Source organism: Notolabrus celidotus, chromosome 23 (genome assembly GCF_009762535.1).
Source record: "Notolabrus celidotus isolate fNotCel1 chromosome 23, fNotCel1.pri, whole genome shotgun sequence".
Classification (NCBI taxonomy): Eukaryota; Metazoa; Chordata; class Actinopteri; order Labriformes; family Labridae; genus Notolabrus; species Notolabrus celidotus.
Window position 1 is genome coordinate 9,130,558 of NC_048294.1, and position 66,143 is coordinate 9,196,700.

At 39.8% G+C, this 66,143-nt stretch overlaps 5 protein-coding genes across 6 annotated transcripts in view; 2 read left to right on the plus strand and 3 right to left on the minus strand.

Moving 5' to 3' along the window:
• Positions 1-3,085, minus strand: part of si:dkey-19b23.15 (diamine acetyltransferase 2) — a 10,378-nt gene extending 7,293 nt beyond the window's left edge. Inside the window, exons 1-3 of one of the 2 annotated variants that reach the window (XM_034676919.1) lie at positions 3,010-3,085; positions 2,702-2,851; positions 2,289-2,340 (exon numbers count right to left, since the gene is read on the minus strand). In XM_034676919.1, coding sequence (XP_034532810.1) covers positions 2,289-2,340; positions 2,702-2,764 — 115 coding nt within the window. In that variant the 5' untranslated portion in view covers positions 2,765-2,851; positions 3,010-3,085. Of the gene's footprint in view, positions 1-2,288; positions 2,341-2,701 lie in introns of both variants that reach the window. The other variant, XM_034676920.1, reaches the window with a different exon arrangement.
• Positions 3,086-26,055: 22,970 nt separating this feature from the next.
• si:dkey-19b23.8 (low density lipoprotein receptor adapter protein 1) lies at positions 26,056-31,946 on the plus strand. The gene is made up of 3 exons (XM_034676464.1): positions 26,056-26,392; positions 28,542-29,273; positions 30,211-31,946. Exons 1-3 carry the CDS (start codon positions 26,377-26,379, stop codon positions 30,294-30,296), a joined length of 834 nt encoding a protein of 277 aa, XP_034532355.1. The 5' UTR covers positions 26,056-26,376; the 3' UTR covers positions 30,297-31,946.
• Positions 31,947-32,813: 867 nt separating this feature from the next.
• On the minus strand, positions 32,814-36,246 carry si:dkey-19b23.7. The gene is made up of 8 exons (XM_034676463.1): positions 35,912-36,246; positions 35,533-35,604; positions 34,482-34,553; positions 34,165-34,364; positions 33,818-33,881; positions 33,569-33,734; positions 33,117-33,314; positions 32,814-32,960 (listed from the first exon to the last, which is right to left on the minus strand). The coding sequence occupies exons 1-8, from the start codon at positions 35,918-35,920 to the stop codon at positions 32,842-32,844; spliced, it is 900 nt and encodes a 299-aa protein (XP_034532354.1). The 5' UTR covers positions 35,921-36,246; the 3' UTR covers positions 32,814-32,841.
• A 1,808-nt stretch (positions 36,247-38,054) lies between these two features.
• Positions 38,055-47,042, minus strand: man2b2 (mannosidase, alpha, class 2B, member 2). The gene is made up of 19 exons (XM_034676677.1): positions 46,795-47,042; positions 46,499-46,645; positions 45,253-45,358; positions 44,977-45,149; positions 44,763-44,878; positions 44,438-44,615; positions 44,168-44,366; positions 43,884-44,074; positions 43,621-43,792; positions 43,078-43,214; positions 41,762-42,039; positions 41,487-41,678; positions 41,162-41,405; positions 40,968-41,078; positions 40,702-40,894; positions 39,187-39,333; positions 38,966-39,078; positions 38,734-38,851; positions 38,055-38,640 (listed from the first exon to the last, which is right to left on the minus strand). Exons 1-19 carry the CDS (start codon positions 46,918-46,920, stop codon positions 38,537-38,539), a joined length of 3,045 nt encoding a protein of 1,014 aa, XP_034532568.1. The 5' UTR covers positions 46,921-47,042; the 3' UTR covers positions 38,055-38,536.
• Positions 47,043-47,081: 39 nt separating this feature from the next.
• smim20 (small integral membrane protein 20) lies at positions 47,082-52,455 on the plus strand. Its single transcript, XM_034676678.1, has 3 exons — positions 47,082-47,285; positions 50,604-50,660; positions 52,234-52,455. The coding sequence occupies exons 1-3, from the start codon at positions 47,177-47,179 to the stop codon at positions 52,275-52,277; spliced, it is 210 nt and encodes a 69-aa protein (XP_034532569.1). The 5' UTR covers positions 47,082-47,176; the 3' UTR covers positions 52,278-52,455.
• The last annotated feature ends 13,688 nt before the right edge of the window (positions 52,456-66,143 follow it).

A 66,143-nucleotide genomic window follows, 5' to 3' on the forward strand; every position in this document is an offset into this window, starting at 1 on the left:
ATTGCCGTGTAGCTAATAGTACTCTAGTACCCAGATGTAAATAAGCACAGATGACAGGTGGCATCTCATAGGACGTCTTGGTTTGGCAGTATGTTGATCTTTGTTGTAGGCTGGCTGGTTTAAAAGAGTAATGTGGTGCTAGCTCTGCTAACTTTAGCTACTCCCTGAAAGCTGTAGGTCCGCTCGAACTCTCACCTCTTTTAAATCAAAGACAAAGACTATCTTATTTGCCAGTGCCTTCCTATCTTAGCTTATTTTAACTCACTTTAAATGCAAATTTTAATTTAATTTTGAATATATTACTAATTTTCCTTTCCTTTTATGTTTTATTATATTTGGCATTTTAATTGTGTTCTTCTATACCTGTCTGGGTGTTTCCAATGCTTTTAATGTTTTAATGTAAAGCACATTGAGTTGCCCTCATGTAAGAAATGCGCTATACAAATAAAGCTGCCTTACCTTGCCTTACTCCCAGCAAATGTATTTAACATTGTTTACCTCGGACCTTATGATCCTGTGTCTAGCCGTGTTAAATACAAATGTGTGCAATTTTGACTGTTTTATGGGTATTTCCTTACCTTTAGACTTGTGGGTCAGTTGGAATTTAAATTACCATGTAAACAACAAGGAAATTAGTCACTTCGGAACATCCTAGAATATCTATCCAGACTATCCAGAAGGGTTATTTGATTAGGCCACCGGACGGTTTTCCACAAATGGCTTTGTCCCAGAGAAATCACTTTCGTCTCTGGATCATGTTTTCGTATAGTTTACTCTTTGCATGGCACAGTTTTAACAGCATTTGTTGATGTAGTGACAAACTGTGTCTACAGACAGGTTTTTGGTGGTGATTTTGAGCCCATGCAGTGAGTTCCACTACAGAGTCATGTCTGTTTTTAATGCAGTGATGCCTGAGTGCCTGAAGATCACGGCTCTCCAGTATTGGCTTTATACCGAGTTTACTCAAGAATCTCTGAATCTTTTTAATGACATTATGTACTGTAGATCAGAGGTTCCCAAAGTGTGGGCGGGGACTCCCTGGGGGGTCGCTAAACACAAATGGGGGGTCGTGAGATGTCTTCCAGAATTTTTTTTTTTTTTAAGATATCCAAAAAAAGTACATTTTACCCATTACAGTACAAAATATCGACAAAAATAGTTGCTTGATTTGAAATAAAACCTTGAAAATAGAAAGTGTAATGAGTTTTCTGCCTTTCTTTTTGCCTGATGACTCCTAAGTGTAGGGCTAGTGAACAGTGAATTATCAAAAGCATCAGTAGCAGTAGGTTAATTCATAACTGCACAGGAAACACAGCCACATGCTCATATAGGTAGGCTATTTTTCTGCAGACCAGCTAAATGAAGCCACACTAAATCACTCTGAGGGACTGTGGGGGTTGCGAGTTCTTGGCACCTATATTTTTGGGGGTCACAGGCTGAAAAGTTTGGGAACCCCTGCTGTAGATGATGACCCTAAATTCATTGCAATTTCATGCTGAGGAACAGTCTTCCAATGTACCTCCTCCACCAAAATGCTTTTTGCCCATGCAGTCAGTTCCACTACAGAGTCATGTCTGTTTTTAGTGCAGCGCTGCCTGAGGTCTCGAAGATCACAGCTCTGGAGTTATTTGATTAGCCTTGTGTTTAGGGATGCACGGATCCGATCCTGATATCGGATATTGGCTAGATCGGACTCAAAAAGCTAGATCAGATATGGGTGACAAAGGGCCGATATATAGTGCCGATCCATATGGCAGATCTATTCATCTCAGTTCTATGCTTTTCTGTGTTTACAACAGAAGCCAATTCCTCTTATCCTCTGCTGAGGTTTACAGTTGAATTGTAATATCTGTCGGTTATGAAGATTAACTCACCAAACTGCTGGTTCACATTTATAATCTCTTGAATAATGATACTGTCAGTTTAAAAAAAATTGTTTTATTTTGGTTTACAAAGTCAGAAAAGCCTGAAGTTGCCAAAACATGATTCTATCCTCACATTAAGGAATAGAGATTGTTAAATCAATACCGGGATCGGATCGTCTAGTATCGGTATTGACAGATACCAAAGCCCAGGTATCGGTATCGGGACTTAAAAAGTAGGATCGGTGCACCCCTACTTGTGTTGAGACTGTTTTGTCCACTTTTCAAACAGGCTTTCAATCTCCACTTGGGTGATTGATCACCCATATTGGATTTATAAGCTTTCGCTTTATTAGAGGAAGCTCACACACATTTAAATGTATTGTCAAGGTGCTGAATTATACACTTAAGCTCTTAATACTGTACCTCTCTGTGTGACTTTCACATGTTCTGAGATTTTCTCATATTCAGCCAATTCCTGTGGAGACATAAATGGTACCAGTTTATGTTTAATGGTCTGTAATATCACAATTCCTTCACCATGAATATGTCAGTTATGGTTATAGCACACAGTCTATTAGCTTCAATGGCCCTGCTTGCATTGACATACGGGAATGTACGTGGCTGCTGCTCTGATCTACTTTTAATCCAATAATATCTCAATAATCTAAAAACAGCAACACTGTCGACATGCAGCGATCTCCTGACGTCAGCACGAGAGTCACCTACTGTTCATGTCCTCGAGCCAAACACAGCCGCCCCCCCCCCCCCCTCTCTACAACCATGGCTCCTCGCGCTCACACACACACACAGAGACACAGACACACGTGTCCGCTCACCGTGATCATCCGCGCGATGTCCTTGCAGTCCTCCACGTTGGCTGCTCGAATGGAGAACTCCATGTTAGATGAATGTGATGGATAGGGTTCTCACAGTGAGTCGGTTCTCCGGTGGATCCGGTCTGGTAGAGAGACAGGGGAGGGCTGCAGCTGTGTGGGTAAAATCAAGTGTTCAGAATCAGGCTGAGGAGCGAGCAGAGAGCGCCCCCGTCCAGGAAGGAGGCGACCAGAGGAACCAGCAAAGTATTATAAAACAACTTGGTTATAGTTTATGAGTATTAACGAGTGAATTATTAACATGTGTTTACTTCCGTGTTATAAGTAGGTTGGCCTGTGTTTACTGTCCTCCTGCAGGAACTGGATCCGCCCTCCTGCTTTTGTACGGTGGCCCTGAAGGACAAAACAAGTTTACAAAAGATGAGACACTTTCACAAAGTTGGAGACAAATTTACATTTTAGAAAACATTTTTACATTTTAGAAAACAAAATTACATCAGCAAAACACTTTTACCAAGGCCAAAACAAATTTACATTTAAAGGTGACATATCATGCAAAATCGACTTTTTAATGGTCCTCTACCTGAAATATGTGTCCCTGGCATGTCTACAAACCCCCCGAGAATGAAAAAAATCCATTCTGTCCCTGTTCTGATTTGTCCACCTTTCTGTAAATGTGTGCTGAAACGAGCCATGTCAGTTTTCAGTGTTTTTCATACGTCACAACAACATCCGGTCTTTAACGGAAGTCAGAGCTCGGAGCTTGTTCAGCCCTTAGACTGTATAAAATACAACTCAACCCCTCCTCTGTTTTTCATTACCTGCATACATGTGTGCTAACAAGGAGCTTAGGAGGGAGGCATGCTAGTTGTAGGCTGTCTTAATAAACACAAAGGTCAGTTTTACTACAAAGATCTAGTGGAGGATTTTTATTTTTCATGGATAAGTGCTAGCGCTAGTTAGCATAGCCACATAGCTACATGTTCGTAGCTGTGTACCAAGACACACGTCGACATACTGACAAATAAAACAACAAGAAACACAAAATCTGTGACCAATCGTTCAGAAAGGTCCTGCTGCAGGCGCCTCTCCGTCAGGATCAGATTCTGGATCAAATTCAGAGGGTTGAAGTAACGCGGGTCTGTGAGCAGCCGTGTATATTCAGCCAACATGTAAACATTAGATCAACGTGCTTGAGAGCCGAGGCCACATCCACTTCCTGAGGGGGCGTGGTCAGAGGGAAAACAGAGTGTTCTGAGGAGGACTGACAAAGAGGGCTTTTCAGGCATGCCAAAATCTGATTTCAAAGTGTTTTTTTGAGGATAAACTTTAAAGACATGTTTTGGGGACCTCTTAGACCAATATATATTGATGAAAAAGAGCGTAATATGTCACCTTTAAGATAGGTTATAGTTTATGAGTCTTAACGAGTCAATTATTAACATGTGTTTACTTCCGGCCCTGAAGGACAAAACACATTTACAAAACATGTAACACTTTTACAAAGTTAGAAAACATTTTTACATTTTAGAAAACATTTTTACATCAGCAAAACACTTTTACCGAGGCCAAAACAAATTTACATTTAAGGAAACAAATTTACAAAAGATGAAACACTTTTACCATTTCTGAAAGAAATTAACATTTCATTTTTACAGAAAGGGAATGTACCAAATACCGGTGGAAGGAACCAAATGGAGCGACATGGTTTACATATTAGGACCAAGCGGCAACCTCCAGTCTAAAAATATGAGTCCAATGCGGAAGTTTTAAAAGCTGCAGTTCATCGAGGATCCGCTTGAGGCTGGCTCTGGAAGAACCGGAAGTCACATACACATGAATGGGAAAAAGACGATCTTTACAGCAGAAATAAACATGTTTACAGCCTGGTACAAAAGACGAGTGTAGTCTGGATAGCTCATTTGTCGATCGGCACACACTGTACGGGGGGTACATTTTTTTCTAACGCGGCAATTTCAAAGATATTGAGATTACTAGTCTTCCAATGAGAGGCACAGCCATATTTTATACAGTCTATGATTAGGACATCCTCGGGTTTTAGAGAGAGGTGTCAGACCTCAGATGAAAAAGCATCATGTCTCAAGAAAAGCTCCATCATATCTCCGCAAAACCTTCATCATGTGTCAGAATTCAGATGAAATGGCCTCAGACCACATAGGCTCAGGCTAAACAGAGTCAGACTAAAAGGAGTCAGACTCAAGGGTAAAAGTGTTCCGTCGTTTGTAAAATTGTCTCCAAATTTGTAAAAGTGTTTCATCTTTTGTAAATTTGTTTCCTTAAATGTAAATTTGTTTTGGCCTTGGTGAAAGTATTTTGCTGATGTACTTTTTGATTTTTACAGGTTGATTTTTAGCCCATGCAGTGAGTTCCACTACAGAGTCATGTCTGTTTTTAATGCAGTGATGCCTGAGTGCCTGAAGATCACGGCTCTCCAGTGTTGGTTTTATACCGAGTTTTCTCCAGAATCTCTGAATCCTTTGATGACATTATGTACTGTAGATGATGACCCCACATTCATTGCAATTTCATGCTGAGGAACATTCTTCCAATGAAACTCCTCCCATCTTTACCTCTGAGAGACTCTGCTTCTCTGGAACTCCCTTTTTATTCCCAGTCATATTAGTAATATTGAGATATTGCCTCCCCTGAGGCAATAAAGCCACAGTTCAGGTTAGATGGTTTGGTTCTCTGTTTTCAACAACTGCAAGGATTCCAGAGAAAGACTTTAGTAATAGTACTCTGGGGATGATCCTTTGATTTGGTCATAGTTTATTTGATTTAGATGGAATTTGCTCATCGAAATCTGAGATATACACTACCAGTCAAAAGTTTGGAAAAACCTTCTCATTCAATTTTTTTTTAATTAATTTAATTACCTCAAAAACTGTGGATTAATACTGAATGCATCAAAACTATGAGAGAAGACATATGGGATTATTTAATTAACAAAATAGTGTTAAACAAACCAGAATATGTTTTATATTTTAGATTCTGTAAAGTAGCCCCCTTTTTCCTTCATGACAGCTTTGCACACTCTTGGTATTCTCTCAGTCTGCTTCATGAAGTGGTCTCCTGGAATGGTTTCTAATTAACATGAGCCTTGTCAAGAGTTCATTTGTAGAATGACTTGCCTTCTTAATGTGTTTGAGACCATCAGTTGTGTTGTTCAGAGGTAGGGTTAGTACACAATGGATAGCCCTATTTGACTTCTGTTGTAATCCAGATTATGGATAAACTGTATTATTTCATAGTTTTGATGTCTTCAGTATTAATCTACAATGTTGGAAATAATTAAAATAAATAAAAAACATTGAATGAGACGGTGTGTCCAAACTTTTGACTGGTAGTGTAAATTATATTGTTTGTTTCGTCTCCAGTTTTGCAGAGTGTAATACAAATTGCAGCCTCTAAGGGGCACTATTAAGAAGACTTTCAGTCTTGGTATGTCTCTTTGCAGTGAGACCTCTGTCTTCACTTCTCCAATTTCTGAGTCTTGCATGTGCTCAGAATCTTTATTTCAGTCAGTTTAATTCATCTTTCAGAGCACACAGAATACATCTTTTTTTAAATGCATATTGCTTGAAGCCACTAAAACTGAAGCAAGTGGAACATATTTAGACTCAAATTGAAAACGCTGTGTTTTGCTTCAATTCACAAAAAAAGACAATTGTATTTTGTGGAGGGCTGAATCACCAAACAATATTAGATGTATACGTTTTTCCACCAGAGACCCATAAACCTCAAACAGTTGCAGCTCACAGGAGGTGTCAGAGCTGGATATGTCATGTGGAGATAAAAATGTCCCTGACGCACGTTGAGGATATGTCATCAAACTGTGAACTTTAGCACCAGAAATGAGAATGATCTCATGGGGGCTTCACGGTAAGTCCCGGCTAACTGGAGGGCTAAGTTTGAGGAACTGAGAAAAATAAAATAAAATACCCCCAGGGAGGAAAAACACATGAATGAATGAGTAAGTAATTAAAACTGTATTTCACCATATACTGGTATTAGTAAATGGTTCAAAGTGGAATTGAAAGAAAGAACAAATGAGGTCACAGAAGTACAGCAGAGTTTTAAGTTTAAATTTTAATGAGTCAGTAAGGTAGTTTTATCTGCATGTAGCCAAAAAAAGCTTTCCCAACTAAGCCCTCTTAAGAACACTCAGGGACAAGGAGAGAAAAACAGGGGTGCTATCTATGCCATAACTGTTCCCAGCCTGTATTAATGGGGATGTTGTGATTACATGGAATGTGTGTTTTATCAAAAGGCTGGGGTTACACCCTTGAAAAAAATGTGGCTTTTAACTTCACAGTCTGTTGTGTGGGACCCACTTTGAAGTTGGGACAGTGGCATGTTTTCAGGCCCAACTTTGTGCTCATACAAACACAAAAACCTTTAAGGATTTGTGTCACGTCTTCTTATTAGAGTACAAAGTAAACAGCATTGACAAAAATACATCAACATTTTCTAAAAAAAATTAATTGTGGGGAAATAGCATTCAAGAACTACTAGGGTTGTGAAAGTTAAAAAAGTTCTTGCTTGTTTTCTTTCATTGTTGACGTGTATTAGACAGATATGCTGCAGTATGCGTTATGTGAATCGTGATTGGTGTATGCTACTTGGTTTATAATTAATACAACCAAGTCAATAATACCTTATCATCCACCCATCATATGGCATTGTATCTTATTGTATCATGGTGTAATGTATAGTCTCATATTGTGTTGTATCGTGTATTATTGTAACATGTGTCATATATCATATTGTATCATGTCATAATGTGTCATATTATGTCAAATTCTGTCCAACTGTATTGCGTATGTAATGACATTATATATGTCTGTTTGTATATGTATGTATATATCATATCCTGTTGTATAGGGTTGTGTCACATTGTATCTTATCATGACGTATTGTCATATCATGTCATATTGTACCATATTGTATATTGTGTCCTTGTATTATATCATGACATATTTGATCATATTGTGTTGTATTAAATCATATCATGTTCTATTGTGTCATATTGTATTATATTGCAACATATTGTATGGTATCTTGTCATAATGTGCCATATTGGGTCAAATTCTGTCAAACTGTATCGTATCATGTCATGACATAGTGTATCATATTTAGTCATGGTAAATTGTATCACTTAATGTCTTATTGTGACACGTCATATCCTGCTGTATAGAATTGTCACATTGTATTATATATCATGTCATATTGTGTTATATCTAACATATTGTATCATATCATTCAATATTGTATTATATCATGACATAGCAATCATATCGTTTTATTTTGTATTATATCATGACATACTGTATCATATTGTGTCATATTAAATCGTATCATGACATGTCTTATTATATTACATTGTGTCATATTGTATTATATCGTACTATATTGCAATATATTGTGTCCTATTGTATTATATCATGACATACTGTATCAAATTGTGTCATGTCTCATTTAATTATATCATGTCATATTGTATCATTAAGTGTTATATTGTATCATAAATTATTATATTGTGTCATAATGCATTATATCATGTCATATTGTATTATATCCTATATCAAAATCATATCAATTTGTATCATGTTGTATTGTTATGTACTGTAATGTAGCATATTGTGTTGAATGTGTAGTGTCATATTGTAATGTACTGTGCTGAATGTATCTTATCTCACCACATTTTACTGTATCATGGTGGTATCATGAAGAATATCGAATCACATCATATCTTGTCATATGGTATCGTAGCATGTTGTAACATAGTCTGTTATATTGTATTGTGTTGTATAGGCTGTGTTGTACTGCTTTATATAACACTGTATCATTCCATGAAATATTGTGTTGTGTCATACCTTACTGTATCGTACGGTTTAATATTGTATGAAATCATGTCAATGTAGTGGTATATATTTTCAGAGTTGTATATCTTCCTAAATCCAAAGAGCTTTAGTTAATCTTTGTGAGATCCTTTAGTTCAAGAATGGTGAATGACTGTAAGTGAAACCAGACAAGGTAGCATCTGGAGTAGCCACGTGTAATGTCTGCTTTGTATTAATGATTGGCAAAAGAGTCAGCGGCTACATATCTAAAGAAATGTCTCTGCCGTTTCTCATAAGGGTTTAACTTTTTGATGTGTAGAATAACAAAAAACACAGCTCTACCTCTCTGCCTTTGCTTATTTGTGTTGATTCTATACATAAATCACAGCATAAATAGCAGAAAGTGGTTGCTCCAGGCTAAAAATAACTTTATGAGATTTGTCACAGTACATGGCATTCTGCAGAGCACAGGGTGGGGAGGAAATGAGCAGGGAAAGGGGGGATTTCAGCCAGCTTTCTCCTTGCAGAACAAACTAAGGCTGCTTGTGTTGCTAAGAATAGCTTCAGGAGGATGGTGAGGCTTTATAAGACTGACTAATGGCTCCTTTTTCATATAGCGCCAGCAGAAAAAGCAGAGCATTGCTGTTGTTTTCATCAGCAGCCTTTCCAGCTCTACTGATGACGTGCGTAAGGCGCCCCTGACAGTTTTTACAGACGCACAAGAGGGACTGGCAGTGAGAGGCAGCAACATTGTAGACAATATTAGTCAGTGCTGTGAGTAAGAGAGTGAGGCCTCTCACTGGGTTTTACGCTCTCACACAAAAAAAACCTCAAAAATGAAGGTTGGAGGGATGGATTGAGTGTCTTCGTACTTGTAGGCTGTAACTGTTGCTAAAGAGCTCATTGTGCAATTGTAATAATGTGATTTGTATGATATTGTGGGAAGTGGTGCCTGGGAAGAGACTCGTGTCTACTGAAGGAGGATGTCTGATGTTGAAAGACAGGGTAACCCCACATGACCCAAGTCTGATGATGTAGTCTGATGATGAATGACATACCAAATGTGTCTACAAATAAAAGAAAACATTGTCTAAAATCTCATTTTTCAGAGTGAACTGAGAAGATTGATACCATACTCATATAAGTCCATTTAAAAGGGGCTACAGCTAGCTGCCAGTTAGCCTAGCATAGCATAACTAAAGGTTGGGTAAAACATCTTTTTTTGTTTGGAGAGTCACAAAAATAGATCAAAACACATTCAAAGATCACAAACTAACTCAAAAACTGTATAAAAATAATGTGTTTGGTCAGTTTGACAAGTATATTCAAATGTATTATTGAGCTGTAGAGGTGCTAACAAGTTTTTGTAACCTTCAGACTTACTTAGTTGTCGGCATTTATGCTAAGCTAAGCTAAGCTGACTAGGTGGATCATGGTGACTATTTCATACTTAAATTAGACAACCAAAAACTCTATGCCTCCAAAGTACGTCATTTTAATATTTCAGACTAATGTTAATAGCATGAGAGTGGTAACTCTCTCAAGTTTTTAACCTCTTGAAAAGTTGTCACCACTTTCAGACATACTGTAATTCCTGTCACACACAGCACTATGCTCATAATGCAGGCTGGTTCTAAGCACTTCAAGCAAAGCCAAGGTAGCGTCACTTCTATTCAGCACTCATGAAAAGACCACTTATTACATAACTCTGACATTATTCACACCTCTTAAGAAATAAAAAAAAGTGGTGTTCTGCGTTCCAACTTTAGAAGGTCAATTTACAGACCTCACTTTACAGCCAACTTCTGTTAGTATCATTGAGACACTGCAATATGCTTTTAGATTAACTGTCCTGGCACTCAAACAGACGGTCATATATCATGTTATAGTGGTGGTCAGTTATAAAGATCTTAAGTAGAAATGCAAACCTTTTAGTGAGGTGAGACGACAAGATATAACTGCTTGACAGACCCTGGATTGAGTGTTTGAGTCCTCACATTCCTTTTATGGAAAAGATAGATTATGTTATAAGTACCAACATTATATAAGAGAGAGTATAACCCTTTGGATGAAAAGTTACTGGGCATTTACTTTGGAATACACTGCATCAGATGGACCTAGCTTGGAATGAAAATAGGTAACAGAAGAAAAGAGCTAGCAACAAACAAAATATTGCTGTTTTTACATTCAAGCTTTTGTATGGATTAACCCAAGTAAACGACACTATGTTTGCTTAAAATCCTTTTACAGTTGTTGTATTATTTTTTTGGACAGAGGAGGTTTTTGTGCTAAAGCTAGCTAACGTGCACTTGACTGTAGATAGGTAGGTATCAATTTGTAATCCAACTGAGCAAAAAAGTAACAGCATGGCATTTTGACAGAATAACTGGAGTAGTTCACATACAATTTGACCTTTACTTTTCATTATGTTTAGCTATCCTTCCTCTAACTGTCTTTGGGACAGTTGTTTCCGATACACCAGCCCTATTCAATTAGCGCCCCGCGGGCCACATGCGACCCGAAAGCAACCCTCGGGTGGCCCGAAAAGCAACTGCCGAGTGATTGTGACTTGGGTCCGGCAAGAAAAATATCTTTTACTTAAACTGACAAGTTCTTACAAAAATTCCAGCATTATTACAAACATTGAATGCAACACTTATCGTGATCTAGCAACTAACCCATAATACATTGTGTTGTTCAGGAGGCCATTTGAAAAGTTAACATTAGCAGTTCTGTACAGGTGAAAATAGCATGTCTTTATCTACCCTGAAACGAAAAATCGTCAAGGAAAATGTAATTCTGCGTGGGCTGACAAGTATTTATTTATTTTACCACCAAGTCCGAACGCTAAACCAATGTGTTTACTCTGCAACGAGTGTGTTGCATCCAGTTGTTATCTTATCTATTTGTTTTTCTATTTGTTTTTCTTTTAAATGGTTAACTTTGCTCACTGTCTGCTAAAAATGTGCGGCCCAGCTCATGTCCTTAGTCTGAAAATCTGGCCCGAACAAATATTTAATTGAATAGCCCTGTGATACACCATTTCTAGCTAGCTTGTTACTAATCAATGTTCTCATCTAACTCTTTTCATTTAAGTAAGTAGCCTCAGCAAATTTCTCAAACTGTACATCTAGCTCTTATAATTTTAACTTTGAATATTGATGGAATGTTTTTTTGAGCTGCTAATTCTCTGTCACTAGGACGGTTGTACTGTTTCATGCTAGTAAGGTAATTGGTTTTCTGATATTATTCAAGACGAGGAAGAAAATTAGCTAATTTATCAAAATGTTAAGCTCTTTGTTTTTATTGTTTTAGCTCAGCATTTTGTTTAAATGTGACTTGATGATATGATTTGGATATAATTTGCCTTTGCTTCTTTTGGTTGAATCTAGCTAGCAGGTAAGTTGTTCCAGGAAGTGCTAGCTAGATATCAATTTTCTCATCTAACGCTTATCATCAAAGCGACTAAGCAATTTTTTCTAAACGTATAGACCTCTTTTTTTTATTTTGTTTTGTTTTAGCTTCAGATGCATTTGACCTCTACTTTTGATTTAGTCAACCTAGTGTTCTTCAAACTGTCCATGAGAAAGCTGTGCTGGTGTTCTGGCACATTGCTCAGGATTCAGTTGTGCTCCTTCAAGCCTGGACAGGAAGCCACCTCCTCTTCCTGTTTAGTCTAGATTCTGATTGGTCCCTGGGCTTGGGAGCACAACAAAACCGTCAACACCACATTTATCAACTGCTAAAACAAGCTAAACGTGGCACAAAAAAAAAGAGGCTGTGGAAGGGACTGAAATACAGTCAAAACAAAAGGGGAATCGCTGCTGACAACTTCCACCCTCTTTCAACTGCCATTATTACCTTTTTAGGACATTATTTTTGCTTTCAAAATAATTACCCAGTATAATTATCTGCAAGCTAGTGTGGGTCTGAACATGAATAGAAGCATAGCAGAGCATTGTGATAACAAGTATTCAAGGAGCTTGGTATGAATAGCTCATTTAGGGAACAGTTGGCCCCAAGGGAATTGTATATTTTGGATTTGCTCAAGAGTGTTACATAACCGGTGGGTCTTTCTTTGGCATAGTCCCTGCTACAGAAGGCGGTATTAATAAGAAAGTCTTCATCACATTACACTTCAAATTAAAGAGAAGTCTCATGATACACTGGAAAAAAAAACTTATTTCAAAGTACTTTCACTTTGAAATTAACAAAAATATCTGCCAATAGAACAAGTGAAGATTTGCTTAGTAAGATTTCTTGAAATAAGACGGAATATTTAGAAAACTGTGATCTTAAAATTAGCAGGGAAAACTTATTTTAAGCAACATTTTACCAGTATTTTAAAGCTTAGTGTCTCAGAATAAGACAGGAATGCTAAGAATTCGTATTTTTTCACTCAAAAAAAGATTGCTGCACTAATACATTTCATGTCAACTTCTTCATTTGAGATATATTCACCTTAATTTGAGTTGTATTATAGCGGCACTTCTCTAGGTTTAACACCATCTTGTACTTGAAATAAGATTACAAAGTTTAATTTGAGCATTTTGAGATATAATGTCTTCTCATAGTGAACTGGATATACTAATATTCAGTCATGTTGTTTTTTAGGATAAGCCAGCTATGCTCTAAAGTAGGTGTTTCATTGTGTGCTTGTAGTTTGAGGATGTATATTTTTATCTGATTTAGAAGAAACAGTAACTGAAAACTGTAACCCACCCTTAAAGAAAACAAATTTTCTCTTTTATCAATGGAGCTGTTTTCTGATAGATTCCCCAATAAAATGCATTTACTTAAATCAAGTAAAGTTTTGTCTTAAATCAAGATTATCCGTCTTCTACAAATAAGATCTCAGCTTGAAAAATGTGTGAAATGTAAAATAAACCTTGTTTCTTCTAAATTAAAACTCAAAACAAGATCATTTCAAGATTGTTTGACATAACAAGATATTTAAGATGTCTTAAAACAAGTCCCTCTATCTTGCTCAAATGTTACTTGTTAAGTAAATGTATCTGAAATCAAGTGGGATAAGACATTTTGACTAAAATTGAGACAATTTCTTCTTTTTGCAGTGTATGAGGAATTCCCCCAGACAGACCCTTCCTCCTGTCTCAAAACTCACCAGCTAGCTCAGGGAAAAAAAAGGAAATTAGCTCATCAGCAGACTGACGCAACCCTGCTGTAAAGATAACTAGGAAGAAAAAGCAGACACACTGTCATTCCCTCGGCTCCACACGGGCTCATTAACATGCCATATTAGGACATCTGCAGCCTTAGTGTAGGAGCAGGCAGGCAGACAGGCAGAGGTTACTTTTTGTGTTTTCTGTTTTTTTACTCTGAAACTCCCCTGAGACAGTCAGAGTCATGTGACTCCAGTGAAGGTCAGGTCACTTGGCCACCTACTCACCATTACTGAGAGGGACGCGTAGCAGGAGATTAAACAATGACACTGCAGGTACACTTTCCGTAAAGATAAATAAACAAGTAACTTTCCCGTTAGGACAAGGTTTGTCATTCTGGCACAGCTTCATATTACTGTCAACACTCCAGGTTCACTTATAGGAAGCTCCTGGCAAACATCCAAACTTTGTGTTTAATCCGGGATAAATGATCCTCTTTAAACCACAATTCAAACAAAAAAGTGTCATTTACACGTGTCATATTTTTACTCTAGTGATGATAACACTTCCACTGAGCCCACTACTTCCCTATTTTTTGATCCCACTGCAAAACATTTCAGCCATAGCTTCAGGTCACAGCTGAGGTGAGGTTTACACAAAACACAGATTTACGTGTAAACCTGTTGCTACTGTAAACACACACTACGTTTGAATTGTTTGAACGTGTAATAGTACCCCCAAAATGCCTTGGGGAGACATGCAAATGTGTATCAGTTAAGCATATTTGCAAATAGGTAAACACACAGCTCAGTGCTTCCTTTTCAAACTTTGAATATTTAACTTTCTAAATTTGCCCCTGTTAGTTTGTTTCTTCTGGTATGAGTTGCTGACATACAGTAAATATGGATCCAAGACTCCTTCTGGCAATAAAGGGAAGTAACAGTTCAGTCTAAAGCCATGCTCCTGAGTCTTTTAGGCTATAAATTAAAGCTCCCATAAGGAACTTTTGGTTTGTATTGAATTTGGTGCCCCCTGTGGCCAGAGCAGTACCTCTTAACTTGTTGCTGACCCTGTCATGTCATGGATATGTGGAAGAAGTTTCCCCCCCCCCCCCCAAAAAAAGCTCATCCTGCTTCTTTTTATTAGTCAAACATAAATCACAGTAAATCCTGACCATCAAACTTGTAAAGCTGTTTTGGCACCATGCCCCGAGGCAGTATTTACAGATATTAAAGTAACTGTATAGAAATTATCAGTCTTGTTGTTGCCAATATTTAGCATGTATAATTTCTTAATAGTTTGGCACACTTACATGCTAATGTTTGCTTGTTCGCACATTTTCTTCCTTTTTTCAACTTGTATTTTTTGGGGCTTTTACACCTTTATTTTATAGAGGAGAGAACAGTGGATAGTGTAGGAAACTGAGAGAGAGTGGGGGAATCACTTGAAGGAGGGAGGCCGCGGGTTGGATTCAAACCCGTGCCACCCGCTACATGGGTGCACAACTTAGCCATTAGGCCAAGTCCATTAGCACATATTCTAAAATTAACTTCTTAGGTGAATAATAAAGTGAAAATACAGGTATATCAGTACTATTAAGCTCCAGGATAGATATACAACTCACATTTTTGGTGCCTAATTAAGACTTTGAATAAAGTAGTCCCGACTTGTAAGTGATATAAATGATGTTTCTTACCACATCTCTCCGGTTTTAGCTTCCTTGCACTGGCTCCCTGTATGTTTTAGAACTGATTTTACGATTTTACTGATTACTTTTAAAGCTCTACATGGACTTTCTCCAAAATATATAGCAGACCTTTTAATACCTTACGAGCCGACGCTTGCATTGAGATCCTCAGGCAGAGGTTTACTGTGCATTTCTAACACAAAAATGAAAACGAAAGGTGACAGGGCGTTCGCAGTGAGAGGTCCGACACTCTGGAACCATCTGCCCAAGGAGATCAGTTCTGCTGAGTCAGTGAGCTTTTTTAAATCCCTTCTTAAAACACACTTTTGTCGCAGAGCCTTCCCGGATTTTATCAGAATTTTATTTTACTTTATTATTTTTTTAACCGTCTTAAGAAATTTATTTTTAAATAATTGTATTCCTTTAGAGTTCTTTTAGGGGAATTTTATGTCTTTTAAAATGTTTGATTTCTTTATCATGACTTGTGTGTTTTTATTATCAGCCTGTTTTATTCTGCTGCCCATGTGAAGCACTTTGTAACCTGTTTTTTTAAAAGTGCTCTACAAATAAAGTTTTTATTATTATTATTATGGCTAAAAACTGGTAAATACAATTACACCAATGTATGACAGATCTAGTTTGTTATAATCTAATCAAAATGTTGATACTTTTATGTTATGTTATGTTATTTGTTATTTTGGAAACACTGATGTGTTCCAATCAAATAGTTGAGCAGTGAAGTAAAAACAGACTGGAGATCAACAAACAGGGTTCATCCTCTGGGGGTTATGAACAGAACTGTAATGAGACTCTGTCTGATAGTAGTTAAGGTTTTTTGGGTCAGAACCAAATAGACCATCAAACAGTCAAGTAAATGTTAGCTTGGAGCGTTGCTGCTAGCATGGCTAAAGTAAGACACAAAGAAACCATGAGAAAATTTGGCCTTTAGATAAAATTAAAAAACTACTTAAGAATTATGATATCTACTTGGTGGGCAACCGCATCTTACAAATTGAAAATAAGGTCTAGCGATACTTGTGTCTGCATGTGTCCAAAAGTTACATTTCCAGTACCAATGAAGGTCTGCTTTTACAGAAGAATTCAAAATTCTTCATCACCTTTTGTCTCCAGGCTGTCTACTCAGCAAACAAGCACTTGTGTTCACGGTACACAAACACCAAACAGAGGGCTCTACACCACCTCCTCAAAATCCTGTTTTCCCACCAAACCTGCAGCTTGTAAGTGTGTGTGTGTGTGTGTGTGAGTGTGTGTGTGTGTGTGTGTGTGTGTGTGTGTGTGTGTGTGTGTGTGTGTGTGTGTGTGTGTGTGTGTGTGTGTGTGTGTGTGTGTTTGGCACATCTCAAACCCAAACACAGAGAAGCACACTGCAGCAACATCCTGAGGAAAACCACTTCTTCTGTTCAGCTTTACCGAAACAAGGCGTCTTAGGCTGGGCTGCAGCCAAGTATGGGATATGTTTGTTTCATTGTAGCTTCTTAAGTGGAAATGAAACTCCAGTACATATTTAAAGCTTCACAAGGTACTGATTCACAATTTATGAAAAGTGCCCCAGAACTTCCTCTTTATTGAATGCAGCAGCCTCCCTGTTCTGCTCTATCTCCTTTCTTGAGTAATTTCCTCAGATTTGATTTCTTTGAATCGAGAAGAATAGCAGGAAAACTTCACTAAGAGGCCACCAGATACAATGAACCCCCACTGATGACTTTTCTTTTGAATCACTGAGCCATTTCCTACTCTGAAACTACAGGCCTGTTGTACTTGTTCGGGAAGGTGTAGCCAGGGAGTGGATGAAGACCTGGATTTACATAATGAAGTCTGCTCACTCTCACTGGAAAAGCAGGTACTATCACGTAAGACAAAGTGGGATTAATCACTTCCATTGACTCCCATACTATTGACACTGATGAACGATATAATCTCGTCACCACAACTCAGTTTTGAAAGCCACTTACTTACTGGAACTTCTTGGCATACTTTTTGGCCTTAACAGAAAACAAGTTACTTTGTCTTTGTGTACTTTTCTATGGAAGTAACAAATTCATGCTCACAACCAAAACAAATACAATCTGAAGAATGAAGTTATGCAACACACCTGTGCGATTATGAGTCCTGATTTGGACGACACTTTAACACCCTGTACGGGACACCTGTCATCCACTCCTATCTGGTTTTCTGAAGAGTACATAGCGACACATAAATCTATGGTTGCTATTCCTGTTTTCATATCTCCACACCTCATCGAACTTCCTCTTACAGGTAACCCAGGAACATGAAGGGTGTGTGTGTGTGTGTGTGTGTGTGTGTGTGTGTGCGTGTGTGTGGTATGCAGGTAAACAACAACAGAAGCTCTAACGTAGTGAAAACGTTGAAGCAAAAGTGTATTGCTTACATATAACAAGAGGATCCTCAGGGACATTTAAACCAGATTTATAGTACAATACAATGAATCTTGAAAGCAACCTTTGATGTTTATTTCCTGTTCTTGTTGTATTAGCTGGTTTACCTATTCCTCAAATTGTGTCATTATTCCTTTATCATTTTAATTTTCATGTGTTTTTAATGATACACTTAAAAGTAACATGACAAAATATGATTTTAAGTGTCCCATCCAAGATGAGCAGCGTTAAGACTCGGCCACTCACAGAGTACATTCTACATCGAACACAGAGGTTGCCATTAGATCGGAAGTGAACTTAAAGCACCTGTAAGGAATTTTTGACTGGTTATGAAACACATTGAAATTATCGGTGATACCTCCTTATGAGCTACAAAAGCAAACCTGACCAACATTAACAAGATTGACAGTTTCTATAAAGTAATTTTGAGTGGAGTGGTTACACTGGTGGGGGTAGGTGTTAGATGAGACTATTTAAAGCTTGCTGTAGAAACTACCTTTTTTTACCCACAGCAAAAATTCCCAGCGAGTGATTTATTTCACTATCAAAGGACAGCACATTGATATTTTTTGTCAGAAAACACTACATTAACGTGTACAGGACGTAATTAGTAAAAAGAGGTACTGCTCTGTCCAGAGGGGGCGCCAAAATCAACAAAAAACAAAAGTTCCTTTTTAAACCTCACATTTGTCTTATCATTAAAATAAATGACACTGGCCACTTAAATGAAGTTAAGGTGTTAACTTCAATTTGGGAGCAGGACCACGCCTAAACCACACCCTCAATCACCTGACAGTCTACTCAAACGTAGCCAGCCTACTCCAACCGCTTGTCTGGGATTCTTCAACCCACCCTCCTTCACCTTTCTCTGCTTCAATTAACCTTTTTCCTTATTCCCTTCTACTCAACTTGTGCTCGCTTCTTGTCTACTTCCAGGTACAACCTCGGTCAAGATCAGCTCGGCAGGATAACGCTGTGACAGAACCCCCATCCTGAGTCTCCTTCTGCTGGGCCACACTATGCACATATAATTCATTAAATGTTCAAACTTATATCCTTGTGTGGTGTGGTCCTTGCTAGTGAATAAGAATAACATATCAACATCCTACAGGACCCTAAAACACTAGCAGATGTTTTGTTTTGTACTGTTTTTGTTATAAACAATAAGATAGTGAAACTTGTTAACTATTATTTTGATGTGTCAATTGCGCCACAGGAAAACATTCAGGGTCCACTAATGTTTTTTTCAGTCAATATTTAAACAATATATAAGCAGTCAGGATGCTGAACTCTCTCCCTGGTTTGCCCCTCTTCCCATAGTGCCCCGTTCACAGACTTAACCCGGTCACTGACCCCCCCCCCCCATCAATGCTGAGGCTTATTTTTATTAGCTTACTTCTTATCTTTTTCTAGCTTTCCTATGTTTATCTGTTGTTGTCGTTGCTAGGGTCTGAGAGAGAAACGTAATATCAAATACTCAGTATGTCTGGTGCATACTGCAGTTTATTTGACAATAAAGAAGACTTTGACTTTGACTTTTGTCTTTCAGCTATGCTAATAGCTCTACCAGTCTCCACAGTTGCAATTGTAGCTAAATGCTAATGTCAACATGCTAACAATCTCACAGTGCCAATGCTAACATGCACATTTTGGTAGGTTTAATATTAGTGGCATGTACAATAGTACAATGTTCCCTTTCCTGGTGTAGCATGTTAGTATGCAAATACAACGTTAAGCTGATAGGGATCGTTTCAACATGTCAAATGTCCAACCTTAAGTTGGCACTGGAAGAAGGCAAGGTTAAACAAGCAGTAATAACCAAATGAAGAAAATTATTGTCTGTACCATATTTCAGAGCTATCCAGGATATTTTGCTAAAGATTTCAAGTGCCAAAGAAAGGTGAGGTCAGGGGACCTCCAAAGTTAAAGGGTTTCATCCGCTGAGGACCATGAATGATTGCAAAAGTATTTTCACCAGTCCAGTAGTTGTTGAGAAATGTCAGTATGTACCAATTGATACACCGACTAGTCGTGAGGCCAACACAACCATCCTCACTGAACACAGATAAAAGTGATTGACGGTCCCGGAAATGATACTATGCAGGTAAAAGTTCATGACATCCTTTTTATAACAGTTTGTTTTGGTGCCAGGGACAGATTGTAACGTGCTTTTTGCACAAGGCTCACAGATAAAACTGGAATGCTGCCTTCAATGTTGACAAGAGTAACTGCTGTAGATCAGCCAGTTTGATTTACAGCAGTTTACAAAAAGGGAACTGGGTGCAAGAGATTGCTACAACAACTGGGTGGCACCTTAATATGGTGTCAATTCACTTCCTAAATTTTCAGTTTTTGCCTTTTTTCCCACAATACCAATGTTTCATGAAAACAGAGGTCACAACCTTGATAATCTGCGGGCTTTTCAGAAGCAAACTCAGTAAACCTCCTTCTTGGAATAAAGCCTCTTTAGGACTTCCTGGCTCTCGAGAGTTGTAATAACCTTCCAAATTCAAAGCTAATCCAACAACAAAAGCTTCATTTTTTTATTTTCCAGCAGTAAGCTCTTGTCTTGTTAAAGGTACGCTGTGATTTTGCCCCTTCAAATCCCCAAATTTCCTCCCAGCTTAACTGTGAAATGTTTTGACTTTGACCATTAAAGGAGCTGTTTTGTCTTGAAGTGAGACCATGTTCTTTCTTGAACTGCTTGAATTGCCCTGATCCTGCCTGTAGCTTTAGTCAGAGTCTTTTCTTTCCCACATTCACTTCTAACAGCTCCCTAAGAGGGTTGTGGTTTCGGTCTCAAGTAGCAGTCAAGACACTGAATTAGTGGTTACCAATTAGTTTCTGAGCAGTTGGGTGTGTCTTTGATGGCGACACACCCACTTAGGATAATATCTTTCGGCTAATTGTAGAGTCTAACAAAAGACAATGCTCTGAGAATCTGAAGAAATGAAACAGCCATGCTAGCTGTGACATCTTTGTATTGTATTGTATTTTAGCTGTGCTTTAAGTTAGGTGCTATGCCTTCATCAGCAAGCTAACATGCTTGGAAAAGCAGCTCCTAAAGTTTAGTGGATACAATGTAAATGGTATAAAGGGCAGTAATCAGCTACTCAGCACCAAATACATAGTTCAGCTCAGGCTGTTGGTGGTGTCATTAGCTTTGTTAGCTTTTTTATTAAGGAAAGCACTTTGAGATGAGTAGAACAATGTCATGTTCAAAAGAAGGAGGTGTAAGTGAAGCCACAGTCACCCTTTACCACCACAAGCTAATCTGTTTATGCTTGAGTCCAATTGGGATGGAGTTGGTTTTGAGATAATTTTCTTATAAGTGCTATCATTTTTATTAAACTACACTTTTTAGTGAAATTATTTAAAATTAGCATTTAGTGTCTTGAGCTTTGGCCAAAAGTATTTAAGAGATTACACCGGATCTTTAGCTTTGGTGTTGTCGCACTAATTTCCATTTAGCTAATCTGTGTTTCCAGGTGGACTTTAAAGACTCTTTAAGATATACATCTTGCATTCAAAAGACTGGGACAAGGATAGCAGCCAAGAAATGTTTTTTTCTCGGACGATATGACGTCAAAGTGTCAGCAGTAAACTTTTTGGCAAAAAAACACCAAAACACCCCATCATTTGATCTGTTTTAGCATTGTGGAAATTTGCATGTAACTTGTTAAATTGTGACAACAGCAACCTTGGTCTTTAATCGGTTCATATCAAAATCCAATCACTTTGTCTTTATACATAATTGGACTTTTGTGCCAAACATTGAAGTAATTTCTGAGGTATTGCTTTTGCTACAGATAGATAAAGGATTGCACAGAAGAGGATTTGGGCCACTGGAAAATAAATAAGTAAATAAAGTCAATTTTTTCAATTTTTATTATTCTGAGATTAAAGTCAGAATTCTTAAAGTCAGAATTCTGGGGAAAAAAAGTCAGAATTCTGAGATTAAAGTCAGAATTCTGGCTTTTTTCTCAAAATAATAATAAAGAAATTTGACCTTAATTTATTTGTATTTTTTTTCCAGTGGCCCTAATCCTCTTCTGTAGGATTGGACATTTAATATTGCAAAATTTTAAAAAGCATATAAGCTAAGGCTGCTAGTTTTCAAGAATACATCTGCTATTTCCAAACTCTGAAACCTTTATATAGCCCGTATGATGATGTTAGAGAAAGAGTCAGTCACCCCAGTCAGCTGGATTCATCCTCCTGGGACTATGAATGGAAGCACGAAATTTCACCCCAATTCATCCATTAGTTTTCTTCCAATGTTGATACAAAGTACACTTCAGTATGCATTTCTGTTGTATACTACTGTCTGAAGGGCTCAATCTTTTCCAGTCAAGTGGGCAATTTAAGGCAGCACTCTACATTTGCATTATCTGAATGACTCTCTTAACTGGAGCCTCAAATTGGCTGTACCTCCAAAGCAAGATACCATAACATGCTCCTACATGCCCGACAACCACAGCTGCACTCTTGCTTATGCCACAGTTTGGATGCTGACTCTGTTTCAGCCCGTTCAGAGGTACGTAGGGAGGGTGTGTGCCTGTCTGAGATGCTCCATTATGTCACTGGTGCCCCAAGAATAGTTCCAGTGTGTCCTGTGAGGAATCAAGGCCAGTGTGACGTTCAAGAACTTAACTGTTGTTGGGCCGAACCCAGGAGAAAACAGGGGCCCTACTGTTTCCCCATGTCAGGCACACCCAGCCCCACACACACACACATACACATACATACATGGGGCTACAGATGCACAGACGAACACACACATGGTACCGTTTAAGCTTTCCCTCTGCCACTGTTCAAAATGCCCCCAGAATAAACAGTTAGAGCAGATCTGAACCAGAGAGGCCAGTGATCCCCATTAGAGACAGGTTATGACGCAATGTGAAGGCAATGAAAGGTAGTGGGTTTCAGATGTTTTCCCTCGGCCTGGTGTTGTTCGTGTCCTTGTGAAAATGTGAGAAAGAAAACACCAAGTAACGTGAAACTGTTGGGTGGTAGGGCATAATGTCATGGGCGTATAAAATGATGACTACTCAAAAACATGGTCGTAAAAGCCTACATTGTGAACATTTTCTTGGCCATATTAATGCAAAAATGTAACATTTTATTGCAATACATTTTGACATATCATTCAGTAAGTGCATAAATGGTGAGTCCAGGTTATAAATATTTACTGTTTTTCAGTTATACATCACTTTATATCATCTTTGGCATTTTAAATGTTGGTCGATTTGATGGTCTAATTTAGAACCAGCTGATTAATGGGTTACAAAAATAGTTGGATTTTGAAGCTTCACTTTCAAAACAAAATAGTATTGATGGATTTGTCTGATTTTTTGTGTGATTTTTGGCTATTTTCAGGTCATTATTAGTTCCAGGCTTATAGTTTTAAGTTTTTTAAAGTTATATTTTTGGGCTTTTTTGCCTGTATTGATAGTACAGTTGAAGATAGACAGAAAATGTGGGGAGTAGAGAGTGGGGGAAGACATGCAGCAGATGGTCGCAGCCTGGAGTTGAGCCGGCGACCTCTGCGACCAGGACTATAGCCTCTTTATGTGGGGCGCTTAGACAGCTAGGCCACCAGTGCCCCCATAGTTTTAAGTTTTAACATTATTACAAGCACACAATTTGAACATTTTCAACAGATACCAAATTTGTCAAGCAGGGTTGCAGGTTTTGCCCGGATGTTGTCAGTCAATCAAGTTATCTCAAGACGCTTTTACAAATATAGCAGGTCTAGACCGTACTCTATGTTAAATTAATAATAAAAACCAAACATCAAGACAGGATAAGATCCAGTCCCATCTTACAGACAGGACTCAGTCTGATCTCATCTTAATCCACCATGAGCAGAGCACTTTGCAGCATTTAACAAGTTACAGCAGCAAAGACAAACTTCCTTTAACAGGCAGAAACCTCAAGCAGGACCAGACTCATGTCAGAAAGACATCTGCTGAGACCGAGTCTGGGTTGGAGAGAGGGATAGAGGAGAATAAGAGAGAGAGATAATAGTGATGGGACAGATAGTAGTTGTAGAAGTAGTAGCTGTTGCCGCTGAAGTCCGGTGTGTTGTGTGGTACACCCCATGTATAAAGACTGTAGTCCTTGAAGTAGGTGGCATAGGTTTGATTCCAACTTGCTGCCCTTTACTGGATGTCATGCCTCCCCCTCTCAATGCAGTCGTACAAGTCTAAAAATAAACTTTAAAAAAATTGTCAAGCAGATTTTTTTCATTTAGTTTATTGTATAAAATTGAGTGAGTGAGTAAATAAATAAGTAGATAAATAAATAAATAAATAAATAAAGGACAGATATTCCAAACTCTTTTTTTTGTCACAAGCATTGTATGACCATTGAAAAAAAAATAGCATTATACAGCTATTTGTACATCCAGCACTCACTCTCTAAACACAAAACCTCATGGTACTTTAAATGTTGTTTTTATGGTATGGCCACTGGAAAATATGCGGTCCTATAGCTTGTTTGAGTTTCCACTCACATTCAAGATAGGACTATCATGAAAACCATATTTTACTCAAACATCATATTAGCTTCAATAAGAAGTTAAATAAGCTATATATCAGTGACAGTGGAACAGGAGATAAATTAAACTGCATAAGCTGGAGCAAACTATGATAAGGGGTCAAGTATGCATGTAAATATAAAGACAAATGATTTATGCCATAAAGTTTGACTAAAACAGCTATTCCAGGGAAAATTTGAAGTTAGTAAATTGCAGTGGTGGACGGTAACAAAATAAATTTACTTGAGTACTGTACTTAAGTACATTTTTTGAGTATCTGTACTTTACTTGAGTATTATTTTTTTGGGGAACTATTTACTTTTAATACACTCATTTCTATCAGTGCTCTAGTTACTCACTACTTTAGCTTTGACGTCAGTTCACGAGTTCCCTTCTCTTTTCTGAAATCTGATCTCTAAGACAGTAAACTGTGTTTGTGTAGTTCAGTTTGTCTCAGTGGTTTAGTCGTACCTGTATATCGTGCGTCTCCACCGTTGAACGTGGAGCAAACACAGAGCAGATTTCCCTCAGATCAGGCAGTTCATGTAGAGGTGGTAATGATGGCTATAATTCTCCACCTGAGCACCCATGGTCATATCTTCAGCCCGTGTTAGAGGTTTTTGAAATGAAGAATGATACGTATCGTTTGAAATGTTCTCCCTGTTTCCCACTCTGCCCAAGCATACAAACATTCACTGCCCAACCTGAGAGAGCGTGTTGAGCTACGTAACGTTTGTTTAATTCCAGGTGAACATTTCAAACTAAGTTGTCTGTAATTGGAGTAACTTAGTTGCTGTTTTATTCCATGGTATAGTTTTTAGAGAATTCAAGTTATGGTTTTTGGATAAACATGATGTACACAGTGGCGGAGCCAGACAGTTTTGACTTGGGTGGCCAAACTGGGGCACTGACTGTAAAGGGTTGGCCAGGCGTGGAAAACATTAGGGGCTTACCCCAAACCTAGTAGGGTTACCTCCAATAATCACATCTACTTTAACTTCTTTTTATAAAATAATTTAACAAATGTTACATTTTTGTAGATTTCTAACGTTAACAATAAAAATGTAACACGACAGACTATCAACATTTAAATCTGCTGAACTGAACTCTTTAAGGACTCAAAATGAAGATGATTGTCCAAAGTCAAAGCATCAACAAAAACAATATTCAAATCCACAGAAACTACTGTCTCTGCAGCTTGTTGAAACACAACAATACAATAGCTGATTTCAATATAAGTAATGCCTCTGACATGGCAAATAGCCAATCATGTTTAAGAATTTCAAGGTGGCCATTCAGTTTTCAGGGGTGGCCATGGCCATTCCCTGGCTCCACCACTGGATGTACACTGAATGTATTTTTATGTATTCTTGACTGCACTTATGTATTGTGAAAATACAACGTTTGGAGATATTTTTTAAAAAGTGAATACTTAAATATTTTTAAAAGCGAGTACTTCAGCACTTTAACTCAAGTAATAATCTGACAGAGCAACTTTCATTTGTATTGGAGTAATATTTGACATGGAGTATCTATACTTTAACTCAAGTAATGAAGCTGTGTACTTTGTCCACCACTGGTTAATTGTTACCCACTCTGTCATGAGGTGTAATGCTGTCACCTTTTGTAAATCATCACAACTCCCCTCCACCTACCTCTCCTCCCACACAAACCAGCCTCCTCTGAGTTGAAACTGAGCGCTCGTCCTCGTGTGACGAGCCCGCGCCTACGCTGTTAAAACCGCTCTTCCCACCAGCAGCTCTGAATCATTCACAAAGAGCAGGGAGAGCAGAGCTGAGTCAGTCCGTGCGTAAACTGTCTCTGGCTGGAAGCGTTTCGGTTGTGGTTTGTCTGCGCATGAGGATCCCAAAGCTCACGGAGGCACCGGATATTTTAGTTAAATAGAGCGTTTTTAAAGTGTTTTCACAACCAAGAGCCAAAGAGGGGTTTGTGAGAGCGTGCAGGACAGCAAACTTCCACCTGCCCCGTGTGCTTAAAACATCACAGGGCTCCTGGTTCCTGTAGACGCACGAGGACATCGTTTGCATGAAACTGTGGCCAGGTAAGACCACTTTCAGAGTTACATTTGAATAACATGCCTACAAATTGCTGATAGCTTTTAAAACAGATTACACCTCTGAGTTATTTTGTATCAGATTGTTTGAATGTGTGGAAGTTGTTTTGCTCTTGAGGTGTGGAGTTGATATTTGAGCCTTCAGGGCTCGCCATGCTTCACCAGAAAATCTAACAATTTTAAGTTTCTCTCTTTTTCTTCAAATACTAAAAAGTCGCACAGCATTATTTTGAATTTTAAAGTAATCCATAGAATCTGCTAACTTATTCGGCATCAAATAATTGTGAACTTGAAGTCAGAATATAACTTTATAATGGTTTACCACTGCTCCATCAATTGTTCTGTGTATCTTTCATTCATATTAATCTATAGACCCTGAAATGAAGATTGGTTGCTTGACACGACTTTTATTTATTTATTTATTTATAAGTTTATTTGAGGGGCCATGCAAAACAAAAACTTTCAAGCCAGAGTTTGCTGTAAGCTCATTTTCATGTGTGGTCCCTGGGCAGGAAGATGTAAAAAAATGTACAATGCAAATGATAAAAACATACTAGCATTTAAATCAATACATACTCAACAACAGTCCATCACTAATAACACATTTAAATTGACATCTCATTGTCTCTAGTTTGATACATTCAGAGGATGAGCCATAATTTTAGTGTACTTTTAAAAACCCTGAGGCTTGTACAGTCTCTAATGTAGGTTGGAATTGAGTTCCATTTTTTCTGCTGCTCTGACTGAAAAATGCAAACTGTCCAAATACAGTTTTCCTACATTAAGCTGAACAGTCTCCTCTTGCTGATGCCCTGGTCTCCCTGCAGAGTAACACACATTTTTTTAAGTGGTGATGGGGCTTGATCATGAATTACTTTATACATCAGACACATATTTGCAAAGTTTAACTTTAAAGTTGATTCTTTGGGTGAGGTTCTGCCCTTGTTAGATGTTCTTGTAGAACAAGTGTTCAAGGTTAGTATAAACAGGAATGTCCTGTACAAAGATGAGTGAAGGATAGTGTTGGGACATGACACCTATTTGCGTATGTCAGACACCTGATGGAGGGTTGTTTGTTCAGACCACACAGTGAGTTTGATGCACGTGAGGCTTGCATGACAGCAAATTTGGACCAAATTTGTTTGTCTACTTGGTTTGACTTGGCGTCCCCTGGCAGGGAGAACCAGTTTTGTACACTTCACCTTCATTCGCTGTAAACTTTGTAGCTACTTTTGTGAGCTTCCAAGTGAAAGCTGCATCTCTGTCAGTACTTCTGCACTTCTATAAACCACACGTGTATCCGTACGTGTCTACGTCCCTGTTTCGGCCCAGGCTTTAGGTCAACATGCATCCCCTCTGTGATGTGACACACTCTCAGAAGCATGCTATTGTTTTTGTGGGAGAAATATTTAGCAGGGGAATGCAAAGCTGTTTCCTGCGCAGGGGGGTCCGCAACAATGGCCCGGCATCTCAGAGCGGTCGGTGGTTCTTTCTGCAGCCTACTTCTGAGGACTGAGCTAGGATGTTGAAAGAATGGCCAAGAAAGGAGAAAGGGGGAAAAATAACACTGAACACAATGGAGAACAGGCAGCTCTGTGGGTTTGTAGGATGGGAGACAATGGGGGACCAGATGTGGTTGCATAAGATTTAAGTTAGCGAGGTCACGGAGGCCCTTTTAAGTCCATGTTAGCTAATAGTAAGATGTCCTAAAGGATGTACATGTTGTGAGTGTTTTGGTGTTACAGTAACCTTTCATTTACTTTGGTCTTGTTCCAGTTCACCCATGTGTTAGTGTGTCTGTAAGCTTATAGGTTGGAGTCAAAGTCAAAGCAGACTGTAAATATTTAATAGCTTCACCCAATGCGTCACATTTGTAACCAATCCTGTTAGGTGACCTTTTGTCTTTCCATGCAGTGGCACAACTTGTGCTGACTGCATGTTTTATGTGGAGTTGAAATCATTAGATTACATTAAGAGTTGCTTCACACCACAGAAAAGTCCCCAGTTTCAAAAGGATCAGTTTCACCTTGTTTAACTCTGAACAAAGCTGAGGAAACTGTCCCGCTCAATTATTCACGTGTCTCTGAAACGGCTCTCGCTAACGAAAGTGTCTCTTTCTCTCTCTGCCTCGTTCCAGATACAACCCGTGGATGCAACGACGCTCCATTCATAGAAGAAAGGTGGAAGAGTGGCAGAGGCTCTGAAGAGGATCAGCTGACCACCGGGAGGTACACCTCCACCAAAATTTCCTCCAAACCCGGCCCAAAACGCACCATGTCTCTCAGCACTTTCCACCTGATGCAGACTCTTAAGAACTCTCCTGCTGCATTGCGTCGCCGCTTTCGCCGCGACCGCACAGAGTCTTTATCCCACGGGGACCCTCTTTTCAAGGTGCACTACCTTGGCACGGAGAAAATCTTCTCCTTAGACCGAGAGCAGGCCCAGGACGCTATCAGCCACTTACTTGATGGCGTTGCTAACGGAAAGAAGCTAAGCAAAGATCACGCTTTGGTCGTGCGCCCAAGATACGTCGAAGTCAAGGAGCTAAGTACGGGACGGCAGCTAACGAAGACATACCTGCAGGATATAGCGTACTGTGCAGCGGACGCCAACCGGCCCAACGTCTTCCTCTACATCTGCAAACATCAGGGGCAGCAGCTGCAGTGTCGGGTGTTCTGGTGCAGCCGAGCGGAGAGGGCGCGGGACATGACGGCGTGCCTGGCGCATTCGTTCCAGCGGGCGCTGAGCGATTGGCAGGACGGCTCGGCCACGCTGCAGCCGGGAGACGTGAAGGGGAAACGGGTAGAGGAGTCGTCCAACTCTCCCTCGAACAATAAGAGCTCAACGCTACCTACCAGTCTGGGAAAAGGTGAGAACATGAAACTGCTTTACGAGGGCAGAGAGACCCTGGAGTTAAAGATGTTAGCTTAACTTATCATTCTGGAAGGCTTTCAGTCAACTTTAAATCAAAAACCTTTTCATAGATTATTTAGGTTCTTTAAATACAAGGCAGTTAGCTTAACCACACAGAATCCCCATGAACTCCACAAGTGCCACCTTTAATGGGTGTCAGCTATTTTGCTAAGCTAGGCTAATTACCCATTTGCAAAAATTGTATTACCCAGAAAGTCACTGCAAAAGCAAAACTGGAAAAATGTATGTATATTCAACTAAAATGAGACGATTTTAGAGCTGTATGACAAAATAAGCTTAAGCTAACCCTGTCATCTCAGCTAGCTTGTTCTTGCTCGCGTAGTCACAACAGTTTGGGTTTAAGCTAGCTGTAGCAAATTTTAGAATTAGTTTTTCTCTAGAAATAAAACATTTACATGTCAAAATATACTTTTAAAAAAATATCCTGTCCTGCCAGGATATCAGAGCAATTTTTAAGTTATTCAAAATGCTAAATTAGCCTTAGCTTAGTGTCTTGGCTAGCTTGAATTTAGGAACGCAGTTGCACCTTTTTCCTTTTAGTTTAGTCTTCAAATTTGTTGAAGATGTTTATCCTTAATGAGTTGATTATTTAACATTTTTTTCAGCAGACGTGAAAATGTTAATTTCGTTGGGATAATTTCAGTTAAATTGTAAAGCTATCCAGATTTTTGTGACAAATTAGACAAAGCAGGAACATCTGATACTATAAGCTGACAATATGAATAAATGGCATCAATAGAACACTTTTAAGACAAAGAAGACACAATATTGAGGCTCTTTGAATATTTGAGATTAATGTTCAAACTCCACAATTCTCTTTTCATTAGCTGACACCATACTAACGTCCCTGTCTCTCTCCTTTCTCTCCTCAGTTCGCTGGAGGAAAAGGGGCTCCGTGTCCCGCAGCCCGCTCAGGGCCATCAGCAGACGAGGGTCTTCCTCTGATAGCTGGAACTGAACCCCGACTACAACCCTTGAAACACGGGGACTTTTTTATCCTGACTACAACCTCGAGGACGACAGCACTGATGGGAGGGAGGGGAGCTCAACAAGACAGACGGGTGGACAATGGGGATTAAACCGGGAAGTGGGTAAAGCCCTTATTTGGACGTGTGGGGACTCTGCTTGTATGAAGGTGATGCAGTAATCAGTGAGCGTATGGACTTGAAGGTTTTTTGACGCAGCTAAGTTCTCTTGACTTTCACAGAGTGGCGTCTGAAGAATGCTGCTGACGGCTGCTATTGTCTCCCTGTCAGCAGCGACACGAGGACTTGTGTCCGGCTGCAAGCCGTTGTAGGAGCGGACTGATGAATTTCCTCTGCTCATTTTTGGTTGGCTCATTTATTTTGTAGGTACTCTATTTGATATTTCAGCCTCCCAAAGAGTCTACTCTGCTGGAAAGAGACGATTAAACTGACATCCATAAGCTGTATGAGAAGTGATCGACAGATCGACAACCAAAAACTGGAAAAAGACGACGAGAGTCTTGATTTATTTTAAGGACTGAGTTTTATTTAACTTTTATTTGTGACAGGTCATTTATTTTATTTTTATTTAACCATGTGGCACTACCAAGCATCGTTCTCCTTTTTATTTGGATGCACGTTGAGATAAGTTTGGCCAAGACTACACAGATGTCATGCTTCGGAGGAATGACGCACAAGTCTAAAGTAGAACTGGTCTGAATGCAAATGAAGCAGTTAGTATTTCCTAGTTTACCAACTGTAAAATCTGACACCTGAGCACAACATAGTTGAACACAAAGATGAGGAATCTAAACTGTCTTGATTTTTTTACAGGTTAGGGTTTCCGCAAATTATAAAAAATAGTCCCGATTAGAACCTGCAGGCTCAATAAAACCCTCCACTCATGCACCACAGCAGCATCCTGCAAAAAGACACAGATCCCGACTATCCTCTGCAATGAATTATTTGCATTTATGTGGAAAAAACACACCCGGGCCATGACTCGCGGGGTTTGTTTGTGTCTGAACACTGGGAACGCTGTGTTCCCTAATGTGGAGCCTCTATGTGGAATGTGTGGCCGTGCACCTGCATTCCAATCGGAGAGAAATTTGAGACGTCGAATCTTCCTTTAAAAAGAAGCCCCAGATTCTTCTCCATGTCTGACCATGACTTTGAATATCAAGCAGCCAAGTCAATTAATGCTTTCAGCGCCGTGCCCTTCACTCGCACACATAATCAAAGCTGTAAAAGGTGCCTTAACTGCTTCATTTACAGTGTAATGTGCGCAGGATTGCATAAGGCGCTCTCCTGATGGTGAATTCTGTCGTAAGGTTTACAAATGAGAGAGTTGAGGATGAACTCTACGTCCTGTGGCGACAATTTCTAACCACAACTGAGTGTGAAATCTGAACTTCTCGTTCTTTTTACCAGGAAAGGTGTTTTTTCTGAAGTGCCACTTGGTTTTTATACCTAATTTTAACATTTTAATGTATTTTTTTGAACTACAAAAGGCACAGCCGGCCTCACAAAGAAGGGTTGAAGTGCCTGCTTAAAAGCCTGTTTTATAAATGTGCTGTTTCATGTCATTGTACATATTTAATTAAATATGTATTTTATGAAGTATTAAAACTTTTTATACAACATTTTTTTGTGTCGAAACATTTTGTTCTCAGACTGTGACGTTCAAGAAGACAAATATTTAACCAGCTTTAATCTGCAGCTTTTGACCCTGGTGACTGATGCCAGGCTTTTCAATGTTATATTTGGCCTGAAGAAAACAGAATTCCTGTCTTTAAGTGTGTGTGTGTTTGAGTGTGTGTTTGAGTGTGTGTGTGTGTGTGTGTGTGTGTGTGTATGTGTCTGTGTGTGTGGGAGAGCAGGATTGAACGATTCAGGGGTGGCAGGGCAGGAGACATTCGGTGAGGTCCTGAGATGCTTAATCTGAGTCATGTGACTTGTTTCCCAGGGTTGTTCTCCACTGTTTTCACATTTTTAAACACTCACGTACATGTGCCTACTTCCCGACTGTAGTACTGATGCAGATACTCTTCTAAACAGACGGATCAGCCTCCATTCTTAACTTCGAAATGCACCAACACTCTAAGGAAACCAGAATAAAACAAATTTGAAACAGAGATTTTGCACATTTCTTCCTATTCCCTTCTTTCTTTAAAGGTCAGTAAAAGTGCACAGAGGTTAACTCATCTAAACACCTAAACCTAAACACCTCCTAAACACACTAAACCCCTACCTCATCCCACTCCCTTCAAGACGCAGGTACAGAGCCCTGAGGTGCAGAAGGGCTTGATTCGGCAAAAGCCTGATCCCTGCTGTTATAGCAAGCCTGAACAAAAGGCCTCCCTGAATTATACAACCTTGTCTGAGTGTTGATGTCTTTGTGGACTGTTTGTTGAGCCTACAGTGTATGTTCTTGTGTTTGTCTATGTCTGTGGAACTGCAGAAAGGTGCTGTGGAAAAGAATTTCCCCAAGGGGACAATAAAGTCTAAAGTCATCTTTATACATTTTTATTCCTCCCCTTATGAAGAGTCCTGAACTGTAGTGCTGCCGTCAGCCAATCCGGTGCTCTCTCTACGACACTGCAACTCCAGCAGGGACTGGATATGAATACGCCTCAGAGGTTTCACCTCCTCTGCCACTGAAAGATGAGAAAAATCACAGTTTAGAGCAGGAGACAGGCCGTCCGTTCTAAGCCTTTGTAACGTAGCTAAACAGCACCACCTACTGGCTTTTCAAAGTAACTGAAGTAAATGAAAGTCTGTTGTTTTTGTGGGACAGACATCATGAATCCAACCTTTGTCATAGTGCATCTCGTCCCGATTCCCGTACACCACATACATCTCCAGGAAGTTGAGGAGAGCACCCGTGACCAGGAATCGGTCAGGGAGGGGAAGGTTTTTGATGTAGCGCATATCCAGGGCAAAGGGGTTGGAAGGAGAGGGAACTGTGCACAAGCATACCAGCTCACTGACCACATCCCAAACACGAATACCTTAGAAAAACAACAAGAAAAGAACGGGGGGAAAAACCACTAAACTGTTAAATATCTGTTAGTGTCAAGTACTGTAAGGTACAGTTCATAACATAAGCACCTGAGGCTTTTTCCACAAGCTTGATCCACTTCAAACAGAAGTTAGACTCCAGCATCTGCATCTCATTTAGCTCATGGAAACTGGGGTAATTATTGAATCTGTGCAGTGAAACAATAACTTTCTCCTGTTTGGATTCATCGCATTGTTTCCGTACCTCGTGTCTGCCAGTCTGCGATGGACTTGAGTTTCATGGGCGTGTCCTTCACCATCGAGTCGGTGCCTCCGATGTTTACCAGGCGCTCGTGGTTGGAGCGTATCCAGGCGTAGGGGCGGCCATATTTGACGTAGCCAGCCAGTAAAAAGAGAGTGCAGTTCACCTCCTGTTGCGGCAAGAGCAGAGTCAGAGATGAGGGCTGGGTCTCTGTTTTGGTTTGTTTTTGGAAAATTTAGCTTAAGCACTTACAGGCACTGCTATCTCTCTTTCACTGGGTGACGCAGGGAGCAGATGATCCTCATTGTTGGGGTCTCTGAGGACAAAAGACAGGTTAAATGATTGTCTAAAATCTGCAATAAAACATCTACTTGCACACTCAAGGGTAGTTAACTGCTTTTACAAAAGTCCAGTCAGTGATGTTTACAAAAAAGAGACGAAATATAAAGAATGGACTTTTAAAAACACACTACAGCGATATGAAAATAAACTAAAAATGTTACCCTCTTCCAGATTTGACATAGAAAGCAAAACAAACTCAAACTTAAAGAATGTTATCTCAAAATCAACACAATAAGAGTATCAGTAGCAGGAATGACCTGGCAGCTTGTGGCTGCATTTTGGTGTGCTTGTGTGTCTGGGGGTCTTGAGGGCCAGCAGGCTCCCCGGGTAAGGGAGAGCTACACCGGCTGTCCAGGCTCGGGGAGCTGCTGCTGGGGGAGACATCGCTGCTGTTACAGCTGCTGGTGGAGGTGTAGGAGGAGGCTCTGGACACTACGAAACCTGGCGAACGCCAACCCTGTTGAAAGGGTAGTTATCAGGGGAAATACTGAAATATTTATTACAGTATCATAATCTGTAACTTTGTGGATTTTGCACCTTGTACTAAATGTATGTTATTATTGATGACACTTACCAGATCCTCATTGACAACAGTCAGCAGCAACTCCTCTTTCCCCCTAAGCCAAGGCTGGAAGTATTTAAAGCCCTGCGATGGAAGCAACAATTTAATGAAAGCAGGACCGGCCCCTGGCATAGGCAGTATAGGCAAATGCTAGGGGCACCAGCCATCCATAGGGGGCGCCGCTAAATGAGAGAGGAAGAAAATATGAAGATAATAGGGAAAAATAATGTTGTTTTATCTAATTTAATTTGGGATTAAATTGAGGTATGATGCCAGTAAACATGTAAAAGGATGTGATTCACTTTTGGTTTTGAAAATAATGGTATGCAAATCAGTTTTTGAAGTCCATAAGTGTTCATGATTTACCTGTTTTTGTTTTGTTGTTGTTGTTTTCTTTACACTCTGGAAGCTGTTAGCTTATTTAAGACTTTTTTATTTGCCACTGCCTTCCTATCTTAGCTTATTTTAACTCACTTTAATTGCAAATTTTAACATATTTTTCAATATATTCTAATTTACCTTTTCTTTTCTGTTTAATTATATTTGTCATTTTAATAGTGTTCTTTTATGCTTGTCTGAATGTTACCTATGCTTTTAATCTTTTAATGTAAAGCACATTGAGTTGCCCTCGTGTATGAAATGCGCTATACAAATAAAGCTGCATTGCCTTGCCTTAATTAGATAGAAAATGTAGGCCAGGCTTAAATAAACATTTTCCTTCTGCATTTTCAGTCATCACTTAATGCATTGCTTTGTTTAAAGTGTCTGCACTGTGAAAAGTATTGTGTTATATAATAACTGAATAAATTCTACTACTGTTACATTATGCATTTTGAAATTGTATTAGTATTTTCCTGCTTAGTATCAGTGTTAAACCATTTTATTAATGTTCTTTTAGAGGTCATTTTTATTTTAAAACAAAGGAAACCTGTAAAACATAAAGCTGGATGTCAGTTGTCTTTAAGTGCATGTGTGATGTGATTGTTGGTGGAGCTGGTTACAATACAAGGGGCACCAGTTAAAATCTTGCCTTGGGCACCAAGTCTGTGGTGCGTTCACTGACCTGTAATGACCCAAGGAGAGACAGGTCGTTGAGGAAGTGCTGCAGCTTCCTCCTCTGCTCCCTCTCTCTTTTCTATGGATGAGAAAGCATTTCAACTCCAACTGCAAGATAAGCATCAATGCTCAAGCTAGCTAACACCATCAGCACCATCAGCACCCTCCCAGTATCCTAGCAACACGTGCAACGCCCCCTCCCAGCATCCTGCATCCCTCTTTGACAACAAAGGCTTTATTTGTGTATCATAAAAGACTTAAAATCTGGACAATGCAGAGGAAAAACATCATTAATCATACAGTAAAATACACATGCCATTGACTCCCGATCAAAAATTAGAATCCAGCAGCTGATTAAAGAGCATATCATGAAGGAAACAACTCACACTGCTCATTTTCTCCGAATGTGATGCAGTCTCCTCCCCAGGCAAACATGGCGTGAAATAAACTACAACATGCTATGACGCTAGAGTCTTACATTGTGTTGTCTGATAAGATAAGACCTCTTTATCTGGTCGGATGGTGCCGTGATGACCACACTGACCGAGAATTTCTCTTCACGGGTGTTGCCTTTTTGATGCACGCTGTCTGCTGCTGCATCAAGTTAGTTTCACGGATTTATGGCGCCCTCTAGCGGCCATTGTGGAGGACTACATTTTAAAGCCGTAAAGTCACATCCAATATAACTAGGGCTGCAAAATTCTGGGAATTTTCAAAGTTGGAAACTTTCCATGGGAATAAACCAGGAATTTACTAAATTGAAGGTTAGCTCTTAATAGGGAACTTAAATATAGTTGGGGAAAATATATTTTAGCATAATCCTGACTAAAACAACCAGATTTCATGCAAGTACAGTTGAATATCTATGCTATTCCTCAATCACATGCACATAGCACACTGCTTACTGCAGGGCTATTGAGACCACGCCCCCTACATGCACTGGGCATTCCTCCATCACATGCACACATGATTTCTAGAATCCTGCAGAGGCTTGAGAAGCTTGAGGGACGTTTTTTTATTTGCATGTTGAATGGGACTTAGTTGGAGGGAGAGCGGCTCTTTTCATTTAACGTTTTGAAAGAGACTTTGTTGGGATTGCATTTTTTTTTTTGGAATGGGTTGGGTAGGGGGGGATGAGTAATATGTAACTCAACATTCATGTTTTTGTTCATCAATGAAAGAAAATATTTAACACTTGATAAAGTTCTACTTACAAATAAATCTGTATAATAGTTTTATTTTGGATGGATGTCTGCTTATAACAAAAAAAATATTTATGCTTGGATATGACACCTTTCCATTACATTACCCTCAATTCCCAGTTAATTCCCATAAATTCACGGAATTTCCAATTTGGAATATTTTCCAAAATTCCCCAGCTTAACTTCCCATTGAAATTTACCGGAAACTGTCCGGAAATTTACCAGATATTTCCCAACCCTTTGCAACCCTAGTTGAGACCATATAGAATAGAATAGAATAGAATAGAATAGAATGTACTTTATTAATCCCTGACGAGAAATTCAGGTGTCTGGGAGGTAAAATTATAAAAAATCACATAAAACAAGTAATTCAGGTGTCTGTCAGCTCATCTCCCATTGGCTAGAGAGTTATGAAGCCTAATGGCTGCAGGGATGTATGATTTTCTGTATCTCTCAGTCCTGCAGTGCAGAGAGATGAGCCGTCCACTGCTGCTGTTTCTCTGCTCCACAAAGAAGTTGTGAAGTGGATGATCTGTGTAATTAATAGGGTTGCAAAGGGGTGGACAATTTCTGGTAAATTTAAGCTTGGGAATTTTGGAAATATACCATATTGGAAACTTCCCATGGGAATCATGGGAATTTATGGGAATTAAGGGTCATTTAATGGAAATACATTTGTACGAATACATTTATATGTGATATTTGTAAGTTAAACATTAGCACCATCAAATTTGTTATATATATTACCACATAATATCATCAAAACTTACTTCACTTTGTGTAGTCCACAGGCTCAAATGTGTGGCTTCAATAGTCCTGTGCTCTGGGCTCAAAAGTGTGGTCCAGGATCCTAGAAATCATCTATGTATGTGAAGGAGGAATGCACAGTGCATATAGGGGGCGTGGTCTCAATAGCCCTGCATTAAGCAGTGTGCTATGTGCATCTGATTGAGGAATAGCAGAGATATTCAACTGTACTTGCACAATATCTGGTTGGTTTTTTTTGTCAGGATTATGCTAAAATATATTTCCCCCAACTATATTTCAGTTCCCTATGAAGAGCCAACCTTCAATTTAGTAAATTCCTGGTTTATTCCCGTTAATTCCCATGGAAAGTTTCTAACTTTGAAAATTCCCGGAATTTTGCAACCCTAATAATTAAGAACGGCCTCTAGCTTCTTCTGTGTGCATCTCTCCACCACAGCCCCCAGTGAGTCCAACCATGTTCCAATCACAGTGCCAGCTCTTTTCACGAGTTTGCCCAGTTGCTCGCATCCTTGTGTCCCCCCCTTGTCTACACAAGAAATCATTCTCATGGGGATTTGAAGACTTTTGTAAATGCTTTTATTTAGTTTCTTCCAACTGTGACTTTGTGGGTTTCAGTCAGCAAAGGTTAGCTTGCATTCAGCTAAGCTAAATTTACCTTGAGTTCAACCCACCTTCTCTTGCTACAATTAACATTGAAGCAAATGTGTTCAAGGCATCATTGGTAGTTTTAAACTTTAAAGCAGCTTTAAACTGTCTGAATTATATACAAGTCCCCAGCATCAGACAAACTCAACCAGGCTGTTGATTTACCCGTGTTAGTGAAATTGCACATTTAAAATAATTTGACAGAAATCATCATGATTGAGTTAACAGGGACTCATTGATTCTCACTTTTTCAGCACATCAGTGCTTCTTTTTAAAAATGGCAAAAATGTGCGAAAAATAGCATCGACAGAGTAGCAAAAGCTGAAAACTTTAAAATAATTGTCACAGCGTTTTAATGATTGGCTATCTTCACAGAAGACAAACAAACAGTTCAGCCTAAAAGTTCCTGGTAGCAAAGTGAACAAAAAAGGTCCTGATCTCTTTGGGTGAGATGGTGACAGTGAAAGCTGCATCTCCACAACTCCAACACCCTCTGTTGTCTGAGATAAAGGAAGCAAAGAAAAAGTCACTTGATAAAAAGTAACACAAAAACACTTTTTTTTTTTTTTTTAATGCATGCAAGTCATCCTCACTTGTGTCAAAGTTATCTGTAGTGTTCCACTTCCACCTCTGCAGACTGTTGATGTCCCAGGTTCCTGTCAGAGAACGCTCCTCCAGCACTTTTACTTCCCCTATGTTCTGTAGAACTTCCTGTTAACACATAAATGACAAATGAAAGAAAGAAAAAAGGGAATTATGTCATTTACATTGACAAATGATGAAAATAATGTACTTTGAAGTAGAGTTGTATATTTCCAAAACCACCTTCAGGTTTATTGTAACTGGCTTCGAGAGCTCTGGGTCTTCTCCCTCCTCAAAGAGATGCATGATTCTCATCAGGACCCGATCGTAGTCTGGCTTAGAGGGCAGATCTTGACCTAAATGTATATCATGCAAAAAGCTTACACTTTTTTTCTGTTTTTTTAAATCCTCCATCAATTGTCAAATCAGAAGCAATCAACTGAAACTGATAAGACAGGGCTGACCTGAGTGAACACGGCTGAGGTGAACATTGTGGTTAGAGCTGTAGTTCCATCCTGGGATGCTGAAACTGAGCAGGTGGAGGTTGGGCGGCAAGACCACCGAGCGCACAGGAGGACCCTCTTTTGATTCCTTCTCCTGCCAGGGCTTCTCTGAAGGTATAAGAGAAAGTCTTAGAGCTTGACCAATATAAAATGCCAACACTGGTCTATGCCGGATTTATCTGTCTGGGGATATTTTTTTTCTGATATGTGCCGACAAATGATTGTTTTTACAGAACAGGAAAGCTGGTTAGATTTGGAGGTTAAAGCATGCGCCCCATGTAAGGCTCAGTGCTTCATGCAGTGACCACAGAATGACCTTGCCCCCTTCCCTGCATGTCTGTCTGACTCTTTATTTCATGAGTTTTAACTCTGTCCACTGTACAATCTGAAAAGTCAAAGGCCAAAAATACAAACAAAGAATTGAAGATATCATTAGTACACTGTATGTGGGAATGCAGGAAAATAAAAATATTTTGGGAAGAGGTTAAAAAATCATTGAGAAGATAATTTCCAAACCGATCATACTAGACCCCAAATTCTTTCTGTTAGCAATAGATCCAGAAAAACATTGTTACACTAAAAATGTAAGCAAATTTATTGAGCACAGTCTGCTGTCTGCAAAGAAGTGTATTGCACAAAACTGGAAAGACACCAACAGACCCAGTACCACCCATTGGTTAAATCAGAGGTTGTCAACCCCTCCCATTAGAAAAAATAACATACATCCAGACAGCCAAAGAACATGTTTTTGAAAAAATGTGGAAACCCTTCATTGATTATGTTAAAAAAACAATCCAACACTGCTGTCCCAAAATCCATGTAGAAATGCAGATTCTTTCATTTTGTCTTAATATATGCCAACTGACCTTGATTTTATTTCTTTCAAATGGAATATCCTTGTTTGATTTAGAGAAGCTTTGTTCATTCTATTTTTTTTTCATTATACTTTTTCTTTCATTTTTGTTTAGATGTTATTGTCTTATTTTTTTAAGTTATATTTTTGGCCTTTTTGCCTTTATTTGATATGACAGCTGAAGAGAGACAGGAAATGTGGGGAGTAGAGAGTGGGGGAGGACATGCAGGAGATGGTTGACCGCCCGGGAATCAAACCGGCGACCCCTGCGACGAGGACTGTATCCTCGACGTGGGGTATTAGACCGCTAGGCCACCAGTGCCCCGAGTAGTTATTGTCTTGTTTGTCTGTTTGTTAAACCATGAGATACAGCCATACAGCTGTGAAAGTGGAAAAAGATTAATGATAAAGCTGTATTTTTGTGGTTATAAACTTCAATAAAAACACTATGGCAAAAAATAATGCAAATTTAAGATACTGGCAGCTCTATCGGTAATAGGTACATTTTTCCTGATAATGATATCTATGTACGGGACAGGTTTCCAAAACACTATATCCGCCTCACTCTCATTGTGACTTTAGAAAACATCCTCTAAAAATGTACTTTTCTCTCATTCACTTACGTGGCTGGTCTATGGGCATTATAACAGGTCTGTGCTGCAACTCTATCGCCTCCCTTTGGTAGAACTTGGATGTAGCACTAATGGAGCCCAGCGCCATCCACAGAGTGGGCTTTACTACCGAGCTGTCGTTAAGGGTGAGGTTGTAGCCGAGGTTCCAGGCTAAGTTGTTCCAGAGTCGGCGATGGAGCATAACCTGGGTGGAAAACACACCGTGTTAACACGCTTTTGTTTTGATTTTGAAGGTTTTTTATGGTTGTTTTTTTTACCTCTAGCTGCCCGTTTGCTTGGCTAGACACGCCATGAGCTCTGTCGCTCACCAGAACCAGCCTGCTGAGGTCATCCTCTATGTAAGCTGTCCGGACCATGGGGAAGTAGTTCTAAAAAAGCACATCATAAAACCGAGTTTAAATCATAGCAGTTCATTGTAGGAATTTCCGTTTTTGAGTATTCAAGGTCTTACTCTTGCTAATGTGTTATTAATGAACGTCCTGTACATCCTCTTCATCATCTGATAGCCGTTATCATCCGTATACAGGGTCCTGTTGTTCTGCAAAGAGGAGCTGGTTCTTAGCACGACCTCTGTGTTGAGACTGAGGGGTCCCAGTGAGTACATCTGCTCCAGCCTGTGACACCGAGGCCCAGTCCCAAAGCATTCAGGAACACGGGTAGTGATGGAGTAGGCATAGTCTTTGTCACTTTTCTCCCTGGAGGATACAACAGTGAGTTTTTATGTCGAAATATATCAAAGAATGAACCATAAAAGAAGCAAAGTCAAGGTTACCAACCTGAAGAAGAACTGTCTGATCTCAGTCACAAGCTTCCCAGGGATGATCTCCATTTCTACAGCCTTGTACGCCCGCACAGCTGAACCGTTGGCGCTGAAGATGTAGTTATCAGAGATGGGTCCTGCTTTTACATCCCCGTTAGCGTGGTACTCCCAGAAATCCTGGGTCATCATTACTCTTCTTTTATCTTGACTTAAAAACAACAAAATTATAAAGGTTAAGAGAGGTAAATTAGCATATATGACCAACACTTTGATTTCACCCTGTGAACTCACAGATGAGTGATGCTGTGCAGTAGATTGGTATCCTGGTCGAACATGAGTTTGTAACACTCATTCAGAACAGGCAGGAGTCTCCTCCCTGTTTTCAATGACTCCCCGATGTCACGTCTCTCAAACTGAACTGCTTTAGCTTCGTACGTCCAGTTGCACTTGGACCACCCAGAGCATTTCTTCTCCGAGAACTTTATCAGGTATCTTCTGTGCTGAAGGCCTCCGAGTTCAACCATGATGAAAAGGTCGTAGGTCACATTGGAGTCTGCTGACCTCTGAATCTGTAACGGACAGGGGGAGATGATGTTGTAAGATGTAGGGCTTGTAGAGATTTATTTTAAAAGGCATTACTAAAAAATTAATAATTTACAAAAAAACTCAAAAACAAAAATTTTAAGTGCATAATTTTTTTGTTTGTTGACTTTAAAAAACTGCTGTTTCACTGCAAGCTCATATGAATATTAGCCTAATACATTTAGACATAAATTATTAAACTTTTGAATTATAACCCTTTATTATGTTAAACTGATGAGCCAAGAACACCATTATTATTTCAACATACACAAGAATTTTGTAGCTACAGTCTTGTCTTGCATTACCATAGCTAGCTTATTGTTGCTATAATTAGTTAACATCAGTTAACTAGAGACACTGCTGCGTAACTTAAACAGTTTATCTACTTATCTTTTAAATCTCTTCTTAAAATCCATTTTACAGACTTGCTTTTAGGTGACTTACTTCTATTTTATTATTCATTTCAATTTTTTATCAAACTAATTAATTGTTTTAAATTGTATTTGATTATTTGTTGTTTTAATTTATTTAACTTTTTTAATTTATTATTCTAATGTTCCTAATTCATCCTGGATACTTTTCCTAATTCTCCCGATGTGATGTCGTCCTCTTATTCTAAAAACCTCTTTTAATGCTTTTATTTACTTATCCATTTTTATTTATTTATTTAATTTATTTATCCTTGAAAAACCTCTCAACAACGATTTACTGCTCTATTGTCTCACCACTTCCTTCTGTTTAATTGACGTGTATTCCTTTTAACCTCTTGCATTGCATTTTGTTTTGCATTGTTAAAGTTCCTTCTCTCTGTTGTTCGAAATGTTTACTTTGTTATTTGAGCCATGTTTTGTTTGTCAAAGCACTTTGTAAACATTTGTTTTTGAAGGTGCTATATAAATAATGTTATTATAATCATGATTAGAACCCTGTAACATGTCAAGAACAGATTAGCATAGGTTACTTAGCTAAGATAAAAGCTGGGATTCTTTGTGTTGATAAAAAAAAAGGTAACAAATGTGTTCTACCTGGGACGGCACAGGGTGTCCTTCATCATCAAAGACAGTTGCAGAGGGGAAAGTTGCATTGATGTTGATGATAGTAGTGACGTTCCATGCCAACGGGTTGTAAACAATGACATGTTGCTCCAAAGCCCGATGAACACCTGTCAGGGACATGTTTTTAATACCAAGAAGTGTCAAAAAAAAAACTCTGTTGACCAATCTTCACATAAGTACTAGCATTTAGCTCAATTCCCAGGTCTTTTTTGGAAGCTAATTTCTTGCTCTTAAGCATATAGATGGAGAAATTTTGTGTTAGCTAATCTTGTTGAAAGCTATAAGAGAGACATTTGGGCAAACAGTCAAAAGGAAATTAGCCTAGCTCTGGAAAAAACCTGGAATCTAGCTAGCTAGATAACTTGGAGCTCAGGAAAGTTCTATTTTTTTCTGCAAGTAGATATAATATAAAGTGTGTAGTGTTTTTTGTTTAATTCAAGCATATAAAATAAACCTTTAAGTCCCAGTTGCTTAAACGTAGGAGCTGCAATCCTCTTGCTTAAACTTTCTCACCTTTTTTGTGGTAGCGGTTCCCGAGGATGCTGGGTATTCCAAGATTGTGGGGCAGCAGGAAGAGTGCAGCCAGAAGTTCCTCGACACCCATCATGGCCTGCGTGAGATGCTGCAGGTACATGTCGGCTACTTTGGGAGACTCTGTGCCGGTGATGCCGTCATGGTGCTGGACCTTAAAACACACAGCCATGACTCACATCATGTTTGAAGTTAACTTCCTGATGTGTTGTCTGTCACAAGAGTTAAACATTGTAATGGTTTACCTCTGAGACAGCCCAGCGAAGCGCCCTCAGTTTATCCAGGGCCCAGTCTTTAGCCACGGGTCCGTCAGGGAAGCTGATTCTGTATCGGGTAAAAAGAGTCTCTGCTGCGTGGAGCTGGGAGCTGGCTTGTCGTGCCACTCCTTTCAGGACGTTTCTAGAAGCGTAAAACCCTGTCCATGCCTGGTGTGGTTCTATGAAATGAAACCGCTATGATCATTAGAATCACAAGGAAACTCATTTACTCAACTTTTATTGAAGTTTTGTGTTTGTCTTAGGATTCTCACCTGTAGAATAAGGCAGAAAATCCTCACTCCCACGTACCTCCCAGGTTAGATTTGATTGGTAGATAGCTTTGAAGTATTCACCCACAGTGGCATACTGCACTGTCACCCCAAACTCTTTACTGTTCTGGTTGATGTATTTCATTAGAGGATCCATGTTGTTGAACTGGACCGATGAGTTGTAGAACTGTTTGTCGCAGCCCTGAGAAACATGACGGGTTTAAATTTCACATTCACATTGAATTAAAGCATCACAAGTTTCTCTTTCCTCACCCAGGGCCAGAGAACATTGTTGGTCCTAAACCACGCCGCCCTCTGCTTGATGTTCTCCACCATAGTCTTGGCGTAGGCATGCACGGACTTCTTGGTCACAGGCAGGCTCATGTTGGGGTAAATTCCATTTTTAGGGGGATCAGGAAACAACGCAACACCGTTCCAGTAGAATCCAGAGCTGAAACAAAAAAAAAAAGTTCTTTAAATGAAGATCTGCAGCTTGTCCAAGGCACAACTTTAAACCAATTTTTGGCAGAAGAACACCCTGAACAAAAACAGATAGCTTATTTATTATAGCACACACATCACTAACAATATGGTGTACCCGTTAGAGAATGGCAGGTATGATGGTGTGCAGTAGCTGAACTGGTCCATAGTGTGAGTGAAGATCTGCTGCTTCTCCTTTAAAGAGGGGGAGCCTCTCCAAACAAACTGTAGCTTCTACATCAAAGAAAGAGATCAACAACTTAGCTATCTGGTGCTGTTTTAAAGATAATATAATATTTTTTTAGAATCTCTTTTGAGTTGTCATCTCAAACCTTGTTTTTCTGCATGCTGTCTTTGAGGTCATAGTCAATGCGGGAGATGAGGTGGGCGTTGAACCCAGCCAGGGCAAACAGAACCGGCGTGGTGGATGACGCTCCAAAAGGATCCACATGCCAGGAAAACTGAGGTCGTACCCCGAATGTTTCATAGAGGAAACCGTGTCCCTCTGAAACGGCACAGAGACACATAAAACAGGAAAATGAAAGCACTACTATATAACTCTGTTCTAAAAAGTGACATTTACAAGGGCAGGAAGTGTGCTCCACTACCTGTCATCTGCAATATCTCATCATCTAGATCAGTTACAGCCTCGTCGTGCATCACCTGGCCCCCGATGATGAACTCAAGTCGACCCTCTTTTACTAGCTGTCGCACCTGGAAAGACAGCACAGCCATGATATATTAATTATGGCCAAACTTTAGGAGACATGTTGATTATCTAACTTTTCATGGAAAGAACATCTAAAATGATGATGTCCTGGATTGCATCGCATTAATAGTGATAATAATAACTGGTACTCATATACCGCCTTTCACGAAACCCAAGGTCGCTTCACAGGGTCAGGTAGGGGGTCTGGGGGGGTAGGTGGGGACAACATTATCTAACGGGGAAAGGCCTTGAGGAAAAGGTGCGTTTTCACTGCTTTCTTAAAACTGTCCAGGGTTGGGGCGCTGCGGATGTCGGGAGGGAGAGAGTTCCACAGAGTAGGGGCTGCCACACTGAAGGCTCTGTCTCCAAGAGTCCGCAGCTTAGTCCGGGGGATGGAGAGGAGACCCAGGTCCGAAGAAACGTAGGTTCCAGGATGGAGTGTGTTGGTGGAGGAGGTCAGCCAGGTATTGGGGGGCGAGGGCATGCAGGGATTTGTAGGTGAGGAGGAGTTTATAGGTGATGCAGTACTTTACAGGGAGCCAGTGGAGGTGAATGAGAGTGGGGGTGATGTGCTGCCAGGGCTTGGTGTGCGTGAGAACCCTGGCAGCTGAGTTCTGCACGTATTGGAGCCTGTCCAGGGCATTGCTGGGTACCCCGAACAGGACTCCATTGCAGTAATCCAGCCAGGAGGTAATGAAAGCATGGATGAGGGTCTCTGCAACTGAATCTGAAAGAGATGGACGCAGCCGGGAGATGTTCTTTAGGTGGTAGAAAGCAGACTTGGTGACTGATTTGATGTGTGACCGGAAGGAGAGGGTGGAGTCAAGAATGACACCCAGGTTGCGGACTTCAGGAGGTGGGGAGATGGAACAGCCATCCACATGGAGGAGATGATATCCAACCTTCCTGAGCAGTGGATGGGGGCCACAACCATGAGCTCCGTTTTTTTACTGTTGAGTTTGAGGAGTTTAGTTGCCATCCAGGTTTTTATGTCATTGACCAGAGACTGAGGGGGAAGCTGGGTGGATGTTGAGGTGCTGAGATAGAGCTGAGAATCGTCAGCGTAACAGTGGAAATTGTTTTAAACCTACATTTTTTATTTTTTTTTGCTAGTTCAGCTTTTTGTCCCATCACGTGACCCTTACCTGTTTCTTATGGGAGTTTGTAGCCACAGTGTCCCACCACAATCGGAAAAATTCTTGCTCCACAGCAATAAACCTGCGGTCTGGGGCCTTTGACAGCTCTTCAGTCACAGTGGTGTAAACATTGGCTGCATAAGCATGCATACTCTCCTGTGGAAAATATAAATAAATGCTTTAAAATGAAGATTACAAACTTGATTCATACACAAACTAAGGGGTTTCTTGAAAAAAATGCTAAAAGGCATTCTATATCCTTTTTAATTTCACACCTATATTTAATTACAGTATCAGAAACTCACCTGAATAGTGTACACCCATCCAACATCCATGTGACTATGAGGAATAACAAATGTTTTAATTGGCTCGCTCCCTCCATACGAGTGAAAGCAGCAAAGAAAAGCCACAAACCCATAGAAAAACCTCATCTTCACACCTAGTTGAGGCGAGAATCGTTGAAAAACCTCTCAAATCATCTCCTGTACTTCCTTATTATTGTTGTGCTGCAGCATGTGACTCTGACGGCTCCACATTTATTGACTACGGAAGCCGAGAAACACCAAAATAGCCATGCGCCGCTTTTGAGAACTGGGAGGTTTTTAGCCGACCTGTAACCCGGAAATGATTTATGTAAACACTGTGTGCACTTGGAGGTGAGAGTGTCCCAGCCGATGTGACATAAAAATGTCTAAAAATAAGAGAATAGCTTTAGTATTTGGAGGTTTTGTCACGGCTGTTGCTGCTGCGTTTTACCCCATATTTTTCCACCCTCTGGCGCACAGAGATCAATACAGTAAGTGGCTAACAAGCTTTCTTAATGTGTCTGTTTCATAATGTGACACTTCAAACGACTACTTCAGTGTCATGTAGTCTTTAACAAAGACATTAGTGCTGTGATGATTCTTTATTGAATGAAGTAAATTCAAGTAATCTCTACTTCACGTGTGAAGCAACTTAATAGTGTGAGCTACAGTAGCTAGCTGGTGTTTCGATTAAATGAGTGACCCAGGAACTTGCAACTTCCAGTCTAAGTCTTGGACACACCTTCTCATTCAATGTTTTTTATTTATTTTAATTATTTTCAACATTGTAGATTAATACTGAAGACATCAAAACTATGAAATAATCTGGTTTTGCCATAATATGGATTACAACAGTAGTCAAATAGGGCTATCCATTGTGTACTAACCCTACCTCTGAACAACACAACTGATGGTCTCAAACACATTAAGAAGGCAAATCATTCTACAAATGAACTCTTGACAATCAATCAATCAATCAATCAATCAATCAATCAATCAATCAAGCTTTATTTATATAGCACCTTTCATACAAATCAAATGCAACCCAAAGTGCTGTACAGAGATTGAAAAACAAGAAAGAAGCAGAAATGAAACAATGGCAAGACATATTAGGGGACAATAATAATAACAAGAAAAATAGTAATAATACAAATTAAAAATAGGAACAGCATAAAATAAAATAAAATAAAAATAGAGACCAATGCACACCAAAATAAAATATGTGTAATTAAAATAAGTTAAAGCATTAAAATTAAGAATAAAAAAATAGTCAAAATAAAAAGATTTAAAAATGGTAAGGATAAGAGTTGAAAAATAAAACTAAGGCTAAAAATATCAATAAAACTGAGTAGATAAATAAAAATTAAATAAATGAATGAATAAATACATAAAATAGAATAAGATAACAGTTAAAATTACTAAAATAATAAAGCAACATTTAAATCAATATAACAGTAAAAGGTAAGTAATAAAATTGTTAAACCCTACATAAAAGCCAGACTGAATAATTACGTTTTTAGTTTACGTTTAAAAGTCTCAATATCTCTGTCAGCGCCTCTCAGATCCTCTGGCAGGCTGTTCCACAGTTTGGGAGCGTAGTGGCTGAAAGCAGCGTCACCAAATGGTTTTGTTCTACTCTTAGGAACAGCTAAAAGATAGGAGCCGGAGGATCTGAGAGGCCTACCTGGTTTATACACTAAAAGCATCTCTGAGATGTAGTCTGGTACAAGGCCATGCAGTGCCTTATAAACTAGTAAAATAATTCTAAAATCAATACGAAAAGCAACAGGCAGCCAATGTAAAGATTTTAAAATAGGCGTAATGTGTGCTCTCTTTCTGGTCCTCGTTAAAACTCTAGCTTCTGCATTTTGTATTAACTGCAGTTTGTGTATTGTGTTCTTTGGCTCATGTTAATCAGAAACCATTCCAGGAGACCACTTCATGAAGCAGACTGACAGAATACCAAGAGTGTGCAAAGCTGTCATGAAGGAAAAAGGGGGGCTACTTTACAGAATCTAAAATATAAAACATATTCTGGTTTGTTTAACACTTTTTTGTTCATTAAATAATTCCATATATGTTCTTTCATAGTTTTGATGTCTTCAGTATTAATCTTCAGTGTTTCAAATAATTAAATAAATACAAACCCTTGAATGAGAAAGTGTTTCCAAACTTTTGACTATGTGTATGGAGTTAAAAACTCCCCCTGAAAAGCCCCTTGCTATAGGTGCATCCTGCAGAACTCCCCCCTCCAGCCCCTGGTTATAGTTCCTCCTCCGATACCACCGAGTGGAGCACCTACAAAATATGAAAGTATAAAGTCAACCACAAGAAACAGCAGAATAACAGATAATCCCAAACACATTTTTAAGGCTACAAAATAGATTTGTAAGCACTGATGGGAACATAGAACATTTTAGAGTCAGAAACAAACAAAAAAAGAAGCAATTACAGAAGATGTATGAAAATGTGGACCCATTGCCTTGTATCCTTTTCAAACTGACACACAGACTATTTTAAAGCTCCTGTGAGGAAGTTCCAGTTTAGGTGCATTTCGACCAAGAGTTCCGGGGTCTTTTAGCCCCCAGAACTACTTTACCCTGAACTACAAGGTTCCTGTGCCCCCATTGTTGTCTGCGTTTCGACCAAGGGCTGAAGTCCCGGGTAGATTGTGCAAATCAGGCCAGTGACGTATGGAGAAAAATAATTTATTAAATAATGTTTTGAAATCTTAATAAAAAACTAAACTAGTATGCATTCCCAGGAACTCCCTCTGTGTTTCAACAACTGTGTAAACTCCACAAACACCGTTATGTTCAACCGAAAGTCCCAGGACCTTTGAAAAGTGCTACCCCCCAAGCAGGGGCTTTTCATGGGGGAGGTTATCTACCCCTGAACTAAATTTAGACCCTGGTTCCTCCGGTCGAAACGCACGTAGTTCAGGGGTAAAGTTCCTGCGGTTGAAAAACGCCTTAACGGTGTTTGTGGAGTTTACACAGTTGTTGAAACACAGAGGGAGTTCCTGAGAATGCAAACTAGTTCAGTTATTTATTAAGATTTCAAATTTTTATTTAATATAATTCTTTTATTTATATATATTTTTTTAGTTCCGGGGAAAGTAGTTCTGGGGGCAATAAGACCTTGAAACTCTTGGTTGAAATGCACCTTATTATGCTCTTTGTTGTAGTTACAAGGAGCGTAAGGTTACCGCATTTGAATTACAACAACCGCTATTGCGCTTGGCTTAAAGTCGCCACTTAACAGGGTAACACGTTAAACCGAAACACCTAGAAAAAGGATGTTAAACTCATCGTTTAGTAGTGTACATTTCAGCTACCTATCCTCCTCAATTTAAGCCACCTTCTCTCTCTGTTTTGTCGTAAATGTATCTAAGAGAAGAAAACAGTTTTATGTCTATGTAATGAAAGCTCCTCATGAAGTGGCGACTGTTTAAATTCAGGGTAAGGCTAAATGTAGCTGAATTATAACTTTCCTCCTGGACACAGTTCTCCTTCTTCAGTTTTCCAATATCTCAAACATGTTGTTAAATGAGCATAGACAAAGGAGTGATGCCAGGAAAATTCATGTAGTTTAAAATAAAGGCTGTGGTTTTACTATATGTATTATACAGCCACTCCACTTATTGTACTGTCCTTTTATTGCGAGCCAGTTCTGGCTAGCATAGATGGAAAGCTATAGGCAGGATGTCTTTACTTCAAGTGTCCTTACCGTGCAGAGAAAGGAGAACAATGACATCCAATTTTATCATGGAAATTGATTTCACTCAATGATTCTTTTTTTTTTGTTAGGACAAGTCCAGAAGATGAACCGGTCAGACGTCAACCAGGCAGACATTCAACCTGTGGGTAAGAGCACAAAGCAGATTTATTATATACATCTCAGTCTACTGATCGTTGACATAAACAGATCCACTTCCTGCTCATTCGGTTATCCATCAATCCATCCATCTTCCTCCACTTATCCGGTCAGGGTTGCGGTGGCAGTAGTCTCAGCAGGGAAGCCTAGACAATCCTCTCCACTATCACCAGCTCTTCTGGGAGGATACCGAGGCATTCCCAGGCCACCTGAGAGATATAAAAACTCCAATATGTCCAGAATTCAGCTCCCCAGTTACTCACCTACTCCCGCTCCAGAGCCTACATCACACCCATACTTCAGCACCTCCACTAGCTCCCCATACAGCACTGAATCTACTTCAAGATCCTGCTCATCACTTACAAAGCCCTCAATAACCTCACCCCCTCATACCTGAGCGACCTCCTCAAACGTCACTCCCCATCTCGCCGCCTCAGATCCTCAGATGCCAATCTCCTGTCCAAGTCCAAGCACCACACCTTGGGGGACAGAGCCTTTGCCATCACTGCCCCGGCTCTCTGGAACTCTCTCCCTCCCCACATCCGCAACTCTGACTCTCTTCAATCATTCAAAAACCACTTCAAGACCTACCTGTTTAAAAAAGCATACAACACATGACCTCTACCCCCGCCCCACCTCTGTCCTTGTTCTGTTTGAATTACCTGTTTGGTTTTTACTTTTATTTTACGTAAAGCGACTTTGAGTATTAAGAAAAGTGCTATATAAATCCTATGAATTATTATTATTATTATTATTATTATTATTATTATTATTATTATTATTATTATTATTATAATCTCGCCAGCGTGTCCTGGGTCTTCCCGTTGTTTCCTCCCAGACAGACATGTCCGAAACACCTCCCTAGGAGACAGTTGGAAGGCATCCTGACCAGATGCCCGAACCACCTCATCTGGCTCCTCTCAATGCGGAGGAGCAGCGGCTCTACTTTGAGCCTCTCCAAGATGTTTGATCTCCGTACCCTCTCTCTAAGGCCGAGCCCAGACATCCTGCAGAGAAAGCTCATTTCGGCTTCTTGTATTCGCAATCTCGTTCTTTCGGTCACTACCCACAGCTCATGACCATAGGTGAGGGTTGGAACAGAGATTGACCGGTAAATTGAGAGCTTTGCCTTCTGGCTCAGCTCTCTCTTCACCACAACAGACCGGTACAGCGTCCGCATCACTGCAGACGCTGTCCCGACCTGTCAATCACTCACTCCCTCTTCCCCTCACTCGTGAACAAGACCTCGAGATACCTAAACTCCTCCGCTTGTCTACTCCGAGCCATCCTTTTCCAACTGAGATCCATGGCCTCAGACTTGGAGGTGCTGATCCTCATCCCCGCTCAGCAGCACCTCCAAATTGAAATACATTTGAAGATTTACATTCCAATTGATTATCAATAAATCATGAACAAAGCCGGCATTTTAGCGGATGATGAATACAATTGTTAGCTGCAACCCTACTGTATAATAATCCAGTACCTTAAGAGCAATATAAAGTCGCAGTAACATGCATGTTGACAATATGTGTTTGTTTATTTTTTTGATATATATATCTACAGGTGTGAAGATATGGTCGGATCCGTTCAAGCCTGCAGGGAAATGACGACCAGAGAATCCACTAAATCTACTGAGGGATGCTGCTGAGGGACACTGAAGCAAGAATACCTTTTGATGAGTGCTTGGTGTGTGCGTGAGTGAATGCTTGAATGTGTTTTGTTTTTGTGAAATTACCCTTTGAAAAGACATCAAAATAAAGTAAAAAGCTCTTATAACTCAAAAAAGATTCTTTAAATGACTTTCTTTTCACAGTCTGGCAAAAAATCTGTAGAAAAAAGTTGCACTATCTACCACAGACTGCTGCTAGTTCTCTTTTTTGTCCACTAGGGGGAGCTCCATGCCTTCCTATCCGTACAGAGGCTTTTCACTGTGAGAGTTTGGTTTGTGCATTTTCAATATTTTGGAAAAAGTTAAGAATTTCCAAAAGCCTCGCTCTGGTATGCAGCCTGTGGGAAATTATAATAAAATACAGTGGTTTGTTTATCCATCCTACTCAGAAGAATGTGTTTTGACATTTTATTTTGATTTAACTGGTATGAGAGTCTTAAAAAACGGTTCAACAGATGAGGGACAATGTCCAGTTATGTGCGGTATCCTCTTCCAAAATGGAAACACTGGAGACGGAGTTATTCCAGGACACATCACTCTGTATTATCATCTCCCTGTCACAGACACAGGCTTTAATTGTTGCCCGGCTCTTTAAATGGCATGTGACTCTCGCTATGTTTTGCCCATAGGCTGAATGGGACGGGACAGAGCTCCATGGTTGTTCAAAAATCTACCCGATGGGATCCAGACTCCTTTTATGAGTTTCAGGGTGCTGTAAAAGCAGGGAATTCCAAAAGTACAAATTTTCCCCTGTACTTTTGTGGTTTCCTGACATTGACCAGCATCCCTCTCTAGAGTTTAGTCCGTCAGAGTCCGTTTGGAAGAAAGATAGATTCAGAAAAAGCTAAAGCATGTGTTTATGGTCCTTCAGAGATGGTGCATTTCTTAAAGCTGCCCTTAAATCTTTCACGGCCCCCGATCTAGCCTCTACTTTCGGACTTTTAGGAGCGTTCGCGAGGCTCGCTGCCAACAAAACCCGACTGCACGGGCCAACAACGGCCACTCTCCCTCTCAACCCCCCAATCAACAAGCCCCATTGTTTATGAGAGGTTGTTATTGTTGGGCCGCATTCAGAAACAAGAGAAAACTCAAGAGCCCAGCCGTGCTGGAGAGATCCAAAGTAAAGAGAGCAAAAGGGTTGAGGGGGGGTGGTGGTTGTTGAGGGGAGAGGGGGGGGGAAAGGCGAAAATTCCTCTCATTCCCGCTGGTGTTTTCCAGATTCCTCAAGCGACGGCTTCTCGGCAGTGTGAGTGAAGTAAGCAAACCAGAGGGGAAATTGAAGCGAACGGAGAGAGGAAGAGAAGCACATTCTTGAGGGGACGCGTCACCTACACACAGAATAGAGAGACACTCAATCTCTGTTAGCTCGCCTGGCAAAGTATGGAACAGGTTGTGCAGCATGGCCCTCAGCTTTTCAGGCTCGCCTGGCTGTGTTTGAATCAGTGTGACATCTCATTTCAAACACAATCTTCCTCCAGACGTTTGTCTTTTCCCGAAGCTTTCATTGTTTAGTGCTGTCCAGTTCCCATTCAGCTGAAAATCTAGATAGACACCCATCACTATAAAACCCTCAATAGGGTCACAGCGCTCTATAAACCAACATGAACTCAACAATGTCGCCTCCGCAGCACTTTTACTATCCGACCATTAACCCATCACACAAATCTCCCCGAACTATTGAGCTGGGTTTTTTTTTATTCTAAGAGTGGTGGCACAACGTTGATCCAGGCGTGTGTTCAAGAGCAAGCAGATAATTGGCAAAGGTTCCTGACTCATTACCATGGGAACAAGGGTTGACGGACAGGTCACAGGGTTGAAGAATCAGCAAAGAGCATTCAAAGCTGAGGCGGGATTAGCAGAGTGCATGACGACTCCCTCGCTGCTTCAAGTATGGTAAACAAAATAACACGTGAAAGAAAAACAAGAAGTATGGAGAGCTCATGAGAGTCCTCTGATGACACACGCCGTAATTAAAGACAGAACTGTGGCTTCATTTCTATTTCGAGAAGTGTGACACTGAAGGGGAATTCTTGCTCTTTTTTATATTTAATGCCACTACACGCTTAATTAATGAGGTGCCTGCTCACATAAATAAAAATGTCCAAAGAAAATAACTCATGCAGCAGATTTATGTTTGTATTTTTATGGAGCAATTTGTTCCACATTAGCCTCTTCAAAATAAAAGCGGGCAATCTTTGTTGATTTACATTCCCGTTCATTCAAAGAGAGATGCATCGTTTGAAACAATCACGGTTGATGCTGATGTTTAAAACAACAATTTAGCTGACAGCTGATTCATGTTACTTCTTGATAATTCTTAATGCAACATGTATCACAATCAACATGCTGCTGATCTTCCTCAGAGATGACGTCATCCTCCCACAGTGACAACTTTCCCGTTTGACCATGAAAACAAACCAGAGGTCGTCCAACAGGTGACTTCGTCTACTCTTTAAAAACAAAATACTCTGAATTCACAGTTAGTTAAACTAGTTTGCCATTGAATTTAATGTGACACAACCATGGACTGTACATGGTTGTGGTCTCAATGACATCACCTGCTGGTTTCTGCAAGCATAATGATGCCAGATGAAGAAACTCACCATATTAGAAATGTTGACTCAACCTGACTTTTGGTCATGTACCTATCTGTCAGTCACGTGTCCATATATAGATACTTATCTACAGCAGATTCATTTATAACAGACTATAGACAGACCAGTTAAAGCTCCAGTGGGTAGTTTTTTGCTGGCCACGAAAGAGAATGAAATTGTTACCGCTGCTTCTTCATGAGCCGCAAACGCAAACAAGCCCATCTGACTATTTGTGTACTGTAACTTTAAATGCTTGTACACACTGTACACACTTTCATGTAAGTTTGGTCATACACATCGTAGCCTAGCTTGACTCACCATAAGTGAATATGTGTGACAGCATTCACAGTTATGAGAGGAGTACTCCACAATGCTTCAGGAGCCTCGTTTGTCAACAGAGCTGTCAATCAGTCATCTTAAAAACCTATAACTATTTAAAACCAAACTTCTTAGAAAAATGAACACCTGTGCATAAATCAGCGTGATATGAACTAACTGTAACGACAGAAACAATGTTTGAGATACATTTATTTGACGTGTATTTTGATTTTACAGTTTGACCCATGTTCCATCTGTTAGAATGGAGGAGGCGGGGTTTATGAAATATACTGCAGCCAGTCAGCAGGGGGAGCTCTAAATCTTTTGGCTTCACGTTCATTTTTATATACAGCCTATGCTTATGACCAACAAGGTTCAAATAACGACGAATAACACGGAGCAAGAGAATTGGACAACTATATTACCCACAATGCACCTCACTGAAGAGATTCAACTGTGTTTCATGCAATAAATGATGAATAGGTAAACTGGCTTTCAATGGCGACAGATAACCTTTAGTTTCTGAAGTCCAACCAAGCAGCAACCTCTGGTCTCAAACTGTAAAGCCCATGCAGAAGTGTTATAAACTGCAATTCATTTAGAATCCACTTGAGGCTGGCTGCAGAAACACCGGAAACCACATACACACCAATTCAAAAAAGACGATCTTTGCAGCATTAATAAACATGTTTACAGTTGGTTTCAAAAAACGTCTTGGCTCTATGTAGCTAATCTCTCTATCGGCACACACTGTACGGGGGGTGAATTTTTTTCTAACACGACGGTTCAGAAGATATTAAGATTACTAGTTTTTGCCCAAATAAGGACATGACTGACTTGACTCCTGGACGGGAACACATAGCTGTTGGCTAGGAGTCTTAAACTCCGCCTCTTTTCCTCACACTATGCCTGGTAGAGTTTCGCATTTCCAATATGGCTGCCTCCGTCGATTGGCTTCAAAACAGCTCTCAGGAACAGATGGTTGACGTCACAGATACTTATTTATACAGTCTATGAGTCCAACCCAATGCTGACTCAAGTGACATCACTCGAGTCAGTTAATCAGAACCAGGTTCTGAGGCCTTAAATAGCTATGTGTTTGTGTATGCGTGTTTTCCTTACTTCCCAGGAACTTTAAATAATCCTCGATGGAAACAGTACTTGGGAATCTGAATAGATACCCTTAACTTGTATAATTTGGTTGGATTAATTTAAAATACAAAAGAATATCTAAAACAGCAGTGTCTGCATCTGTGTCTGGATGATGGAGTTTATTGACAGTACTTTGCGTGCAGATCACTAAAGCAATGACTACACTTCACCAAAGATGCAGCCAAAAGTGAAAAAAAACCCAAAGAATATCACAGATCATCTCTTAAAAACAAATTCAGCCCACAAGCACACAAGTAGTGCAAACACACACACACACACACACACACACACACACACACACACACACACACACATACACACACACTTGGGTTTTGTCCCACAAAACAAGCAAAAGTCTACATTTCACATCTCAAATACACTGCTTAGCCTTGTAAAACAATGTACCGGAGTGCTGGCCACATTCTTGGGTCAGCAGGCGCACGGCTGTGGAAACAGATAGTATAAGGCTGAAGCAATGTCCAGGGGGAGAAAAAAAAGGCAGCGAAAGTATGTGTGCATGTGTGTGTGTGTATTTGTGTTTGTGTGTGTCATTCAGGAAAGCAAGCGAAGAAGTTCATCAAAGAGGAACTCAGTATCCCCTGGAGCCTGAGCTGTGGTTGTGGAACTTACTGGAACTCCAAACATCGTGTGTGTGCTTTTGTATTATGTTCATGTTTGCCTGAAGCGGGACCACAAATAGATAATTATGGTTTGTTTTAGGCTGCATCTCTGCTGCCCAGTCGTGAAGGCATTGCAGTTCATTACTGTGGTGTGTCAGCTTTTAGTTGGTGTGTGTGTGTGTGTGTGTGTGTGTGTGTGTGTGTGTGTACGCATAGAGATCCGATGCTTTACGGTAGATGATGTCATGATGTTGCACGTGCACACGCACTCTTCCTTTTTCGTTGGCTGTCATTATTGAGAACTTTCACTTGAACTTTCAGTTGTTAAAAAAGCAGCTTAGTTATTTAGCCAAAAAGCAAATCACTTGTAAACATTGTATCTGTTCCAGTAATATAAAATTCAGTTTGAGTATAAGCTTCTGAGTATAGATGTAGTAATTAATGTTTTTTAAAATTGCATTTCACAATATTAACAATGCTTGTGAGCCCAGTTTTTGTTATTTGATTTAAGCTGCTAAGCAAAAACTGCTGTTTTATGTTAGCATGTTTTGGCTATGCTAAAAACACATCAAGTCATCACCCTAAGGATGGCAATTTTAGCCCCTCAGTGGGACAATGAGCTAATGCTTTTGGACCAAACTAAAATATCTTTAACTACAATATGGATTGCCTTTTTCTGGCTTAAAGCTGCTGTTGGTAGTCACAGAGTAAACATCTGTTTCAGAGACAGGGACTTCAAATGTCAACACTATCCCTCCCAACCAGATTTCCTCTTAGCCCCCCAACACAGATCGGCGTGTGCAGTCCTGATAGTGCCGGACTCATAACCAATCAGAGGACGTAGTAGGGGCCGCCACTTAACCAATCAGGACAGAGGATTGGAGATTAGCTATGATTGGTCTATCATAACGGGAACAAGGGGAATAATAACGTTGCTTGATACAAAGGCATTGGAAAATGCAGAGATTTCGGAATAGTCTCAAATTAATCCACTTACCGATGAGTACAGATGGGTATTATGACCTTTTCTTCAAACCCAGCAGAAAAAAGCAGCTTTTTTTCACACCATTCCTACCAACAGCAGCTTTAATCTGCCCCAAAAGTCTCTGATTCCAGTAATATTCATGGTCCCCAGAGAATGAATTCAAATGACCTCAGTAACCCCTTGATTTTTCTGCTGACACCCGAAGCACTTCAGAATACAATCAGATGTAATTCAAAATATCTTGATACCTACCAAATTGTTTTTGTGGAGAATTATAAACAGATATTTGTGGTTTCCAGATGATGTATCCTAACGTCTTTGATGATCCTCCAAATTTCCCTCTAGCGCTAAAATGGAGTTAACAAATGTTGACTCTCTCAAAATAAACCTTGACATTTAGTTACTACTTGTATTCATGTTCCTCTGGGGATGAACTGTAATAACTCTTGTAGTCCTCTAACTTCTTGGGCTGAGAGATCATTAGTAGCATGTTTTATCCAAACTAAAATCACATAAAAACTCAAAAGTCTGTAATTCTGCTCTAATTCATGGTCCCCAGAGGATGACTCCCTAAGAGTTCAGCAATACTCTTTTTTTCCCTCTTACTTAATTGAGATGTCAGTACAAATATCTGAGTATGGTTATCCTCTGACTACTTGTGCTGAGGATTCCTTGTTGACGTAAGGTAGTCTGTTACATTTATGGTCCCCTGAGGATGAATCTTAGTTAATTCAGCAATCTCATAATTTCTCCACTCATGTCACAAGCTAGTCAAAGTTTATTCAGATATCTCATTACCTACATGTTTGTTTAGGCAAGAAAAATATAAGCAGACATTCATGGTTTCCAGATGATATAAAATAATGTCTTTGATGATCCAGGATTTTCATCTAGCACTAAATTCAAGACCACATTTTTTTTTATCAGTCTTTTTTATTTTTCATAGTCACAAAAAACATTTACATTAACAACAACAGTAACATACGACAAACATGTCCTACTCCCTTTTCCTACAGCACTAGATCTTCAATGAGCACACAGCCAGACAATTAAACAAAAACATCTATGCAGACAAAAAATATAAATATATGTGTAAATAAAAAAGAAAAGAAAAATACATTTATATAGAAATAAGAATGAAAAAGTAAGAGCGGGATTACAGAGTCATGTTGGCAGCTGCCATGTTTTCAACATAGCATATGAATGGTTGCCAAGTGTTTAAAAATTCCCTGTTGCAAAATCAAGACCACATTTGTGATGTTTATTGAAATTTCTCAGAAATAAAGCAGTGGATTCCTATGCAGCTTATTACGTACATTCATGCTCCCCTCAGGATGAACTGTGATCACATTGATTATTCAATAACTTTGCATTTAGTGCCGAATTCAAACCAATGACATTCAAATTAGCCTCTATACACGACCTAGCGTTTTGTATTCATTACTAAATGTTAGTATTACTACGAGCTAAAAAGTAGACATCTCTCCTGCTGAAATCAGCATGTTATCATTGTTTTTGTGAACACGTTAGCATACTGCCGTTAGCAAATAACTCATAGCATTGTTGTGCCTTCGTACAGCCTCACAGAGCTCCATGGCTGGAGACTATTAGTGTTGTTTACCACATTTTGTTGAGATCACTTGGCGAGAGGACTGTAAATCACAAAAGACAAATGGAAAAGTTTCATGTCAGGAGGACATTCATTATTTTGCTTTTTTATTTCTTATTGCCCACAATCCTTTTTTTCCCCCGTTTATTCCATAAAATGATTGATTTGCAGAACTTTGTTTCAACCCAAACACTGTTGGCTTATTTTATATCATTTTTACAACCCTGTTTAATGCTGTGTTGAAAAAAAAGAAAATGCAATGCAACAATATACAGTAAATAAATCCCTCAAAAAGACCACAGAGACATGCGAAAGACATTAGAGAAAAAACAAGTAGTCTCTACTGTTTTTGACCAGAGTCAACGGGATCCTCTTTCTCCTTGGCTCTTTAAGCAGCCAGTGGATGTGATTAAACAACACCTGAATGAAGTGAGTAGGAAAGTCTCGAATGTGGCTTTAGGAGTGCCAACAGCCTGTCGCTTGGCTCAAATCCACATATGGACGGTGGAGGAAAGGTTAAGGCAATTAGTTGTATTTCAAGATTGGAAAAAAGTTATTATATTCTCCATTTTGTATTTTTAAATGAGGAGGAAAATCTTTGTTATGCACCTACCTCACCATGCAGACCATCTTTTCCACTTTTGTCCGACGTTCCACTGATTCTATGGAACCAAAACCACAATTACATCTTCTGTTTGATTAACCGAGTCCTACGAGACCGCACGCACATGCACACGCAATGATTGAAATAATACTGTCATCCACTCTCAACGCACGCCCATTACACCACCGCCGCCTGAGCCTCGGCCGTCAATCACGTTATATAGCAGGTTTCCGTTTTACAGTCCCATTATAACCTTAAAAATTTCTTATATGCACTAAAATAGCAGGGCAGCTGTTGATTTAGGCACGGTTACTGACAAAGAGGGCCAGAGCTGTAAGCAATCATGCTGCTCTTCCAAACCTCTCAGAAAGGCTAAGAAAAGAGCAGAGCAGCAAGTGAGGGAGAGTGATTTACAAGGCACCTTAATACTTGACACATTCATTCGTGAAAATACGTCTGCGGCCTATCAAAGCCGTCTCTTACATTAAAACACCGTGGAAAGCTCTTTAAAAACAGCTCTTTTTTTTTTTTTACACTCGGCAGGCCCCCTTTTCATTCATATTTCCTGGCACGGTGCTTCACTTCCCCTCAGTCTGAAGGACTGTATCAAAATAAACACTTAAACCCCAAGGCAGCATTTAAATATTGTATTATAGTGAACAATACAGAGGATATGCAATTTCACAGTGCTGTTAAACAGCAGGCACGGCAATAAAGATTGATAAAAATGTGTAATATTATGAGCTAATAAGACATATGAGCTGTGTTTTAGTTGGATGCAATGCACTACTGGGCTGGATGATTCACAGCGTTGAAAATACCCATAATACCCTGCTATTTTCATGCAGCTAGATGAACTGTATCCTATCATTAGTGGTTTATACACAGAGTGAGTTAATTCAATAAGTCAAACCTATATCCTATGCCGTGTCCGCAGCCGTATAGAAAGATATACTTCTGACGGATATTTAGCATCCAAAAGTAGTATGGGATGAGTCATATTTGGTGTGCGTTTTCACTTTAGTTTCAGTGGCGTGTGGGTGAACAGACACCGAGTGCCTCCGGGTTCCTCGTGGGTTTTCATTAAGGCCGAGTGGATGACAACAGAATATATGACTTGGCTCAAGCAGGGAATTCTGGGAGACTCATGGAATTTTGGACGCCTTCACGGAACAAAGGCTGTCCGCTCTTGGCCCGTTCCCCACTTAGGAGGAGGAGGAGGAATCCTTGTGTGCAGCGTGTTTCTATGTGTGTGTGTGGGTCCTCTTGTGACTTGGGGACATCCTAAGGGAGCTGACCCAGAACAATGACAGGTTTACAGCACCAGCATCAAGCAGCCAGACTCACATGTGGCTAAAATCAAACAGAGACGAGGATCGTTCTGAGTGCGAGAACAGATTTGACACAACTGAGTCGTCCAGTTTATTAGTAAGGCTGTTTATTTGATTTCAACTGTATCTGTTCAATGCATCTACCTTCCTCTTCGATTCATAATCTCTTTGGACTCTTAAGAGGAAAATCTGCACAGAGTCACTCAGTCCCATGTATTTTGGAATGGACACAATTTTAAATTTTTCTGCTGTTGAGCAACATTGGATGTGCTTCAAGAACTCCTTTGGAATATCTCCTAATAAAACTTACTGATATGATTCCCACTGTTACTAACAGAGCTTGAGAATCTGCACAAATTAAAGTGAAATAAGAGGACTTGGCATGATTTCTCCTTAAAGCAAAAACATTCAAGTCACAAGATGGCTTGGTGAAATCAGGGAACATTAAAAGTAGACATGGTGTTGCTGAGTCAAACAAAATGCAGGCATGGCTTTGAAAGGCTGATTTATGTTCCACCTACTCATCTACTCAGAGCTTGGTGTGAAATTTAAGTCATGCTTACGTTGGAACTATCTCAGCTAGTGCAACCCCTAAAACGTTAGTAGAGCCTAAACTCCATCCTAAATTTCAAAATTACGTTAAACTAGGCTACATTTAAACGTACACATAGCTGGTGTGACCCAGTGCTGTCTAAGACTGGTTAGCGACAAAACACTTGACTTGCTATTGTCTGTGAAGGTTCTCAGTCATCCCGGTCATGGTATCCAAAGCTTGATCCGTACGGCAACTGGACTGGTAGAAAATCTTGAAGACGTTTCACCTCTCCTCCAAAAGGCTTCTTCAGTTCTGACCAGACCGGGGAAGAGCTCGAAGATATAAGCCACTAACAGTCATGGGTGTGTCCAGGAGTCACAAAGGGTCCTAAGTGGGGTCGTTAGTCTAGACTAGACCTAGACTTTTTTATCAGTACAGTTGCCTTACGGATCAAGCTTTGGATTGACTTGCTATTGCATCAGACTTTTCAAAAAGACAAGACTCGAAATGCAAGTTTTTCCAGGGGTTTGTGATTTGATGTGAAGTCTCCACCTACTTTCGACTTTATAAAATAAATGGTCCATATAGATTAGCAGATGTATGACTTGACACTTGTCTTGTGACTTGCCATACCAAGCTTGGAGCCATTACTTGGACTTGTTTCAAATTACCCGTAACTTGACATGGTCTCGTTTTTGATTACCCATTTGCCTCACGGAACATGCGACAACCTTAGACTACCCTGATTCATCATCAGACTTCATTGACAGCATTTAAATAAACTTATGTGAGGTTAACTTGCTAGCTAGTTATACCAAAAGATGTGTATAAGCAATTTTTTATGCTTGTTCTAAAAAAAAAAAATTACCATAAAACATAAAAATAACATTAAACTAAGATAATACAATGGTTTTCATAATTTTTAGATCTTATTAACGAAGAAAATACATTTGTACATTAATTTGTTACTGGTAATTTGCAATGCATCATGGGAGATTTCTCATACTACCCAGTTTGGAGTGTGCTTCTGACAAATCTCCATTTAAAGGGCCATTTAGCCCTTACACTTCAATCTCCCACTCAATTCTAACAAGAATCAGATCACCCTACCCCCTAGAACTGAATGGGCAAGACGTAGGGGTCGTGCTTAGTGGTAGGGCTAGGGGTCAATTGGGATTTAGCGGACTTGTTTGTACATTGATTTCAGACATTTTGCTAAGACAAGACAGGAAACGTATAGTCTTTGATGACTTGTGATTTGAATTTGGCTTGTCCTGAAGGACTTGCTTTTGCATGACTTGTCACTTGACTTTATAGAAGTTTATATTACAAGGTTTGAGCCATATTTTTTCACTTTGACTTTGTGCGTTTTAAGATTCATTTTATTCCTTGAACAAACTTGACAAGTGAGAAACTTCTTGAAAATTCAAAGACTCCAGACCTGGCTCCTCACACTACCTGAACATACATTAACTTGTCCATAAATATTACCAAGTGCATGACCTGGGACTTGGCTTGTGATTTGCCATTGCAATCTTTTAGAAGTGATTTAGGCTTGTGTCAAATTACTGTAGATTTGACCTGGAATGACAGCTTGACTCAGACTTGATCTGAAAAGACTCAAAAGCAGCTCCTGCTTGTCTGGTTTTCACAGTCTCCCTGCCTCTGAGGACGGCATCATAAATTCAAGCAAAGATTGTGGAAATTGTATTATCGTATCCATTTGAATAGCCTTAAAACCTTGGAAAGGATTTTCTTTCCACAACTGCTCCAGAGCTTCATTATTTTCTATGTACAGCCGTCTCGGCTGTACATGCAATGGAGGGTCAAAAATAAACCATGGTCGTGTCGTGTGCATAACCCTAAACCTAACCACAGGATTAAATAGCACCCATATGCACTGATGTCAGTAGGAAATTTGCAAAAGTGATTGAGTTGCATGCATAAACCTCATCCTCGTATTCTGTCCAAAGCGTCTGCTATTTAACGCCATCCGCACAAGAAAACCACCCTAAGATGAAAGCAGACTCATATCCCACCTGAGCTACCAAGATCCCTCCCTTTGGGCTTGGAGCTTACGTTGTGGTCTCTGTTTTTCCTGGTCTCCTCATCCATCCAGCTCTCCGTTGCTGCTCCATTCAGAAAAGAGAGGGAGCAAACCACATGTTTCAGCAAAGGAATCCAAAACGGGCAGCATCCCAGACCAAAGTACCTCCAGCTCTCCTGCCCCCCCTGGCATCACTTATCTCTACCCTGTCATTAAGGACAGGGTTGGATGATTTGTGTTGGAACCCTGCTCTTTGTTGGAGTGGAACGTGTGCAGAGGGATAAAAAGACAAGGAGCAAGGGGGAAAGGAGGGTGATGTCATGTCAGGTCGGCACTGGAAGTCAGCCGGGACCTGGTAAAGAAGGAATTCATCAAATTCACATGTCGACTACTATCCTCTAAAATGACATTGAGGGTTGAAGATCAATAGCCTTGATGATGTTGGACCCTGCATTCGAAATTGTAAGTCATATAGATAGATGTATTGAATCTGACAAATTTGTTGGCATTACACTGCAACTGACCAGCGAACAAAAAAGGACAAAAGATCGTGACGATCTAGGGTTGACAGCAGCTAATAAAAGCGAGGGAGTGGTTGAATACTAACATTAGCTAGCTTCGAGGCTAAATGCTAACAAAAAAACCTTTGAAAAAGAGTAATACTATCTAATGTGATAAGAAAGGCATTCACTGAAAGGTGCCAATCAATCAGTATTTACTGTCATGGCTATGCTTACGGTAGTATATACGTACTATATACTTTAAAGCTTATTTTAGCTGTTGTGGCTGGATGCTAAAGTAACATAATAAATGTGACAAAAAATTATACACTGTGATAAGAAAGGCCAAAATTTTAAGCTAATAGTTAAGTAGAGTTGGACATAGCTCAATTTTAACATTCAGCTATTTCTGACCTTGCATTTGTTGGTGTTAGGATACCATCGTGACTGCATTGGTTGTTAAAGTTACTGTTGATAAAAGATGTATCTGATATGCTAGGAAGGACATAATTTTGAGATAACAGTAATGTTAGACAATGGCTTTCGTCAGTATTCTACCAACTAACCAGCTAACATTGCTTTTAGCGTGGATTTACTTGTCTTTATCTTATTGTTAGTATCCAAGGTTCAAGGTGTCTTGATTATCCCCGGGGGCAATATGTTTTTCAGTCAGCTGTGACATAAAGAAAACAGTACAACAAATTACACCAACAATAAAACAATAACAGCATAAAAACAATAGTTATGTGGCATCATTAAGCAGGCTAGCTGCTACTGGGACAAATGAGTTCCTTTTTCTATCTGTCCTGCTGTTTGGCATTGTGAATCTGCGGCCTGAGGGAAGCCAGGGAAATTCACAAAAAAAAAGAGGATGGCACGGGTCAGCCACAATGGACCAGGCCTTGCTGAGGGTCCTGGCTTGGTAATAGCTTGACATGTCAGGCAGGGGTGTGCCCTGCAGTCTATTTTTATTTTTCAGACTTGTCTGACCCATACCAGGAGACCATTGAAAAAGTTAAAAGCGACTAAATGAAACAGGAAAGAAAACATCTTCATAAAAGTTGTGTCGACATTAAATCCCCTGAGCTTCCGATAAAAGTACATTCTTTGGTGGGCCATTTTACAGACAGCGTCAACCTGATGCTCGAATGTGAGTTTTTCATTAATAAAAGTGCCAATATATTTGTGCCTGTTCACGATCTCCACTACTTCATTATCAATAAAAACAGGGGAGAAGGCCAGCCACAAAAACCAAAATAGACTAAGTAGAAGTTGAACGCTAACAGTAGTTGCTGTCGCCTTTTTAAAGTGGAGTTTGTAGATATAATAAAAAAGGTGTACATTTTAAGCTAGCAGAATTGTTAGATAACTTCTCATGATGGCATTCAACCACCTTCAAAACACTGTTAAGGCTGATTTATACTTCTGCGTTGAATCAACGGCGTACCCTACGCCGGGGGTCCGCGTAGCTCCCGTACCTACGCCGAGGCCTACGCACGTAGCTGACGT

Bases quoted from the DNA above. Each gene is read 5' to 3' on its own strand.
- si:dkey-19b23.8 (XM_034676464.1), top strand. The intron at 29,274-30,210 runs GTGAGAACATGA...TTCTCTCCTCAG, and splicing joins ACCTACCAGTCTGGGAAAAG to TTCGCTGGAGGAAAAGGGGC.
- man2b2 (XM_034676677.1), bottom strand. From the start codon at position 46,920: ATGAGGTTTTTCTATGGGTTTGTGGCTTTTCTTTGCTGCTTTCACTCG. The intron at 46,646-46,794 runs GTGAGTTTCTGA...TATTTTCCACAG, and splicing joins GATGGGTGTACACTATTCAG to GAGAGTATGCATGCTTATGC. The intron at 38,641-38,733 runs GTGAGGATGACT...CCTTTATCTCAG, and splicing joins TACAGATAACTTTGACACAA to ACAACAGAGGGTGTTGGAGT.
- si:dkey-19b23.7 (XM_034676463.1), bottom strand. The intron at 34,365-34,481 runs GTAAGTGTCATC...CCCTTTCAACAG, and splicing joins CTGTTGTCAATGAGGATCTG to GGTTGGCGTTCGCCAGGTTT. The intron at 33,735-33,817 runs GTAAGTGCTTAA...TTGCCGCAACAG, and splicing joins AAAGAGAGATAGCAGTGCCT to GAGGTGAACTGCACTCTCTT.
- smim20 (XM_034676678.1), top strand. From the start codon at position 47,177: ATGTCTAAAAATAAGAGAATAGCTTTAGTATTTGGAGGTTTTGTCACG. The intron at 47,286-50,603 runs GTAAGTGGCTAA...TTTTTTTGTTAG, and splicing joins GGCGCACAGAGATCAATACA to GACAAGTCCAGAAGATGAAC. The intron at 50,661-52,233 runs GTAAGAGCACAA...ATATATCTACAG, and splicing joins GGCAGACATTCAACCTGTGG to GTGTGAAGATATGGTCGGAT.